A 72,089-nucleotide genomic window follows, 5' to 3' on the forward strand; every position below is an offset into this window, starting at 1 on the left:
ACTCTCTCAGTTCCCAAGCTTGAACCTTTTCCTGCCCTTTCTGAGCCTATTTCTCTATTTTCCCACCCCTCCTGTTTAGTTGATGGGAGTAGAACTTTCCACAGGAGAAGGTGGAAACCGCTGGTGATGGATTCCCTTCATTTTCCTTTCCCCAGTCTAAAAGCTGATCAGATTTTGTACTCACCTGAACATGTTTTTCCTTTTGTCTCAGAATATTTTTCAATGCGAATCCATCCACTGTCCTTTTGATTCCATTCTCTTAAAGATTTGCTTCTTCAATTATCCCCCTTTTTGTATTTTTAATGTCTCAGTCTCCTTTGCCCCTTCTCCTCAGCTTCTGTGACTTGACAATATGTATAAATACACCTCCTAGCACAGTGTCTGGAAATTAGCAGGTGGTCAATAAATATGACTCCTCTAATGCTTCAAGTTTCCCTTAACCTGAGAAAGGCTGACATCTTTTCTTGACACTGAACGTTCCCAAACTGCCACACTATTTTCTTTCCTTCTCAAGCTTCTTACAAAAACATCCTGTATTCCTAGTCTCTTCCTCCACTCCTTCTGCTCGTCCAATTTTCACCACATTTCATAATCAATCTAATTATGAAATCAAACGGGGACTTCCCCGGTGGTGCAGTGGTTGGGAGTTCGCCTGCCAGTGCAGGGGACACAGGCTCAATCCCTCATCGGGGAAGATCCCACATGCCGTGGAGCAACTAAGCCCGTGCGCCACAACTACTGAGCCCACGTGCCACAACTACTGAAGCCCGTGTGCCTAGAGCCCATGCTCTGCAACAAGAGAAGCCACCGCAATGAGAAGCCCGCGCACCACAACAAAGAGAGTAGCCCCTGCTCACCACAGCTAGAGAAAGCCCACGTGCAGCAATGAAGACCAAACACAGCCAAAAGTAATAAATAAATTAATTTAAAAAAAGAAATCAAACACTCTCTCTTAGTCTTCATCCAGCTTGACTCCTCTATGGCATTTGACAACACTGACCACTTTCTCCTTTTAAATTTTTCTTCTTCTTTTTTTTTTTTTTTCTCTTCTGAGTCTCCTCTTTAATTCTTCTTCCTCACTTTTTGTTGGTGGGTAATCTTCTGCCTCCACCAGTTCTTCCTTAAATGTTGAAAAAGCCCAGATTTCTGTCCTTAGCAAGTTTTTCTTTTTCTTTTATTATTATTATTATTTTGGCTGTGCCGCATGGCATGTGCGACCTTAGTTCCCCAACCAGGGATTGAACCCATGCCCCATGCAGTGGAAGCGTGGACTCCTAACCTCTGGACTGCCAGGGAATTCCCAAGTTTTTCTTTTTAATGTGCACACCTTCTTTCTCATCCACACCCATGCCCTGAACTTACACCTATTTGCAGATTACCCCCAAAGCCATATCTCCTTTCAGACCTTTTTATTCACAACAGATCCATTTCTACCTTCTGGATAAACTAGAACTGTCTCACACTCAATAAGACAAAACTGAGCACACCATCTTCCTCTCATGCTTTTTCTTTTTTTCTGCGTTACTAACTTGAGTACTGCCAACTCTCACCTAGATCCCCACAGCTGTCTGTGCATGTTGTGTCTTCTTCATCTTTGCATCCTCTGCTTCATCCCCCAACTCTTGGTACATTCAATTTTGTTGAATGAATTAGTGAATAGCGAACAGAGTCACCACCTTCAATCCTATTCATTTCCCTGAAGTTTGCTCTTCTCAGGCTCAGTTCTTCCCATGGTGTGTTCGCGCTGCCTCCAGCGCAGTGATATATATAGTCTGTCTCATTCCCTCCTTGGCTATATCTATTCTCTAGGGACGATTCATTTTAAAGAGTGCTTTATGCTTTATGTTCAGCCTTCCTGTGTTCTTTAAGGTATGTCTCGTGTGTGTGCACACCCATATACATATGTGTGTATTTCTCTATTAACTTGATCATTAATTGGTATATTTAATCCACTTACACTTATAATTATTTATATATTTGGGTTTTTAGCTACCATCTATTTGTTATGTACAGCCACCTATTTTATATTCCTGTTTCTCTTTTATTGCCTTCACTTGCATTATTTTTCACTACTTCATTATTTTCCCTCTATTAAGATGTCCGCTGTACATTCTTTTATTATTCTTTTAGCGGCTACCCCAGAGTTCAACATATATCCTTGATTATTACCATCTAAAAAACATAGTACTTCACCTTCCCAACAATGCTTGAACCTTGAAATATTTTACTTCCATCTACTCTCCCCATCTTACCTGCTATTATTGACATGTATTTTAATTTTTTTTCATTTTCTGCTTTATTCACTTGTATAACATTTGAATTATTTTATGAGCATGATTCTTTTCATAATAAAAAAATAAACATTCTAAAACCAACTCATCTACCAAGTTAACAACCCCTTTGCTTTCACTGGCTGTTTGCTTCTCTCTTCGGCTAAAGCAGTTTTGGAACAGAGAAGGGGAGTACTGGGGCGCCAGAGCAGGCCCAGCACAAGCTGCCTGGGCGTCCCTATTTACAGATGAAGAAATTGAGATCCAGAGAGGGTTGTAACACATGCCGAGGGGCCCTTCTCCTTGGGCAAGACTTCCTGGTCCTGAGTAGCTGCAGCTCGAGTCCTGACCTGGGGTTCGTGCTGATCTGCTGTGCAGCTCCCCTCTCTGGGCCTCAGATTCCCCCTGCACACTGGGAGGACCAGACTCAATAATGGACAGGCCCTACCACCTTGGACGTCTTGGATTCCAGGTTCCAAAGACCTGTTCCCTTCTCAGAGGAGAAGGGGCTGAGGTGCCGCCACCCCTCCCATGGCTGGCCTCTGGATACCGAGGGCACCCATCTAGGACAGCATTTCATTTAATCCTCTCAATAGCTCGGGGTGCAGCTGGTGCTATCCTCAGTTACAGAGGAGGACACTGAGACTCAGAGAGGTTAAGTTACTGGCACAGGGTCACACAGCTAGTGAGTGGGATAACTGGAATGCAGTCCTGGGGTGCAGCCAGGAGGTGGTGGCTGGGGAGGAAGGCTGAGAGCAGGTGCCACATCCCACACGTATGGTCTTGGGCAGGCCCACTCCCTCCACTCCTTCCAGAGGCAGCTCAGCCCATGGGTCCCTCTCCACAGGCCTGTTCTCGTCTTTCCTGGAATGAGCTCATGTCTGTTCTGATTCTGTTTTGGGGGGAGGAAGGGGAGAACAAATAAGGAATTTGCTTTGAATGCCTATTTTTTAAAATTTAATTTAATTAATTTATTTATTTATACAGCAGGTTCTTATTAGTTATCTATTTTATACATATTAGTGTATATATGGCAATCCCAATCTCCCAATTCATCCCACCACCACCACCCGCCGCTTTCCCCCCTTGGTGTCCATACATTTGTTCTCTACATCTGTGTCTCTATTTCTGCCCTGCAAACCAGTTCATCTGTACCGTTTTTCTAGGTTCCACATATACACGTTAATATACTATATTTGTTTTTCTCTTTTTGACTTACTTCACTCTGTATGACAGGCTCTAGATCCATCCACGTCTCTACAAACAACCCAATTTCATTCCTTTTTATGGCTGAGTAATATTCCATTGTATATATGTACCACATCTTCTTTATCCATTCGACTGTTGATGAGCATTTAGGTTGCTTCCATGACATGGCTATTGTAAATAGTGCTGCAGTGAACATTGGGGTGTGTGTGTTTTTTTGAATTATGGTTTTCTCTGGGTATATGCCCAGTAGTGAGTGGGATTGCTGGGTCATATGGTAATTCTATTTTTAGTTTTTTAAGGAACTTCCATACTGTTCTCCATAGTGGCTGTATCAATTTACATTCCCACCAACAGTGCAAGAGGGTTCCCTCTCCTCCACACCCTCTCCAGCATTTGTTGTTTGTAGATTTTCTGATGATGCCCATTCTAACTGGTGTGAGGTGATATCTCATTGTAGTTTTGATTTGCATTTCTCTAATGATTAGTGATATTGAGCAGCTTTTCATGTGCTTCTTGGCCATCTATATGTCCTCTTTGGAGAAATGTCTATTTAGGTCTTCTGCCCATTTTTGGATTGGGTTGTTTGTTTTTTTAATATTGAGCTGCATGAGCTGCTTGTATATTTTGGAGATTAATCCTTTGTCTGTTGATTCGTTTGCAAATATTTTCTCCCATTCTGAGGGTGGTCTTTTAGTTGTGTTTGTTGTTTCCTTTGCTTTGCAAAAGATTTTAAGTTTCATTAGGTGTCATTTGTTTATTTTTGTTTTTATTTCCATTACTCTAGGAGGTGGATCAAAAAAGATCTTCCTGTGATTTGTGTCAGAGAGTGTTCTTCCTATGTTTTCCTCTAAGAGTTTTATAGTGTCTGGTCTTACGTTTAGGTCTCTAATCCATTTTGAGTTTATTTTTGTGAATGGTGTTAGGGAGTGTTCTGATTTCATTATTTTACATGTAGCTGTCCAGTTTCCAAGCACCACTTATTGAAGAGACGGTCTTTTCTCCATTATATATCCTAGCCTCCTTTGTCATAGATTAGTTGACCATAGGTGCATGTGTTTATCTCTGGGATTTCTATCCTGTTCCATTGATCTATATTTCTGTTTTTGTGCCAGTACCATACTGTCTTGATTACTGTAGCTTTGTAGTATAGTATGAAGTCAGGGAGTCTGATTCCTCCAGCTCCGTTTCTTTCTCTCAAGACTGCTTTGGCTATTCAGGGTCTTTGTGTCTCCATACAAATTTTAAGATTTTTTTTTCTAGTTCTGTAAAAAATGCCACTGGTAATTTGATAGGGATTGCATTGAATCTGAAGATTGCTTTGGGTAGTATAATCATTTTCACAATATTGATTCTTCCAATGCAAGCACATGGTTTATCTCTCCATCTGTTTGTGTCATCTATGATTTCTTTCATCAGTGTCTTATAGTTTTCCGAGTACAGGTCTTTTACCTCCTTAGGTAGGTTTATTCCTAGGTATTTTATTCTTTCTGTTGCAATGGTGAATGGGATTGTTTCCATAATTTCTCCTTCTGATCTTTCATTGTTAGTGTATAGGAATGCAAGAGATTTCTGTGCATTAATTTTGTATCCTGCAACTTTACCAAATTCATTGATTAGCTCAAGTAGTTTTCTGGTGGCATCTTTAGGATTCTCTATGTATAGTATCATGTCATCTGCAAACAGTGACGGTTTCACTTCTTTTCCAATTTGTATTCCTTTTATTTCTTTTTCTTCTCTGATTGCTGTGGCTAGGACTTCCAAAACTATGTTGAATAATAGTGGTGAGAGTGGACCTCCTTGTCTTGTTCCTGATCTTAGAGGAAATACTTTCAGTTTTTCACCATTGAGAATGATGTTTGCTGTCAGTTTGTCATATATAGCCTTTATTATGTTGAGGTAGTTTCCCTCTATGCCCACTTTATGGAGAGTTTTTATCATAAATGGGTGTTGAATTTTGTCAAAAGCTTTTTCTGCATCTATTGAGATGATCATATGGTTTTTATTCTTCAATTTGTTAATATGGTGTATCACATTGATTGATTTGCATATATTGAAGAATCCTTGCATCCCTGGGATAAATCCCTTGATCATGGTATATGATCCTTTTAATGTGTTGTTGGATTCTGTTTGCTAGTATTTTGTTGAGGATTTTTGCATCTATATTGATCAGTGTTATTGTCTGTAATTTTCTTTTTTTGTATTATCTTTGTCTGGTTTTGGTATCAGTGTGATGGTGGCCTCAAAGAATGAGTTTGGGAGTCTTCCTTCCTCTGCAAATTTTTGGAAGAGTTTGAGAAGGATGACTGTTAGCTCTTCTCTAAATGTTTGATAGAATTCACCTGTGAAGCCATCTGGTCCTGGACTTTCGTTTGTTGGAAGATTTTAAATCACAGTTTCAATTTCATTACTTGTGATTGGTATGTTCATATTTTCTGTTTCTTCCTGGTTCAGTCTTGGAAGGTTATACCTTTCTAAGAATTTTTCCACTTCTTCCAGGTTGTCCATTTTATTGGCATAGAGTTGCTTGTGGTATTCTCTTATAATGCTTTGTATTTCTGTGGTGTGTGTTGTAACTTCTCCTTTTTCATTTCTAATTTTATTGATTTGAATCCTCTCCCTCATTTTCTTGATGAGTCTGGCTAAAGGTTTATCAATTTTGTTTATCTCCTCAGAGAACCATCTTTTAGTTTTATTGATCTTTGCTATTGTTTCCTTTGTTTCTATTTCATTAATTTCTGCTCTGATCTTGTTGATTTCTTTCCTTCTCTTTCTGTTTTGTTTGTTCTTCTTTCTCTAGTTCCTTTAGGTGTAAGGTTAGATTGTTTATTTGAGATTTTTCTTATTTCTTGAGGTAGTCTTGTATTGCTGTAAACTTCCCTCTTAGAACTGCTTTTGCTGCATCCATATGTTTTGGATTGTCATGTTTTCGTTGTAATTTGTCTCTAGGTATTTTTTGATTTCCTCTTTGATTTCCTCAGTGATCTCTTGGTTATTTAGTAACGTATTGTTTAGCCTCCATGTGTTTGTGTCTTCTACCTTTTCTTTCCCTGTAACTGATTTTTAATCTCATAGCGTCATGGTCGGAAAAGCTGCTTGGTATGATTTCAATTTTCTTAAATTTACTGAAGCTTGAATGTGACTCAAGATGTGATCTATCCTGGAGAATGTTCCATGTGCACTTGAGAAGAAAGTGTAATCTGCTGTTTTTGGATGGAATGTCCTATAAATATCAATTAAATCTATCTGGTTTACTGTGTCATTTAAAGCTTGTGTTTCCCTATTAATTTTCTGTCTGGATGATCTTTTCATTCGTGTAAGTGAGGTGTTAAAGTCCCCCATTATTATTGTGTACTGTCGATTTCCTCTTTTAGAGCTGTTAGCAGTTGCCTTATGTATTGAGGTGCTCCTATGTTGGGTGCATATATAATTGTTATATCTTCTTCTTGGATTGATCCCTTGATCATTATGTAGTGTCCTTCCTTGTCTCTCGTTAACATACTTTATTTTATTATTTTATTTTTTAAAATATTTATTTATTTATTTTTGGCTGCATTGGGTCTTCATTGCTGTGCATGGGCTTTCTCTAGTTGCAGTGAGTGGGGGCTACTTTTCGTTCTGGTGCACAGGCTTTTCACTGTGGTGGCTTCTCTTGTTGCAGAGCACGGGCTCTAGGTGCGCAGGCTTCAGTAGTTGTGGCTCACAGGATCTAGAGTGCAGGCTCAGTAGTTGTGGCACTCGGGCTTAGTTGCTTTGTGGCACGTGGGATCTTCCCGGACTAGGGCTCAAACCCATGTCCCCTGCACTGGCAGGTGGATTATTAACCACTGTGCCACCAGGGAAGCCTTATTCTTTATTTTAAAGTCTATTTTATCTGACATGAGTATTGCTACTCTAGCTTTCTTTTGATTTCCATTTGCATGGAATATCCTTTTCCGTCCCCTCACTTTCAGTCTGTATATGTCCCTAGGTCTGAAGTGGGTCTCTTGTAGACAGCATATATATGGGTCTTGTTTTTGTATCCATTCAGCAAGCCTCTGTCTTTTGGTTGGAGCGTTTAATCCATTCACGTTTAAGGTAATTATCGATATGTATGTTCCTATTACCATTTTCTTAATTGTTATGGGTTTGTTTTTGTAGGTCCTTTTCTTCTCTTGTGTTTCCCACTTAGAGATGTTCCTTTAGCATTTGTTGTAGAGCTGGTTTGGTGGTGCTGAATTCTTTTAGCTTTTGCTTGTCTGTAAAGCTTTTGATTTCTCCATCTAATCTGAATGAGATCCTTGCTGGGTAGAGCAATCTTGGTTGTAGGTTCTTCCCTTTCATCAAATATGTCATGCCACTGCCTTCTGGCTTGTAGAGTTTCGCTGAGAAATCAGCTGTTAACCTTATGGGAGTTCCCTTGTATGTTATTTGTTATTTGTCATTTTCCCCTTGTTGCTTTCATTAATTTTTCTGTCTTTAATTTTTGTCAGTTTGATTACTTTGTGGCTCAGCGTGTTTCTCCTTGTGTTTATCCTGCCTGGGCCTCTGCGCTTCCTGGACTTGGGTGGCTATTTACTTTCCTATGTTAGGGAAGTTTTCGACTATTATCTCTTCAAATATTTTCTCGGGTCCTTTCTCTCTCTCTTCTCCTTCTGGGACCCCTATAATGCGAATGTTGTTGCGTTTAATGTTGTCCCAGAGGTCTCTTAGGCTGTCTTCATTTCTTTTCATTCTTTTTTCTTTATTCTGTTCCACAGCAGTGAATTCCACCATTCTGTCTTCCAGGTCACTTATCCATTCTTCTGCCTCAGTTATTCTGCTATTGATTCCTTCTCGTGTATTTTTCGTTTCAGTTATTATATTGTTCACCTGTTTGTTCTTTAATTCTTCTAAGTGTTTGTTCTTTAATTCTTCTAGGTCTTTGTTAAACATTTCTTGCATCTTCTCAATCTTTACCTCCATTCTTTTTCCAAGGTCCTGGATCATCTTCACTATCATTATTCTGAATTCTTTTTCTGGAACGTTTCCTATCTCCACTTCATTTAGTTGTTTTTCTGAGGTTTTATCTTGTTCCTTCATCTGGTACAAAGTCCTCTGCCTTTTCATTTTGTCTTTCTGTGAATGTTGGTTTCCTTCCACAGGCTGCAGAATTGTAGTTCTTGCTTCTGCTGTCTGCCCTCTGGTGGATGAGGCCATCTCTGTATTTTAATTTTCAAAAGGCATTATCTTTGTTTTATACCACTACTACTGATTTATATTTATCTAGTTACCTTTCTGTAGCTTATTACTTACTGTATTTCTATATTTCTCGTAATCAATATTGCCAAAGCTTTTAGCAGTCTTTTCAAAAAACCAGGCTTTGTCCTTTGTTAATGTAATTTTTTGTCATTACTTTCTGCAGTAGCTCCTTTCTATATTTTGTTATTTAAAAAATTCCTAAGCTGATAATTTAGCTCATTTTTTTTAAGCTTCTCCTTTTTTGTTATCCGCTCAGTAACATTTTCAGTGCATCCTAAAAGCATCGATCTGCAGCATTTACATTTTGTTTTAGTTCTGAGCATTAGTAAATTTCCACGTGATCTCTCCTTTGATGCAAGAGTTCTTTACATTGGGCTTCCCTGGTGGTGCAGTGGTTAAGAATCTGCCCGCCAATGCAGGGGACATGGGTTCGAGCCCTGGTCCGGGAAGATCCCACATGCTGCAGAGCAACTAATCTTGTGTGCCACAACTACTGAGCCTGTGCTCTAGAGCCCGTGAGCCATAACTACTGAACCCCATGCACCTAGAACCTGTGCTCCACACAAGAGAAGCCACCACAATGAGAAGCCCGCATGCGGCAACGAAGACTCAATGTAGCCAAAAATAAGTTAATTAAAAAGTTATTTATATGGACATTTTAAAGTCTCCAAACTTATAACTTAAACTTTTTGTTGTGGATTTTCCAATAAAAAATATTGTGGTCAGAGAACTTAATCTTTATAATACTCACTTGGTATTTAAAACTTTATTACAGTATACACTAGCAATTATTGTTTTACATCCATTTCAGAATATGTATTCTATAACTGTGAAGCCTGAATCTTTACTGCTCACAAGTTATTAAATTATGTTGTGTACGTTTGTATCCTGAATTCACTAGATTCTGTTCTAGAGTTTGAGCCCTAAGTTCCAGGTAATAAAAATATATTTTGCCTTTATTTCCTTCCATTTACTTCTCTTAGGACTCTGCAGTGGAGAAGAGGCTGAATATTACTTGGTTATTTCTAAACTAGTGGCCAAATGGTCTTAATATTATCATTTTAATTTCTTAAGTTTGTTAGCAAATCACTTCATTTCCAACAATCCAGTAATTTTTTAAGTTGTCAATTAATTTAGACTACTTTATATCTTCCTCCAAATAATCTTTTAAAATCTCGCCTTTTTCTTCCTCTGAAACTTTTTTTTAGTAAGGTGTTAGGGAATGACAGGATTCATCTGTTCACAGAATTCTGAAGGACCCCTCAGGAATGGTAGGGCATCCAGGGCTCCAGCATCCTGTGTTCAGCTGTACTGCTTCTTGCTCGTGCCAGGCTCTCGTACTGGCCCTGCTACTACAAAACATGGTTCTGCTCGTGTTTACATTCAGGAGACAGCATATTCCTTCAGGAACCTCAGAAAATACGGTCATTTACAAGAGACCAGAGATTTAGTGTCAGCATATGAAACTTTGCAGGAGGATCAACAGTAAAAGAACTATTTGATTTTTCAACACACTGCACTGTCTCTCAAACTTTCCTTTATGTATAATTCTCGACAGATTTTCACCTATTGCAATAATGCAGACAAATCAGTGAATTAAAAGTAATTTGTTGGGCTTCCCTGGTGGCGCAATGGTTGAAAGTCCGCCTGCCGATGCAGGGGACACGGGTTCGTGCCCCGGTCCGGGAAGATCCTACATGCCACGGAGCGGCTAGGCCCGTGAGCCATGGCCGCTGAGCCTGCGCATCCGGATCCTGTGCTCCGCAGCAGGAGAGGCCACAACAGTGAGAGGCCCGCGTACCGCAAAAAGAAAAAAAAAAAGTAATTTGTTCTGTTACCTCCAGGATTTTTATCAACTTCCATAAATGTTATAACCTAGGGGAAATTATTTTTTTAAGCTGTGCCATTCCACCCAGGACAAACTGTGCTTAAACCTTAGATCAATGGCTCAGAAATGTCTGCATGTTAGGATAGTCTCTTCAGCAAACTCCAGACACAGCTCTTACCTCAATTCCACCTTTGGCTCTGCTAAGCATGCCAAGCCTTCTCTATCCTCATGGAAAACTACCATGTCCTCTCAGATTTTTGTGAGTATGGATGATCTTTAGAAGTCTCAGGAACCTGAGGCTCTGGAGAGTGAATGGGTGAAATGGAAAGCCCTAGAAACCAGGGAACTTGGCTGCCCGTGTTACTTTCTAAAATTTCATGTGTGCATACTTCCAGAAGGACAATGGATGACTGGAGTTAAAACCAAACCAGTCAACTGGAACATCATTACTGACCAGAATGAGAATCCCCTTGTTGAGCTGTTAAGCTTAGGCTTTGTCATCCCACCCACGTTCCTATGGTGAATGCTGGCATGCAATAGGTCGAGAAACAGAGCAGAAGAAACCAGCACAGAAGGCAGTCTCCCTTTTCATGCTTTAATCCCATACCCCGTGCTCCATTTTTGGAGGATGGTGTCCCTAGTCCTTAACGCTCCCACACAATCAGAGGCGGTGAGGTTCATAATTATTCAGCCTCACCTCCATGGAACCTTTACCAGGCAACAGAGATCCTTGGGCCATGAGATTCTACTCCTTAGTTCTTAATTACATGAAAATGAAATCACGTAAGAAAAAGCAAACAACGCAAATACATGAAAGCCTTTACTCCTGGTAAATTCTTCAGGGTCCCAGGTTTCCCTGACTTTAGAGAATGAGGCAGGGCAGATGGGGTGGGGTGTCAGGAGAACAGTCTGGATGGCCTTGGCCAGCAGCAACAGCTTTTGCTTAAAGTTTCCATAATTGGAGCTCAGATCTTCTCCAGCTTTCTTCATGTAAGTGAAGTGATCCCATCAATCAGGATTCTACAATCATGACAGTGCCTTTGTAAGCTGACACCACTTCCAAATCCCCTCACAAACTCATGTGAAGAGGGTTGGGTGGGTGGGCTTGTATATATGTGGAAATGTAAATGACTTCAACGTGGTTTTAATTAGGTGTTACTGAATCCCTCAGCACCCAAATGCTACATCTCACTTGTGGCGGAATAAGCACTAGGGACAAAACCAAGAGACTGGCAGAACAGCAGGAGGGCTAGGCAGGAGCATTCTAACAGGAAAAAAACCCCACAAGGAAAGAGGCTTCTGACTAGGCTCCCCTTTCAAGCTGTGTCTGGCACCTGGTGTCATTTCGACAATGGGGAAGGGAGCAGCCTGACAAGGTCCACATGAAGCCGCCTTGATGTTTTTGCCCATCAACCACTACTCGCATCTCTCCCGAGAATCAAAGGAAAGTGCATGGTGAAGAAGTGTATCAGTGAGAGAGTTGTACAGTTAACCTGTGAAAGTGTGGCAGAGCCGTCAGGATGCAGGTCTCCTGCCTTGAGTTCAGGGCTGTGTGCTTTAAGATTTGAGCCCAGGAAGGACAGAATCCTAAAGGCTGGTCCCTTACCAAACCTAAGGACTTGTCCTGGGCCACTTTAGACTTGAGGGTGTTAGGCGTCTTTAGGATAGTTAACAGCTTATTTGGGGGCAAATATAGTAAACACAACCTCTTAAGTCTTCTAATTCTCCTACTTCACACCTGTGAGGTCAAGGCAGGAGCACTCCAGTCATGGAGAGGCCTCAATTCAGGCGAACTTTGGGAAGAATATCTCCTCAAGGTGTAGAAGAAGGTTGAGAGGTTCTGCCCGGGGGGTTGGGGGGGTGGGGTGGGGTGATCTAGTTGTGGGAAGAGGTTACTAACGCACATCTGGGCAGGTGAGGGAGACTCCCTAGAAAAGGTCTTCCCAGGCCGACAAGATGGCTTCTCCCAGACCACCCCTGGGAAAGAGTCGAAGGCAGGTGTCCGCACGTGGGGACCGGGCTAGGAGGTCTTTCCTGAGTGGGTCCTCTGGTGCCTGATTAAGTGGTAGCCTCTGCTGAAGCTCTTCCCGCAGGTCGGGCATGTGAACGGCTTCTCACCAGTGTGTGTTCTCTGATGCCTCACGAGGTGGTCTCTCCGACCGAAGCTCTTCCCACACTCGGTGCAGCGGCAGGGCCTCACGGAGGCGTGTCCCCTCAGGTGCTTGGCAAAGGCGGCACTGTGGTTGAAGCAGCGCCCACACTCGCTGCACAGATAGAGCTCCTCGGCCGCGTGCGTCTTCCGGTGGGCCAGGTACCGCCTGTGGTCACCGAAGTCCTCTCCACACTCTCCGCACAAGTAGGGTTTGCCTCCAAGGTGGATTCTTTGGTGTGTTGTGAGCACGGATTTCTGGCTGAAGCTTTTGCCACAAATAGTACAGAAGAAGGGTTTCTCTCCCGTATGTGTCCTCTGGTGCCTGACAAGGTCTGAAGTCCAGCGGAAGTGTTTTCCACAATCGTCACACCTGTAGGGTTTCTCAACAGGTGGAGTTCTCTCAACCTGGACCAGAGGGGAGGTCTCATGCAGATTCTTCCGGTTTAGGGGATATTTATAAGGAGCACTCATTTTGTGGACCTTCTGATGCCTGGCGAGATGTGAGCTCCGTGTGTAACTTTTCCCACACTCCATACATTTATAGGGTTTCTCTCCTGTGTGAGTTCTCAGGTGTCTAACAAGGTGGGAGTTACAAGTGAAACTTTTACCACATACAGTACAGTCATGATGTCTCCCTAACAGGGGGTTGACAGGCATGGTTTCCTGAAGATTCGTTAAACTGTTAACTTGAGAAATATTTGTGCCAAATCCTCTTTCATTAAGTCTACCTGGATCACCCTCAAAGACTAGTTCCCAATCTGGAGTCTGGTGAATTTCTGCATCTCCCAAGATAGACCTGTGTAGATCCTCCAAACTCAGATCTTCTTGTTCAGGACACTCCTCCTCATCTTCACTCCTATCTCCTGTAGAAAGGGAGAGAGGAGAAAAGAGGAAATTATAGAGGTAATGATGCCTTGTGCACAATGGAGAGATTTTTAAACAGTTTTGGGAGGGCAAGACCATATAGAGAGAAACCCATGTTTCTTAAGTGTAGAGGCTGGGAAGAAGGAAATAACCAGTTAATTGAATGCCTGTCGTGTGCCAGGCACTTTCTTATTTGCTATCTCACACTGTCAACAGCCTTCGTGTAGACAAACATTATTATCCTCCTTTCACAAATACGGAGGTTGGGGATCAAGGGTTTACGTGAATGCTTAAACAATGGTATAGCTGCAATTCCAAAAGTTCCCCTTTTTTCTCTGTCACCATTTTGCATTACAGATCCCTCAAACCAATGATAGGCGTGAAGAGGGGAAAAGGATAGAAGAATTTGGCTTCAGAGGGAGACAGTGCTGTCGGCTGACATGTTAGAAGAACCAGTGAGAGGGGTTCCCCAGAGGGCGAGAGAAACACTGACCAGAGGAACTGCCAGCTCGGGGGACAGATTCCCTTTGTCACTCCTCACCTGTGTAGGTGAAACTCAGGATTTCTGGCTCTTGAGGCTCCTGCGCCTCTGGGATCTCTGGGATCAAAGGCTCTTCTTCTTCCATGTGGGAGATCTCGTCTAGTCTGGGGATTGGAAATGCTGCTCAAGAGAGGGAAAACAGGACATCACGATTGGTTCAACTGTTCCCCATGTCAAGAGCAGATCTTTTCTGTTTGGCAGATTGCAGAACAATCACATAGGCAGGTCAGCCCATCAAACCTTCAGTCTCTTTAGCTTGAGCACCTCTGATGAGTACTGCATATCGCTTGCCTTTCACCAGTAACTCAATAAGCACACAGCTGTCAATGTTACCCTCTTTTCCCATATTCAAGTAAGTAGATTGTCTCCAACTTTTATTGCTTGTTTCAAAACTGGTATGCTTACCTACTCACACTAAACTTAAACTCATACTAAAACTATAGTATTACAGCTGTTTTCTTGTTAGAGGTTTCCAACTACTTTCTAGGCATTTTCTCTTCCCTCTAACTTCGAGGGACACCATCTTCCTCGGCTGTCCTTCAGTGTCACTGGTGGGGTCGGCATAAGAGAAGTGTAGTACGTACAATCTAAGGTCTAAGACACCCTCAATTTCCAACAAGAAAAAGATCTCTGTGCTCAGGACACTCTAGAAACACTTGAAATTCCTTACACAAGGAGACCACAATTCCGCAGTCTTCTTCCAAGACATATTCCCCATAGAACTCTTTCTGTGTTGGATCCACATCACTCCACTGGTCCTGGGAGAAGCATACAGCCACATCCTTGAAAGTTACCAATCCCTGAAACAACACAAAGATTCTACTAAAATGTCATGCTTTATGGAGGCTCATATTTTGTTCCTGGAATAAAGGTCATTGGTACAGGCAGAATCCATCCAGGAGACAAAGAAACTCAAATGGGACACTTGGTTCCCTTTCAGGACATCTGAGTTTCATCCTGTCGCTGCTTCCCAAGTTTCCGCTTTTGCAACTGGCCCGCTTCCTGCTCCCTCCAATCCCACTACTTTCCCTCAGCACCAGCCTATGTTCTTCTTTCTGAGGATATTGTTTAAAATACAAGAAAGGTCTTAGAAGTCATCATTCAACTCCTTATTTTACACTTTAGTGCTACCTACATTTCTGCAAAAATTCATCTTTTCCAGGAAGTTTTCCCTAACTGACCTTACCTAATCACACATCACTTATATAGTTTATACAGCATAAATAGGACTTTCTTCTTCAGCTAGACTACAATCTAAAAATAAGGATGGGGGGCTTCCCTGGAGGCACGGTGGTTAAGAATCTGCCTGCCAATGCAGGGGACACGGGTTTGAGTCCTGGTCCAGGAAGATCCCACCTTCCACAGAGCAACTAAGCCCATGTGCCACAATTACTAAGCCTGCACTCTAGAGCCCGCGAGCCACAACTACTGAAGCCCGCACGCCTAGAGCCTGTGCTCCACAACAAGAGAAGCCACCGCAATGAGAAGCCCCCACACAGCAATGGAAGAGTAGTCCCCACTCGCCACAACTAGAGAAAGCCCACATGCAGCAACGAAGACCCAACGCAGCCAAAAAGAAATAAATAAATTTATTTAAAAAAATAAATAAATAAGGATGGGGACTTCCCTGGCGGTCCAGTGGTTAAGACTCCACACTCCCAATGTAGGGGGCACGGGTTCGATCCCTGGTCAGGGAACTAAGGTCCCGCATGCCACGCAGCGCGGCCAAAATAAAATAAAATAAAATAAAATAAAATAAATAAATAAATAAATAAATAAAATAAAATAAAAATAAGGATGAATTCTATTCCTTTTTTCTCCAGCCACATAGCTTAGTTGTGGGGCTCTTGACCATGGTGAAGTCTTCATGAATGCCATGGCCTGACTGAATGCAGTCCCTGGAAGAGGATAGCACCCAAAATCAGAAATCGTTTTTGCAGGACAGTCAGTTATCCTTACAAATGACCATCAAGTTTATTCCTTAAAACCAAAAACAAACCCTCACTTGACAACTTCAAAGTTGTACTGGGGTGTTACCAAATAATCCCACTTTGTTAGCCCCTCTGGTTGGTGGAAAATCAAAAGGCTCTGGAGCCTGCAGATCCGACTGAGATGTTATAACTGATCTCATTAGCTGCAGTTCCTCCCCTTCCAGACACATGCAGAACTGAGAACTTAAACTGGCAAAGGAGAGTGGAAACTTGTGTCCCGTCTGACCTGTTCAGTGTATATGCCCAACGGTTCCTCAAATTCTCCACGGTATAGACAGAAACTAGGGTGCACCTGTGATAGAGCGGTAAGAAGGGCAACCATCTCTGGGTTTCCAGGGTTCCTCTCTTCAGGAAGGGCTGGGTCCTGGGGCACTGGAGCCTCTAAGAAAAGAAGGCAGAGATCAGCAGTGTACAGGGCAGCCCTAAAACTGGCAAAGAGCTGAGCATCCCCCATGGTCTCTGGTGGGAAGGTGGGAGTCAAGACACAGGCCTAAGGGTGGCTTGAGTCATCCCAACGCCACCACCTGTGACACTATGGGAATGCCAGGAGGGTAACCAACAAAAGTGCTGTCCAAGGTAGCCCTGCTTACGGGTACTCTAGCTAGTACTGTCTCCTCTCAACACCCTGTGCTCTGTGGTTTCCTCCCCTTATGATCTAGCCAGCCTCCTTGGTATGGGAGCAATATCCCCCTCCCCTCACTCTGCCACGATCCCCCCTTCCTGCTGAGGCTCCCACCGCTCTCCTGCAGGGGCTGGAACTCCAACTCCTGGCACAGGCTCTGCTCTTCTGGTGCCCCCAGATCTGGGCTCTGTGTGGTCTCCTCATGGGACTCCTCGGGGGTCAAGTTCTGTGCAGGATCCTGAAGCTCACTAGGTGACTCGGGCTCTGCTCCTGGATGCACTGTCTCCTCGGACAGGACTTCCTGGCCGTGAACATGGACAGTCACCTGGGAATAATTCCAACTTCCAGTCACCATGGAGTCAGGAGGAAAGTCTTGGTTGTCATCAGGGCTTATGTTAGGAGAAGCTGCCAACAGGAAAACACCCAGAGGGACCCAGACGAGGAGGGGAAAGTCCAGTCCCTCTGGGGTGTGCGAGGAGGAGCTGAGGTTATACTCGCCAGGACAAGGGGGGACATTCAGATACTGCCCTGCTTTCTCGTTTCCCTCAACCCTGCCTGTCACCAGGGCTCTGAGGTCCCACCCTTCCCATCTTCGCCTACCCCACCTGCGGCTTGCCTTGCTGTGTGCTTCCCTGTCTGTTGTCCTGTTGTCTGTCACTGAGGGGCTGAGAACCTCTGAGGAAGTCACGGAATTCTCCTCCCCAGGAAATGGAGGTTCAACATCCAAAGGGAAAACCAAAGCCATATCACCTTTGCGTGCTGAGGCCCCAAAGATGGTCCCTAGGCAGGTGTTTCAAGAACCAGGAAGTCACACTCGTACACACACAAACACACACACACTCCTCTGTCCCATGGAGCTTATGGATCTAGGTACAACCCAAGGGCAGAGCCAATTCAATTTATGGGGTAATTTATGTGAGCCCTACCCCTAAAGCCATCCTTCCAGCAAATAGACCCCCTCCACATCACACAGATCAGGACTCCCCCTCCTCACCCACCGCCTTGGTCTCCTGGGTTGTTTCTGCAAACCCTCCACCAGCGTCACGGCCTCCTCGCCACTCTCTGGCCGCTGGCCCCGCACCCAGCTCTGCAGTTCTCCGGGCAGGACAGTAAGGAATTGTTCCAGCACAAGCAGCTCTAGGATCTGCTCCTTTGTCCTCCTCTCTGGCCTCAGCCACTGATGACACAGTTCTCGGAGTCGGATGAGAGCTTCCCGAGGGCTTGCTGCTTCCTGGTAGCGAAAGCGCCGGAAGTTCTGGTGCGACGTCTCAAGCACAGGGTCATCCCTCTGTAAGACAGACTCTGGCCTACAGGTGAAATCATCTTCCAATTTCACCATGAAAATCCCCTCTTCTTCCCAAAGATCCTGGTCCTCCGGTTCCAAGGCTGTAGCCATTGTCTGGCTCTGGGGTGGTCTCACACCATCGAGAAGTCACACTGTCGTTCCCCCCGTCTCAGCCTGGGCACCTCGAGGAGTTTCTCCCAAGGGACCTGGGTAGAGACGCAAAGACAGACAACACTATGAGCATGAACGTATACACAGGAATAACAGTTCTGAGCTCAATCATAATCCTGTACACATAACACTCCCAAACTTAAATCCCCTTTCCCCTAATCTCCATAACATATGTTGTAAATAGATCTAGTTGGAATAGGATAAGCTATGCCTGAAGGTATGTTCTCCCACTCCTTTTCCTAGGCAAGGTTCACACCCCATAGAAAAACAGGAAAACACTGCATTTCTACATCATGAAATATGGGAACCTAAAAGGAAAATGGCTAGGAGAAAGGACATTCATAACTGCCTGCTAAAAACGTGGTACTGACCACAATCTGTTTTACACACACACACTGACATACATATTAGGATATATATTCTGAGAAGAGACACATTGACAGGGCTGAATTAGAGAAGGCTCTGTGGAGGTTCACTGTGAACTGAATCACACTCCGTATTAATTTATTCTGTAAACTGGGGACTCTCAGAGATTTGAGAGGATTGTATGTGATAACAGTGAAGAAAGCCACTTACACACAGTGGCTGGCACATAAGCACCCCCAAAAGCGATCCTCCTCTTAAGACATCTTTAACTGGAAGACCTACAGACCCTCAAAGCTAAGTGCTCAAAACTAAATTCACGATTCCTACTCCCAAATCCACCCCTCTTCCTGTAATCCTCTTGGCTGAGATCATCACTTGTTAAGTAAACACTCAACTTTATCATCTTTGGATTCAACTTTGAATCTTACCCATTGATTACAGCTCATTAAACCAATTGTACCTCTTAAGCCTCTAAATCTGTCTCCTCCTGATTTAGTTTGGGCCCCCATCTCTTGCCTGGACTACTGCCCTAACTTCCTAACTGGGATCCCCACAGTACTCAGCTAGGAGCAAAACGCAACAGACTCAGCTGTGGAGCTTTTGCAAAACACAGTATCGCACATCATTCTTCTGGATATTCTTGAGTCAAGTCAGTCTAGGCAACTGTATCTTTAGAAATGCCACATGTGGTTCTGATGTGCATCCTAGCTGAGAAACACTTAGGGCATGTGAGGTTAAGAGAGAGTCCTGGAGTCAGACTGCCAGGGTTTGAATCCTGGCTCTATTGTTTACTAGATGTGGGGTCATGGTCAAGTTCTTACTCTCCTTATGCCTGTTTCCCCTTTACAGAATGGAGGTAAGGATGGAATCCATCTAATAGGGTTACTATGAGGAATATCTGTGAAGTGCCTAAAAGAGTGATGGTGTCCCAGTGTTAACCATTATCTTTCTGAGTAATAGTTCCAACTGCATCACTCAGCATTTAAAACTAGTAACTTCATACTGTTGGTAAGGTCAGTTCCAAAATCCTTGGCATGGTACATGAAGCCCTTCACAACCGGCCCCCAACGTATTGTTCAAGCCTAATATCCTCCCCTCTTCTCTGTATCACCCGCTATAATGAGTGTATTGCTGACCTCCCTACAATAGGGTGTCTCTCCAGGCCTCCAAGTCTGTCAAAGCCTGTTCCTTTTGTATGGAAAACTCCCGCCACCAATGCTTCACGTGTGTTCCTACTTCTTCTCAACAGGCCCCCTCTTCTTCATTCCCAGGATTTACAGTTTTGGTCTTAATCAGTTCTCCTCTGGATTACTGCAATTGCCTCTACATGTGAGCTATCTGTCTCCAAGTTTGCTACCTTTGTTACCATTCATCATATCACATGAGTGACTGCTCTTGGCAAATCTGGTCCTGTCCCTTCCTTACTTAAGATACTCAATCACTCCTGTCTTGGAATTCTAAGTATTATGTATTAGGTTGACCTTCATCTTGGGTTTCTTTTTTTTAAAGTATTTATTTATCTGGCTGCACCAGGTCTTAGTTGCAGCACACAGGATCTTTCAGTTGCAGCATGTGGGATCTAGTTCCCTGACCAGGGATCAAACCCGGGCCCCTGTGTTGGGAGCGTGGAGTCTTAACCACTGGACCGCCAGGGAAGTCCCTTCATCTTGTTATTCCTTTGCCTTCCTCTCCAATCCTTTCAAACACACACACACATGCACATTGTGCATGTAAAGCACACAAAAGGCCTATGCTCTTTGGCTTTTGAACATCTGTTCCTTTCAACTCTTTACCCTTCATTAGGTTAAACTTATTTATCTTTCAAGACATAGATAGGTAAGGCTTCATGTCTCTTGAGATGCTTTCTTTGATCCCATTCTCCCTGCCCTTAGACCTGGTTAGAAATCACTTTGCTTCCCTAGCTATCTGGACACATCTGTATCTCAAACTCTGCCGCATCACACAGCCATCGTTCATCTTTCCCCTGAAACCCCTTGAAGTAGGGGACTGTGCTTCAATCAATTTCCAATACCTATAACAAAGCACACAATAAATGCATCTAAATGAATAAGCCTCCACTTTGAAGTTTTCTTCCTACATTAACAGTAAGAATCAATCTTTTCTCCATAAGTTTCTACTCTTTTTTATTTACCAAATCTCGTTAATCCTACTTCTAAATCTTTCAAATTCATGCATCGCATCTCCACTGCCATTCCCCGAGTCAAGCTGTTACGACCCACTAAAAGGCACTGATAGGACCTCTTAAAAAAATGACGATATCCTCGGCCCCTACGACTGCACTGGCACTTACATGTGCAACGAACCACTTGGTTCAAATTTTACCAGTGGACTTCCAGGTGCCACCGCCTCCAGACCACTCTCCACATGCAACCTGAGGGTTCTTCATTTTCCAATCTTTTTATGCTTCACTACAACTGCCTCAGGTCCACCTTCAAGGTCAACGATCCACTCTTACAGCTGTAACATGCTGTCTAATGTGCTGTTGCCCATCAACCACCAAATTATTCATTATTTAAATCTGCATCTCAAATAACTTTTCGTTCAAGCTTATTTCATTTTTCCATTACCCGCAAACATTCACTACATAATCTCATGATCTATAGTTCCGTAATTTACAGATCTTCCTGTGCTTATTTACCTACTTATTACATCTGCTCTATCTCATGGTGGTTTGTTATTGCAGGTGGTTTGTAATTTTTTTTACGTTTTATGCCCGTTTTCTTTGGGAGAGCCCTAGGTTATAGAAGTGAGCCCTTTGAATGAAATTTCATTTGCTTCCATCCAAGTACTAGTGGTTTCAATATCTTAATTTCTCAGAGTCTTCCTGAATTATGCTGATAGTGTCTTATTTAGGCCTAAGCCTGTGAGTGATTTCTGTCCCACCCAAGGCTATGGAGGCCTACACTTCCTTGCCCTTGTGCTTGATCAGTAGACAGATTTTCATGGAAGGAGTAGCTCTTCAAAGCTCCAGGCTGGCAGATATTCAACCCTATATCCCTCCCCCATTCCCACCAGTGCCCCATTTTCATATCTCCTTGTTGGAGTATAGGTATTAGAACCCCAAACTCTAGAAGTCTTTATTTTGGTTTGAAATCTCCTCGGGCTGTGGTGGAGTTAGATTGTGCTCACTCCTCCAGCTTTTATTTCTGGAACCTAGACATTTACCTTTAGTTTGGGGGCAGGGAGGCAGGTGAGTGCAAGCATTTAAAAATGGGCAAGAGCCATATCCACATCAATACCACCTGCAGTGCTGAGGTAAGGTCTGAGTGGTGACCCTTCTAACATACAAAAGCGGCCAATGGCTTCACACTGTCCACAGGGTAAAATCTAAACCCCTTACAATTTGATTCCCAAGGCCCTGCAAGACCTGGCCCCTGCCCACCTCTCTTCTCCCACGACTGCTACTGCATTGAAAGTTGCTGCTCGAATACACTGCTGTATCTCTTTTCTGTGCCCTCACTAGGTGTTCCTGATGCTGTCCGCTCTGCCTGAAATACCCTTTCACTTGGTTAACTCTACTCATCCTTCAGATCTGCTTTCCCCAGATGCCTTCCCTGGTCCTCCCAGATTGTTCCCACAGGAACTTGGACCCTGTATCACAGCACACATTTATCTACTTTTTGTGTGGTAAGAATCGTTCATCCTCCTGTTTAATTCACCAGACCATAAAGCTCCGAGGGCAGGGCCACACAGCACCCAGCTCAAGGCCTGTCACACAACAGGTACTCAGGCAGAGACCACGGTTAAGTTTTTTTAAGTCTTTCTCTGGAAGGACAGATCCAATATCTTATTAATTCTTATTCACTCATTTGTCCAGCAAACTGTGTGCCAGACAAATGAATAAATAAGGGAAAAAACACTTATTATTTGGATTGTGAGTAAAACAGAATACTCTTAGTGGTTCTTGAAGTGAGGAAAACACAACTCATCACAAGGAATCTTCAGGCTGCCTTGGGAGAATCCACATACAAGTCACAAAGCTGTGCATTTGAAAAAAAATCATTTTCCTTTGAAGATTTGAATCAACCTTAATATGCAGAAAACCGGACATCAAGTAATTTAACACAACTACAACACTGATTATTTATCCAGACAATGCCCCCAACATCTGCAAGGCAGGAAAATAAGATGGAATTGATACTCAGGGTCTCTGGCTTAATGAAGGGATTTCTATTAACTTAAAAATCCGAGAACTTGCCCAGCAAAGCAGGCTAGGAACTCTCACTGTTTTCATGTAGCACAGTCCACGAGATGCCCTACTACAGATTCTATAAAGTGTGCGCTGACAGAGGGTTCCTGCTCTTACAGGGCTTTGCTCTCCAAAGAAAAAAGAATATAACAGCATTACATAAAACCTGCTGATTTAAAATGCTCTTCAGAAATCACGCATTGAGATTTCCTTTGCTTGTTTTGTATTTACTTTGGCAGCCTAGGAAGATGAGATGGCGACAAAGGATCAGCAACAGCGGAATGAGGGGAGGCAGAGTTGGGGCAATAGATGGGAAGGAAGAGAAGGCGGGCAGTGCTGTGAAAAGCGTACCGGATTAGGTATCCAAAGATGTACGTTCCAGCCCACATCCCCACAAACCTGGAACCGCTCTAAGGGTTTCCTGAGACGAGGTACACAAGAGCCCTTGTAAAGTGTGGAGCCCTCTTCAGACAACTCTCCTAACTCTCAGGATTAGCTGAGACCTATGAGAGCCTGTGAACTAGAGCGTGCTGTGCAAATGTCAGGTGTCAGTACCAGAGACAGAAAATGGGCTTTGCATTTTATTCCGCCATTTATGGGATAGGTTACCCTGCAAGTCTGCCTTGTAATTTGTTGCCTTCTAACGCCTTCCCTCAGTGTCTGTCCTTGGAAGGGTTCCACAGTGACAGATAAAAACCCAACAACAGGATACTATAGAGACCGTGAGGCCAGGCCAGGAAGAGTGAAAGACCTACTTCCAGAAGGCTCTAAAATAATGTCTGCAGAGACGCTTCACAAGCCTCGGCCTGGGCTGGCCCCACCACCTAGCCTCTTCAGTGTTTCTAGGACGTCTGGGGCAGGACTGCGGAGGAGATGTGGGAAAGGCAAGACCTTTCTCCAGTCTGTGGTCCAGCTGTCTCTGTCCATATCTGAGTGGGTCCCGTGCCAGTTAAGGCCCTAACTCAACCCTAAAGACCAGAAAACTGCAGGCAGTGAAAAGATACCTGGGTCTCTATCTTAAAATGTTATTCCTACTTGGAGTGATCTTTCTGGACCCTAAATGACAAGGTCTGTAGTCTTATAGCATCTTCCTAAAGGGGAAATGGGCTCTATTTACTGGCAAATAATTAATCTTCAGAAGAAAACAGTGATCAGAGAGGTTCGAATGATGATATTCAGCAGACATTTAAATTCTTTCCAGTCTCCCTTCTCCTCTTTGACTCTAACGCAGGCCCAGAGCCTGGAGATTTGAATCAATGATCGCTGGGACTAACCAGACGCTTGCAACTGCTCCTCTCATTGCTCTAGGGAAAAAAATCAGCTAATAAAAATTGTTAACTGCCCTTTTCTACTCCTGTAGTGTTCTTTAAAACTAAAGACTATCCACTATGATCCTCCTACTGGAAAGACTCTTTCATTTTACTGTTACTTATCCTTATACAAACGTTTACCCATACTTTCCACATAATGGTTAGGGGCTCTGGAGCCTTAGTCTGGATCCCTCTCCTCACCTATTAGCCAGGTGACACTCCCTAAGCCTCAGTCCAATCTTCAACATGTGGCATATACTTCCTACCTCATATGGTGGTCTTAAGGATCAATGAAGTGACGCACAGAATCGCTCAGCACAGAGTTTGGTATATGGCAGATGCTCTATATAATCTGTTCTTTCCTTCAAATTGCTTTAAATACTTTTGGGAAGAAGATTTACATGATAATCAAACAGTCCTTTATTTCATCATAATTCAAAAAAATTTTTTTTAATGCACAGGGAAAATCTTGGTCTGTTTACTGTTACATCAAAAGTAAAGTGTTAAGGGAGTTCCCTGGTGGTCCAGTGGTTAGGACTCGGCGCTTTCACTACTGTGGCCCGGGTTCAATTCCTGGTCGGGGAACTGGGATCCTGCAATCTGCGTGGTGCAGACCCCCTAAAAAAAGTAAAGTGTTAAACCAAGAGAGAATTCTTGCTTTGAAAGCACTTATAAGCTAAGATTAAACGAGATCCTTGGAACCAGATGGGATGAAAACTTAAAGACAGGTTTTCCTGCCTAAGACCAGAGTACGATACTTCTGTTTACCAGTATCACAGTCCTGTCCCCTTCCTCTAACTGGGAAGAGGCAACCTGAGGCAAACCCAGTTAGTACAGGCATACCCCATTTTACTGCAATTCACCTTTATCACGTTTCACAGATAATGTGTTTTCTGTTTTGTTTTCTTTTACAGCTTAAAGGTTTGTGGCAACCCTGCAACAAGCAAGTCTATCAGTACCATTTTTTCAACAGCATTTGCTCACTTGATGTAATCACATTTTGATAATTCTCACAATATTTCAAGCTTAATTATTACTATATTTGTTATGGTGATCTGTGATTAGTGATCTTTGATGTTACTGTTCTAATTGTTTTGGGGGTGCCACAAACTGTGCCCATATAAGATGGCAAACAATCAATAAATGTGTGCTGACTGCTCCACTGACCAGCTGTTCCTCCATCTCTCTGCCTCTTCTTGGGCCTCCCTATTCCCTGAGACATAACAATGTTGAAATTAAGCCAATTAAAAACTCTACAAAGGTCGTAAGTATTCAAGTGAAAGGAAGAATCGCATGTATCTTGCTGTAAATAAAAAACTAGAAGTGATTAAGCTTGGTGAGGAGTGCATGTTGAAAGATGAGACAGGCTGAAAGCTAGGCCTCTTGCCCCAGTTAGCCAAGTTGGAATGCAAAGGTAAGTTTCTTGAAGGAAATTGAAAGTGCTACTCCAGTGAATACACAAATGATAAGAAAGTGGAGAAAGTTTTAGTGGTTTAGATAGAAGCTCAAACCAGCCACAACAGTCCTTTGAGCCAAAGCCTAATCCACAGCAAGGCCCTAACTCTCTTTAATTCTATGAAGGCTAAGAGAGGTGAAGAAGCTGTAGAAGAAATGTTTGAAGCTAACAGAGTTTGGTTCATGAGGTTTAAAGAAAGATGCCATCTCTGTAACATAAAGTGCAAGATGAAGCAGCAAGTGCTGATGCAGAAGCTGCAGCAAGTTATCCAGATCTAGCTAATTAATGAAGGTGGCTAAAATAAAGAACAGATGTTCAATGCAGACAAAACAGTCTTCTACTAGAAGAAGATGCCATCTAGAACTTTCATAGCTAGAGAGAAGTCAATCATTGGCTTCAAAGCTTCAAAGGACAGGCTGATTCTCTTGTTAGAAGCTAATGCAGCTGGTGACGTTAAGTTGAAGCCAATGCTATTTACTATTCTGAAAATCCTAGGGCCCTTAAGAATTATGCTAAGTCTACTCTGCCTATGCTCTATAAATGGAACAAAACCTGGATGACAGCACATCTGTTACAACATGACTTGCTGAATACTTTAAGCCCACTGATGAGACCTACTGCTCAGAAAAAAAATTTCTTTCAAAATATTACTGCTCACTGACAATGCACCTTGTCACCCAAGAGCTTTGATGGAGATGGACAATGAGATTAATGTTTTCATGCCTGTTCACACAACAACCATTCTGTAGCCCATGGACCAAAGAGTAATTTCAACTTTCAAGTCTTATTATTTAAGAAATACATTTTGTAAGGCTATAGCTGCCATAGACAGTGATTCCTCTGATGGATCTGGGCAAGGTAAATTGAAAACCTTCTGGAAAGGATTCACCATTCTAGATGCCATGAAGAATATTAGTGATTCATGGGAATAAGTGAAAACATCAACATTAACAGGAGTATGGAAGAAGCTGATTCCAACCTTCATGGATGGCTTTGAGGGGTTCAAGACTTCAGTGAAGGAAGAAACTGCAGATGTGGTAGAAATAGCAAGAGAACTAGAATAAGAAGTAGAGCCTGAAGATGTGACTGAGTTGCTACAATCTCATGATAAAAACTTCATGGATAAGGAGCTGCTGCTTATGGATGAGCAAAGGAGGTGGTTTCTTGAGACGGAATCTACTGGTGAAGATGCTGTGAAGATTGTTGAAATGACAATTAAGGATTTAGAATATTACATAAACTTAGTTGAAAAATCAGCAGCAGGGTTGGACAGAACTGACTCAGTTTTGAAAGAAGTTCTACTGTGGGTAAAACGCTATTAAACAGCACTGCACGCCACAGAGAAACGCTTCATGAAAGGAAGAGTCAATTAATACCGCAAACTGCATTGTTGTCTTAAGAAATTTCCACAGTCACCCCAACCTTTAGCAACCACCACCCTTCAGTCAGTAGTCATCAACATCAAGGCTAGACCCTCCACCAGCTAAAAGATTATGATTCACTAAAGACTCAGATGAGGGTTAGCATTTTTTAGCAACAAGTATTTTTAAATTATATACATTTTTTGTTTAGACACAATGCTATTGCTTAATCAGTCGACTCCAGTACAGTGTAAAGAGAACTTTACAGTACACTGTAAACGGTTTTTTGGAAAACCAAAAAATTCCTGTTTTTATTGCAATATTCCCTTTATTGCAGCAGTCTGGAGCTGAACCCGCAATATCTCCGAGGTCTGCACGTATACCCAAGAGGCCCTCTGAAAACCTAACCCAAAAGGCAGAAGAAATGAAAGGGAATACCTTCACTGACTTTTTGCCTTCTAACACATCATGATCAGTGTGCTTCAAACCATGTTTAAAAACTATTTAAGATATTCTTGCCATTTAAATTTTTTCTTCCTTCGTTAGAGTCAACATAGACTTAGTTAAGATTCTATTCAGTGATTTTTCACTAGATTTGAGTAGCAACGGGAGAAGTAGCTCAAAGATTATAAGGTGTAAAAAAGAGGAAGACAGGAAGAAATAAAAAGAGAAGCCAAGTAAGTAGTGGGTGGTACAGGGAGTCAGAGGAGGCTAAGACATAAATATCTTCTGCCACTAAATTTTGTAGACTTTGCAGTTAGGATCAAGGTATAAAAATGTAATTGAGAGTAAATATAAACATGAAAAATTTAAATAAAGCTATAAAAATCATAACAATTCACTTTATTTTCAATTAAAAGACACTAAACAGTACATACCTACAGGTATGTACACAGGCCCAGGAGGCAGTGTTGGATCGCTGTTGATAGTTCTGCCTTCAGAGGTGGATGAGCTGTGTTCTACCTCCTAGAGATGTGTCATCTGGGACAAGTCACATCAAATCATCTTGAAAATGGGGATGATTTTCTACCTAAAGGCAGAGAGCTGGATCATTTTTTGAGAAACTATCCAGCTTTTTGATGGTAACAGAGGGGCTTTGAGGGGTACAAGGATATGTGGCCTCTTTGAGTACCTGGGCCATAATGTATTAGCCTGAAGATGGTGAGAGGAATTTACTCAAGAGTTGAGAAGGGCCAGAGGCCAAACACAGGTTCTGAGACCAGAATTACATACCCTGCCACCATGATCATACTGGTTAACCTCCAACATGGAACTAGGCTTTTTAAACTTACGGGTTTTTACCCAGGGGTGGTTAATGGCCTGAATAAAGCAGGCCAATCTACATGCCTCAGTTTAAAACAGAATGTCACAAACTAATCTGAAGTAGGAAAAGGGTGATCACCAAACCTGACACCCACCCTAATGAGGGCAGCAGCTTTTATCTGGAAGCCAGAGTTAAACTAGCCAAATACACTTAATTCACTACAATGAACACAGTCAATGCCAGTCACACAGAGGAAACATTATTTAATGAAAGGGAAAAAAAGGATATTTTATAAATATAGCTTGACCTGAGGTATAAATATGGATAATTCAGAAGTTACTTCAAAAGTCATTCACTATGTTTTTAGTTTTTAATTAATATTCTCTGTCAAGATACTCCCTGCTCTGTATCGAGATGACTTCCTCTGGCTTTGCCCAAGGCTCCCTTGCGTATGATGAGATGAAGGATGGGATCCATGCCTGCTGGACCACAGGAATCTGAGGGGTATCAGGTTTCCACTGCAGACTAAATCATGGTCCAAAGTAGATGCCATTCTTGCTCTGGGCCACTGTTTAGTGTCTTTTGTCTCCCACGGTGAGCCCTGTCCCTGAAAGCAAGGACCTCCTTATATATTTTTATATTCCCTGTTCCTAACACTTCGTCAAACACCTGGTTAAAAAGATGCTCAATAAATGTGTGTTGCATTTAATTAAGCTGTTGATTTCTCTTCCCCCAACTTGAATATAGACACTGAAATTCAGAATCAGTGGGTGCCAGGGCTTCTGGGGACAGTTACAGGAATTTGGTATTAGCATTTATTCCAATCCCCTGAGGGAATCAGGTGGCACAGCCATATACCACTTTACTATGTTACACAGGATTAGTGGAGAAAAACTTCTCCAAGAGGAGAAGAAGGCAGGGGATGGAGTTCATTCATCCCAGAAGTATCTACTGAGTATCAATTGTGTGTCCCACACAAGTCAAGGTGCTGGGCAAAGAAGATGAAAAAAGCACAGGCCCTGACCTTAAAGAATTTAACATGTAGTTAAAAAATAGCAGGGACTTTGGCATACTAGGAACTCACAGCAAAAACCCAGAATATGGGTATAAGCTATATGATAAAAATAGAAGCTCCTATCAAGAGAATTAAGAAAATCAAGGGAAAAAACTCACCAGTATTTCAGCTTTAATTCAGCTTAAGATAATGTAGTACTTGGAGTTTTTTTGAAGTACACTTTCTTAATTTTACAAATCGAAGAACTCAGACCTAAGTGGTTAAGTTACCATACAAGATCATCATACTAGTTTCAAGCACAGAAGTACTCACACACAGGTCTTTTGATGTCCAAACCACTGCAATGTTTGTGTGAAGAAGTGTGGCCAAAGGCAGTGGTTCTCAACGTGGGAATCCCAGCCCAGCAGCACCAGCACCAGAGAACGTGTTAGAAATGCAAATGATCAAGCCCCAGCCCTAACCTATAATCAGGAACTCTGGGGGTGGCCCCAGCAATCTGTATTTAACAAGCCCTTCAGGGGTTTAAGATGCTTGGTAAGTCTGAGGACCAGTACCTAAGGCAGAGGAGATAAATCTGAGGTTCGAGCAGAAGGGATCCAACTTCTCCAGTGCTGGCCAAATTTAAAGGAGGAAAGGAGTCTAGGACTGCTGTATGTGTGTTTTACGTCTGTGCCAAATTAGCTGGAAAAAAAAAATGTTGTAAACCTGTAACTTACCTCATCTGCATAGTTTATAATGCCCAAGAGTCCCTCACTTCGTAGTAAACCTTGCTGTGCCCTTGAAATGACTGTCTACTGCAATATGGTATACAGAAAGAGTGCAAAACGGGTACAGCTGGAGGAAAAAGGGGACAAGATTATGAATCCCAGGTGCTTAGTCCTAGGAGAAAAAAATTTCCTTCCTCCCTCCAAGCCTGCCCACCCTCTTAGGCGAGATAGTAATAGCAGAAAGCTACCCAAGACAAATGGCTACAAACCCTAACTGTTCCGCTGTCATACATTTCCCAGCAACAAGCCTCCCATGGCTGTCCCACAACCTTTCTGAAGTGGCTTTCTGGATCAAGGGCCATGGGGCAGCTTGGAAGAGAAGTTGGAGGGATGAGGGACTCCACTAGCTTTCCTTGTGGCTTCTGAGTGAGGCTGCCCTGGGTGTCACCTGCAGAATGCGGACAGAGAGAAAAAGCAACAGTTCTAAGCCTAGCGTCTAAGTAGAGCCTGGATGTGGCCCTGCTCCCCACGACCAAGGCAGACAAGGGTTATCAAGGCGCCTAGAAGACAAGAACATCAAGGCCCAGAAAAATAAAAATCGGGCTGGCACCTTTCTGAAAAAAGGTAGCAAATCCCTGGCATACAAACTAACAAACTTTTCGCGAAACCAGATGAGAAGCAGGCCCCATATACTCCCGCTGAGGGTAGCGGTGGTGTCGAGAAAAGTGCCCAAACTGGCTGTTAGGGGGTGGGGGAGGAAAGTTGCAGGTGGAGACTGTAGTCATTGGCTTGAGAGGAAGCTCGGGTCCGTCACGGTGCAGCTTAAAAGCCACAGGCCAGGTGGTCTCCAAGGCCTAGCACGATCATGGGCGATAAAATCACGCGTGGTAAAATCACGCGTGGTAAAATCACGGCTGAGGGTATCTGCGTGTGTTGCGGCGTAGTTAGTGGTGGCAAGTGATGGGGCTCGCCTGGGCAGGGAGCCTTCGGGGGGAATCTCGAGCCAGCTGAGAGGTGGGGTAAAAAACTGCGAGAAATGAAGGGGCCTCGACCACTCCTCCCACGGTGCCGGGGCGGGGGGGGGCAGTTGGCGCGGAAGCAATGGGAAGGAGGTACGAACTAACTGCGTTTCTGCAGGCCTCAAGAGGGGGCGGAGGGCGGTGGCTGCAAAGAAAGAAGCGTGGAGCGCGTTCCACGTACCCGAAGGTTCTAGCTTCGGCCGCCAGGAAACACGGGGACCACTACGCCTCAGCCCCCTCGACATACTGCCGCCAACCCCTTCCACAGGACAGTACGATTTCCCCAGGCTCTAGGGGGGCGGGGTCTCCGACCCCTCCCCCTCCTCCCCGCTCAGCCCCGCTCAGCCCGCTCCGGCCCGGCCCGGCCCAGCCCCCAGCACTCACGGCTCCGACAGCTCCGGCGGCTCCTCCCCTGCCCCGGCTTCTCCCCAACCCACTCCCGGCCCTAGCAGCGCCGCCAGATCCGAGCCGCGCGGGGCCTGGCGGGTCGGAACACGTGGGGCCTTTGCGCCCGGAACCGGAAGCTGCCCTTCGCCCCGCCTTTTCGCCGCGCTGGGGCCTTTCTAGGCTTTTAGGAGGTTTACTTGTCTCTCTGTGCCCCTAGCTCGTGGAGTCGTCGTATTCCCAGGGGAAGCGGGTCGGGGTGCCTCAGACAGCTTCCGCCCGCTCGCCCGCCCCTCTCTGCATGGTTGGGGGGGGCCCTCGATTAACACACGTACCTTCTGCAAGGGGAACTCCTTTCTGTTTTGGGTCTTTGTTTTAATTTTGATGCCTAATATCTTGACTTGTTTTTCTTGATTTTTTTCTCCTTTGCATTGTCGGCGAAGCATGGTAGAAAAGAGCAGTTGTGGGTTTGAATACCGGCTCTTGTAGTCGCCGTCAGTTGTAGGGGTTCCGACAAATTCACACCTGAACCTCAGTGTCCATCTTCTGAAATGGGCGTAGTAATACCGTTACTGTGCAGGCTAAATGGTACATTGCATGTGAACTGATTGGAGCTTAGTGGAAGCTTAGTAAGAGAATAGTTATGGCATCACGGTTCTCCTGTATTTTCCTTGGGCATTTCTTTGTGTTTCTTTACTTTGAGACTATCTTCCCTGATCTCATTTGTTCATTTTTGTGTGGGCAGTGACGTTTCTGCCTGTACCTGTACCAATTTTCCTTCTGTTCCACTCCCTAAGTCACCACTCTCCACGTGCCATGTCAGGGCCTTCTCTTCCTGGACTATGCCTTACACATTTTATTTTCATGGGACACATTGGTGGGATCTGGTTATTGTGTGTGAACCCAAGGTATTAATCACTTTTGGTGGAGAGAGACGAATTTACAGTTCATGAGAGCCTGCTGTGTGCTAGATGTTTTCTCTTTGTATCTCATTTAATATTTTTAAGTATTAAGTTCATAAGTAATACATAAATTTGTTCTTCTAAACGTTTAAAACATTACAGGTAAAGCTAATGACTTTTTACTAATCCTGGCTTCCTCATCTCTCTCACCAAAAGTTTCTTCTTACAAACCTGTATTTATCTTCGACATTTTTCTGTACTTTTACATACAATACATATATGTATTAATAGAAAATATATAGTATTTTGTGTGTGCATATGTGTATGTATGTGTTCCTGTTGGAGTCCTCAATTTGCTGTTTTCTCCTAGCAAAGGGCCTTGGAGATCTGTCCACAGTATGTACAGTTCTCCCTTATTCCTTCTACTTTTCTGCATAACATTCCACACTCTGAATAGCCATTCGCTTAGTGATAATATATGTTGTTTACAATTGTTGTTATTATGGACAATGCTATAATAAACATACTCTGCATGCATACATGCAAATATCACTAGGAGACAAATGCTGAGAAATGTATACACATAATAGCTGTGTATGAGACTATTTCCCCCCATATCTGTGCCATTATTTCATGTTGCCAAATTTGTATATCTTGGTCAATCTGTTGGGTAAAAGTGATGTCTTATTGTTTTACTTTACTTTTCCATAATTAATATTGTTAAAAAGAAATAAGCCCAATGTAGAGTCATTTGCTTCCAGTACAGCAAACTAAGACTTAACTGAAGTTTCAACTCTTCCCAGAAATGTGATCTTTAAAATAATCAATCTGAAATTACTTCATCAACACTAGTGAGGTGATCTGTATGATAAAGACCCCTGCAGTTCCCTTACCCCCAAAGAAGATAGCTTGGCCCAAAAGAACCCTTTTTTTTTTTCTTTTGCTAATACAGCTGTCCATGTATCTGGGGAGGGGATTGGTTCCAGGACCTCAGTAAATACCAAAATCCATGGAAGCTCAATTCCCTTATATAAAATGGTGTAGTATTTACATAAAATCTATGCATATCTTCCTGTATACTTCAAATCATCTCTAGATTTATAACATATAATAGAATGTAAATGCTATGTAAATAGTTCTAAATACAATGTAAATGCTATGTAAATAGATGCTAGGGCACAGCAAATTCACGTTTTGCTTTTTGGAACTTTATGGAATTTTTTTTCTGAATATTTTCGATCTGCGTTGGTTGAATCCATGGATACCAAAACCACAGATATGGAGGGCCAACTGCACCCTCCTTCTGCCTATAAAAACCTTCCGTTTTGGGCTTCCCTGGTTGCACAGTGGTTAAGAATCTTCCTGGCAATGCAGGGGACACGGGTTCGATCCCAGGTCTGGGAAGATCCCACATGCCGTGGAGCAACTAAGCCCATGTGCAACAACTACTGAGCCTGTGTGCCACAACGACTGAAGCCCGCGTGCCTAGAGCCCGTGCTCTGCAACAAGAGAAGCCACCGCAATGAGAAGCCTGCACACTGCAACGAGGAGTGGCCCCACTCTCCGCAACCAGAGAAAAGCCAGCGTGCAACAATGAAGACGCAATGCAGCCAAAAATAAAATAAATAAATTTATTAAAAACAAACAAACAAAAAAAACCTTCCGTTTTGTACAACCCCTCGGACTGCCCTTCTGTTTACTGGATGAGATGCTGCCTGATTCATGAATCATTGAATAAAGCCAATTAGATCTTCAAAATTTACTTGGTTGAATTTTGTTTTTTAACAGTAGTGACACTGAACATCCTTTGTATGTTTATTGGTAACTTGTAGTTTTCCTATGAGTTTGCCCATTTTTCTATTGGGTTTTTTGCTCTTTTTCTTTTTTAAAAAAATTATTCATTTTTGGCTGCATTGAGTCTTTGCTGCTGTGCGTGGGCTTTCTCTAGTTGTAGCGAGTGGGGCTACTCTTTGTTGCGGTGCACGGGCTTCTCATTGCGGTGGCTTCTCCTGTTGTGGAGCACGGGCTCTAGGCACCCGGACTTCAGTAGTTGTGGCTCGCGGGCTCAGTAGTTATGGCTTGCGGGCTCTAGAGTGCGGGCTCAGTAGTTGTGGCGCACGGGCTTAGTTGCTCTACAGCATGTGGGATCCTCCCAGACCAGGGCTCGAACCTGTGTCCCCTGCCTTGGCAGGCGGATTCTTAACTACTGTGCCACCAGGGAAGTCCTGCTCTTTTTCTTATTGTTAGATGTTCTTTATGTATTCTAGATACTAATCATTTGGTATATATGTTGAAAATATTTTCTACAACTCTATAGCTTATTTTCTATCTTTGTTTATAGTATTAAATTTTTTTTTTTTTTTGGCAGCGCCAGGTGGCTTACAGGATCCTAATTCCCCAACCACAGACCGAACCCCAGGCCGTCAGCAGTGAAAGCATGGAATCCCAACTGTTAGGGGAAACACTGACCAAAACTGCCTGACCTGGCCAGGCAAGACAGTAGCCACTTGCATGAGTTATCTTACCACAGGAGGCCCTGGTAACAAACAGAACTGACAAGCTACCACCAACTGGAAGAATTTGGGAAAGGTTAAAAGGAGAGAGGAGATGCCAGTCCATATGTCCTACCAACCTCCCAGAATTCTTCTCACTGGAATCCATCTTGGCTGAGCAATGTGCTCACCACCAAGAAGGACCCTGAGTCTGAATAATTGGCCAGAGACAACCTGGAAAGTAGCCCATTCCCATAAAACCTGAGACTGTGAGCCACATGGCAGAGCAGTTCTCCTGGGTTCCCTTACCCTGCTGCTCTCCACCCAGGCGCCCCTTCCCCATAAAGTCTCTTGCTTTGTCAGCACTTGTGTCTCCTCGGACAGTTCATTTCCGAGTATTGGACAAGAGCCCACTCTTGGGCCCTGGCAGGGGTCTGCCTTCCTGCAACACAACCACTGGACTGTCAGGGAATTCCCAGTATTAAAATTTTAAATGTGATACTGTCGACCAAAAAAAATATTCACAACCTAAAAGTTGAAAGTTACGTTTTATTTGGCAGAAATATTTAGGACTTCAGGCCCAGGAGGCAGCATCTCAAGAAACCCTGAGAAAACTGCTCCAAGGAGGCGAGGTGGGGAGCCAGGGTATATAGGAATTTTGCAGCAAAGGGCAGGTAGTCTGAACTTCAAAAGATTATTGTTAATTAAAGAAAACCACATAGCTCAAGTTAAGGAATTTAGCGCTTTTCTCTGTATGGGAAGAGGCAAGAGTCTGGGCTCACTGGAATCATTCCTTTGATAGGTACCTCAGCTATCTGGGGCCAGTATCCCGTGTTTTCACATCCTGAGTTTCCTCAGGGCTCACTGCAGGGAGTGGCTGCAGTCTGACAGCCGCTGGATGGCAGGTATTCATTGTTTCTTTCCTGAGTTTCCTCAGGGCTCACCAGCTCACCGCAGGTGGTGGCTGCAATCGCTCACGACTGTGACATCCTTTGTTTACTGATATGGCAGGAAATATTCCATTTCTCAATACACACCTTCTCTTAGTGGCTTTGAATTTTGTGTCTTATTGAAGAACATCTTTTCTATATGAAAGTCATCAGGGCTTCCTCCTATTTTTTTTCTATTTTTTTTTTGTTCTTTGTACAGTATTTTTACGGATGGTATAAATTGGGGATTCTAATCTAATATTATCTATGGTAATTAAATTCCTCTTTCAAGACGTGGAGTATGGGATATTTACAGAATAGAACTACAGAGGCTATTATCCATGCATGATGTAATGTGTTCTGTCAGTCCAGTTATCTGGTCCCTCATATTGTAACGGCGCAGGACCTTATGGAGCCTTGGCCGGGACAGAACCCTTCCCCCAGGTCCTCTGCTTTAGCTCCACTCTGAAGTACCTACATAACAATATCTGATGCATTGATACTGTTACATTTACTGAGTTGTTTTACAGATGCTAAAACCCCCATTAAATGGAAGAAGTTAGCTACTTGGTGACCAAGAGCACATAGCCCCCAGACCTACTGGAATAAGACGATTAATAATGCTAACCCCTGTTAACTAACTTTCCCCTGGAGCTAACTTTCATTGTGGTGTGTGTATATGATATGAAGGAGTTTGGAAGGAAAGAAATAGAATTTTAAATAATTTACATTATAAATCATGATTTAGTTTCTACAAAGGAGAAGTACAGTGTGCAATGAGAGCTTATAACTAAAGGTCCTGTAAAGCAGATAGGGTAGGGGGTCCCTGTAGGAAGAGAACCAGACATAACATAAGAGAAGTCATTTTATCTTATTATTATTATTTTGGCTGCTCTGCACATCTTGCCAGATCTTAGTTCCCTGACCAGGGACTGAACTTGGGCCCTCCACAGTGAGAGTGGAATCCTAACCACTGGACTGCCAGGAAATTCCCGAAAAGTCATTTTAGGCCTAAGCCACTTTGTGATCTAAGCCTGACCACAATGCCTGCCCTTCCAAAAGAATTGATCACAGTAATAATGATTCTAAGGGAACAAAAGAAGGTAAAAACAAACAGCTATTACCAGGCCAGGGAGATAACAGTAAGCATATCAGAGACAACGTATCAGTTGTAAAGACTCCCAGTTCTGTTTCAAAGGTAAAGATTAGCCCGAAGCACATTCTTGAGCTGTTTTGCAGAATTCAAACCCCCTGGAGCACTCAACCACCAGATTAACTGGAACCTAAGGAATGGCGCTTTGCTGACGTTTTCTGACTTCCGATCACCTAGAGCTTGAACTCTGTCAACCTTTGCCCCAATTCTATGCTGAATTCTCCTCTGCTCAAGCCCCTTCATGAATATGCAGACACCATCCAAGCCCCTTCATAAATATGCATTCGTCTTCCAAGCCTCTTCATGAATATGCATGAACCCTTAGCTTAAACCTCCCCCAGTTTTGCTGTTCAGGGAGATACTGCTTTGGGAAAGATCCCCAGTGTTCTCCTTGTTTGCTGCGAGTAATCAATCCTTCCTGCTTCTAACCTTTGGTTTCGTTCTGTCTTTTGACGCGACACCCACCAAGAGGCAAACCCAGTCCTGGTGGTAGTGCTGGTAGAGAGGGGAAGCTTCCTTGAGTAGTGAGTGACCTTTGAGCAGAGCTCTGAAGAATGACCAGGCAGGCTGAGATTGGGGGTGGGGTGGGAGGTAGGGTGAGTAAGAGAGAATACTTGAAGTGATGGGGAATAGTGTGTGTGCAAGGGCCCTGAGGCAGAAGGAAGGAGTTTGGGGTATTGGAGAAACTGAAAGAAGAATAGTGTGTCTGGGGCCAAACAGTAATAGAGAAATGTGTGAGGTGGGCCTCGTATTGTGGACAGGGGTCAGATCTGATAGACCAATGGTCTTACAGACCAAAATTAACTGCTAAAGGTGATGGGCAGTCATAGAAGGGTTATAATTAATTAATTGACATATTTTCATAAGATTCTTCTGGCCACTGAGGAGAATGAAGGGGTCCAAGAGCGGATGTGGAGAGGTAATTTAGGAAGCTGTATTATTGTAGGTTGTATTGAGGAGCAAAATTTGCCACCCCCAAAACGTGACTTTCTGGCATGAGGAGTACTTCAGGCTGATGATTTTTAAGAAACAGAACTCAAGAAGTCTTTCTCTTTATCTCCCCCTTAGCTGCCTAAAGAATTTAGATAAAGGGCCTGTGGGGTTCCCAGGCACAGAGGGCTTTTTTTGTCCCCTGTTTCTTGTAGGCCAGACTCCAGCCTCCATGACCTTCCCTGAGTTCCAAGATTAAAGGGACCAGAGAAACATCAAGATTAGGTCACCACCTGAGATGAGATTAAGGGAGGGCAGGCCCTGTGCACACCTGATCTTATCAGCAACCCTACCCTTGAACTGTTGTTATAAAACCCTCATCAGATCCTCCTGGGTTGGGACACATAGTTTTTCAGGGCAGGAGCCCGCTGTGGCCCCCTTTGCCTGGCAAAGCAATAAAGCTATCCTTTTCTACTTCACCCAAAACTCTGTCTCCGAGATTCAATCCAGCACCAGGGCAGAGAAGCCAACCTTTTGGCATCATTTCCAGAATAGAGCTATCACCAGAAATGTCTGCAAAGATTATGGGCTAGGTATGGTGGGGAAAGCTGGCAGGGCCTAGAGATCGGAGCCCACTCTGGGTTCCATTGTCTCTGCTTGGCCCACAAACATCTGTTTACTAAACATTTGCTTTTCCATCTCCTTGTGAATTGCCTTCTTCCCCTTTGAAGTCCCAAACCACTACCCCCAACCTCTTTTGTCTTTAGCTGAAGATGATTTTTAAGGTAAGGGCTTTGGCCTTTTTGGCAAGTTACTTGGTTTTCCTGGGTCTCTCCCATGTGTACATGTTATTAAACTTTTGTTTGATTTTCTCCTTTTAATCTGTCTCATGTCAATTTGTTTCTTAGACCAGCCAGAAGGACCTAGAAGGGCAGAAGAAATCCTCCCCAGCAAGGTCAAGTGCTTGGACTAAAGCCTCAATGTGGAGACGAGGAGGTTATTTCTTTAACAATATTTGATGGAGAGCAAAAAACTAATTTTTAGGAAAACAGCTGCTTCTGCACTTAGGATAGAGAGAGATTATTTTCCAAAAAATCAAAGAATGAGTTCAGCTGTCCTCCTCTTGGAGTTCTACTTACTAGTTGTTCGGTCCAAGACTAGCTGAACACCAAGTACACAAGTGGATGGCTCTGAAAGAGCTATGTATATAATTGGAGTCATTTAAACTTGCAAGGAGAAATTTTAATTCACAGCATGGTGAACCAATTTTTCAGGAACTAGATACTTTGGTAAATATATAATTATCTCCAAATTTTTCTGTAGTGTACTTCAGATTTTCTTGTCTTAGATTTTTAAAATTTTATTTCTAAGTTAGTTGGGTATTGTGAATACCTGATAAAAACAGATCAATTTAGAGATACACCTTAAGGAAGAGAGCAAGGAATCTTTAGTCTAAGACACATTGAGAAAAGTGGTCTGTGGCCAGATAAGCTTGGGAAAGGCATATACTCTGTCCTCCTCTTGGGGTTTTGTAGTGCATATGAGGATCATTAGAACTAAAAAAGTCAAGTTGAATTTATTACTTGACAAGTAAGGGAGAGCTGTATCACTCAAATGTGACTTCTGTCTTTCTGAGTGTATGGTCAGGCCACTCAAGATGGCTGTTCTCTTGCTCTCTGTGCACTCCCTGCCCGACCAGTGCCTGCTTCATCTATATCTTATGCACAAGACTGACCTTCCCACATACTTGCCCCAGGCCCCTGCTAGTGCTTGTTCTTATCAAAGTGGCGGTGAGGGGCGTGCCCCTCTGCTGGTTTCCCTGGTAACTAATGAGTCCACCTGACATCACTTTGTAACTGGTAATTTCCCTTTCTCCTCCGGGAATGAAGACTGCCACCATGTCCTGCCCGCCTCTCTGCACACTGTGGGGTGTCCCTCTAGGACCTTGCTTCAGATGTGTAAGATTCCCCCATCCATTAAACCATTGATGTCTCTCTTGCTGACTCTGGGCTCTTTGGTTCTTAAAGCTAGGCAAGTGCAGGCCTTGTAGGCCTGCGGGGTGCAACCCAACAGAGTTAAAAAGGGACAGGCTAGATCTAGGATAAGGAGAAGAAGTTTTGCACAAATAATGCATGGTAATGAAGCCATCATTTAATTGGTTAAGAAGAGGATTGCAAAGTCTCCTTTGGGAATGTTGGTAGCTCTGATTTACATCAGTAATTATGGATACAGTTCCTTTTTTTTTTTTAATTTAGTGAGAAGACTGGCATTTCTCTCCATATGTTACAATTCTCTTTACTTTTTAAATTTATTTTATTTTTATCTATTTTTTTGTCTGCGTTGGGTCTTTGTTGCTGCGCACCGGCTTTCTCTAGTTATCATGAGCTGGGGCTACTCTTCGTTGTGGTGCGTGGGCCTCTCATTGCAGTAGCTTCTCTTGTTGTGGCACACGGGCTTCAGTAGTTGTGGCTCATGGGCTCAGTAGTTGTGGCTCGTGGGCTGTAAAACGCAGGCTCAGTAGTTGTGGCGCACGGGCCTAGTTGCTCCGCGGCATGTGGGATCTTCCTGGACCAGGGCTCGAACCTGTGTCCCCTGCTTTGGCAGGCAGATTCTTAACCACTGCACCACCTGGGAAGCCCTGGATACAGTTCTTAATAAAGCCAAGATGATATAGCAGGCCCTTTCATATGCATAAGTCTGGGAGTTAGAAAAGATGTTTTTCAACATAGTATTGATAATTAAAGATTCTGAGATTTTCGAGTAGTGAAGGACCCTGCTTAACCTCTAACTCTGCATCTCCCCCAATTTGAATACTGAGCCCTGTGTTGGATAATTAATATATTGTGGAACGCATCATGGAAACACTTGTTCATATTTAAGTGTACATTTTCAGGAACAAATCAACTCAAAAACCCATTGACAAGGATTTGGCTCAGATAGCTCCACGAGCTGAACCTCATCATTAGAGTTACAGACAGAAAAATAATTAATATCCAGGGATCTGAGTAGGAGGTTGTTTATGATATTGCTTGGATGTGTCCTTAAGTAATTTCTTATTCTCTTGGAGAAAGCTGGGGTATATACATTTGGGGATGACATTTAGGCTCTGGAGCCCTAAGAAACAGTAGGGTGAAATGTGAAGTCTCAAGCTCTGGCGTGTTTGTCTCTGTGGCCAGGGCTCCTTTTCCTCAAGACAGTGCTCCAGCTCCTGCAGGCACTGGAGGTAGACACACTCTCCTTGGTGGCTTTGGGGGCTCCCATGTTGGTAAAGGAAACTCAGGTCTAAGGCAGGGCAACCTAATAGTCTTCTTGTAACCCATTTCATTCTTGATGTTCAGCTGTTGAAGCTTCACCATTGGATAGGCTTTTCCAACTGGTATTTCCAGCTCCTAGAACTGATACTCTGGCAGACTACAAAAAAAAAGGTTTTTTTCAGCAGAAACAGTACCAGCACATTGTTTGGTACATGATAACAATCCATCAATAAAACATGAAAAATGCATGAGTCACACTGGTGTCTATTCTGATTTTCATGAATTGAAGCCTGGTGGTACTCTCACACTTGTTTTTCTCTCCTTTATAGAACCTGTCAGGGTGTTTTCTGTTACCTTACCCTCTGTCTGCCATCAAATAGGTAACTCTTCAGGTAATAGGCTAGACCCAGGAAAACTAATATGAAACTTGAAGGCAGATCTTAAAATAGTTTTAAATACTAGTACAACTCAGGTGTCTCAGCTCCTCTAGATCCAGTTTACCTGGAGACACACCCAAGCTGATGAAAGTCTGAAGTTATTCCTAAAATTTCTGCATAGTCTGTGACCACTGCTGTGAGATTTGCTATGAACTGTCTCTAATTCCAACCACATTGTTCTAGACAGGAAACTCGACTCTTCCTTGATTTACACATCCAGCACACACATATGAATGTGTATAATACACTCATCCCGTTCATATGTGCACTTGGTAATATGGGAGACTTTACTGAAGGTGTGAGAAGACAGATGAACATTGTGGAAATGTGGCCTTAAGTTGAGTATTAGACATCTCCATTCTTAAAATGCACTGTAGGCGTGCCAACTTAGGAGAATTTTCACTGATTTCTTTCCACACCCTTTTTTGCTGCATTCCATCTTTCTGGTTCTTTTCCCCTCTCTCTTCTTTGTCTGCCATTTTCCTCTCTGAGAAGCACTAGATATTATGCTGATTTTCTCTTCCAGGGCAATTTAAACCATTTGATTGATGATAGGGGCTCTTGATAATATTCATGTCCTTTGGGTTTCTCCGTTTGCCTTTAAATGACTGATTTCCCCTACCCAGCCCCAAGATAGCTCCTCTCTAAGAAAATCAGGTAATAACATTTCTACCTCATTACACTTTGTTTTGCAGTTGCAATGTTCAATTCAATACTAAAAGAAGTTCACAATAATCCTTTTCAAAAAATCATAGTTTTAATGGGCTGTAAATGATAGTCTTCTCTTGCTGTTGCAAGACAGACGTACATAATACCCAGTATTACATTCTGTGACTCACCTGTATCATCATGCTCTAGAAAACTTTTTCTGCCAGATGTCTTCCCCCAGAACAACGTTAAATCAATATGTTTGTCACCTGCCTTAAGGAACCTTACATGCTAACTCTACATGCAAGCCTTGAACTTAATGTTACCTGGGGGCTGAGTTTTCCACCAAGAAAGCCTTCACAGTTATATTGGCTCTGAGACTTCTGTTGGTTTCCTAAACACATGGCTTACCTGGATTGAAGCATAATCCAACTGGAAATTTTCACCCGATGTCCTCAAGTTTTGGTATTATCTGGGGATAAACAGCTTTAGATTATCTAAAAATTTGTAGATATCAAATTTTTGTAGATATCAAAATTTGTAGATATCAAAATTTCTATATCAAGATAGAAGTTCCCTTATTGAGACATTACCTGGTTCATTTCAAACATTTTGGAAAGACCATTAGAATTGATTCGGAGACTTCGGGGGGCTTCTACTATGAAGAAAATAAGTACTGAGAAAATGAGGTGAGGGTACTTTATGCCTTTGACAAGATGAGGCAAAGGGGTTATTAAAGGCAAAGAGGGAGACAGGATTCCTTACATTTTCTTAAAAAATTTACTGACAGTTGTCTCTGACTTTAGTGGTTTCTACTTTCAGCTTTTTTTTTTTTTTTTTTGGCCCTGCCGCGTGGCATGCAGGACCTTAGTTCCCCTGACCAGGGCTTGAACCTGTGCCCCCTGCTGTGGAAGTGCAGAGTCTTAACCACTGGACCACCAGGGAAGTCCTCTACTTTCAGCTTATAGTTGAGAAAGTCCTGAGTTCTTCCTCATGCATCTGTAGGTATTGTGGGATTTCCTAGTTGGCGAATGAAGTCACTTCTCTACTTCAAGGGGGACTCCTGGTCCATTTATATGTAACAAATTCTTATGGGGGAACCTAACCATCATAGTTTGCTTTCACCTCTTTATCTTCTTCACAATCCTCTTACATTTAGTTTTTGTATCTGAACTTAATGTTCATTTCCATGTGTTGCATGTTTTACTCTGGACGATGAGTCTTTGGACAAGCCACTGCCTTCCTTAGCACTCATTTTACCTCCTTGTTTCTAATTGTATAAATAAACGGATTCAGAAGGGGTGTGGGGATAGTATTCAGCACTGACACCGCCTTATTCGTCTTAAAGGAGGAGTGTGCTGTGGGTCTCAGATTCATGAACAAAACAGCTCCGTAGAGCAGAGAGACAACTGTCAGGTGAGAAGCACAGGTAGAGAAAGCCTTCTGGCAGCCAGTGGCTGAAGGAATCTGTAGGATGGTGGACAGGATATAGATGTAAGAAACCATAGTGAAGACGAGTGACCCTGGGATCACCAGGATGGTTGCCAAGAGACCCAGGAGCTCCAAAATGTTTGTGTCTGCATAGGTTGCTCTCAGGATGGGAGCAGCATCACAGTAGAAGTGATTGATGACATTGTTGCCACAGAATGGCAACTGGATGAGCAGCACCATGTGACAAAAGACAAGGGTGAAGCCCGCCACCCAGGAGCTGAGGGCCAGTTGCAGGCAGAGTTTGCTGGTCATGATGGTGGGGTAGCAAAGGGGCTTGCAGATGGCCAGGTAATGGTCAAAAGACATGACGGTGAGGATGAAGAACTCAGTGGTGCTGAGGAAGAAGTGGAAGAAGGCCTGCAACAGGCAGCAGGGGGTGCAGATAGCTGTTCTTGCCACCACAAAGGTTTCTAGCAGTTTGGGGCTGACCGTGGTGGTGTACCAGATCTCCAGGAAGGACAGGTTGCAAAGGAAGAAGTACACTGGAATTTGTAGCCTGGGCTCAGCCCAGACAATGGCGATAATGAGCCCATTGCCTGCAAGGGTTAACATGTAGATGAAAAATATCACTATAAAGAAAGGGATTTGTAGTCCTCGGATACCAGGAAAGCCTAGGAGGATGAACTCTGTGATTGCAGTGCCATTTCTCATGTCCCCAGATACTCTAGAAAGACAGGCAGGAAAGTAGCTCCTTAGAATCTTACATTCAAATACAGTTCAGACCAAAAAAAGGAGGATTCTGATTCTATTTAAGGTCCTTCATGACACCGCCCCCATGCACATACACACTAAGCTCTCCTTCCTTACTTGCCAGCTAAACCAGCTTTTAATGGACTTTGAAAAGTACACTCAATGAGTGGAAAAGTACGTTTTCACCCTTATACAGCTATGAGAATAATCATTGTAATGTGATGACTTATCTGTCTGTAATCTACACGATTATTTTAAATGAGCAGTGTATATAATGGTATGTCTATATATATACACCAGCCATAAAAGAGAATGGAAAAAAAAAAGAGAGAATGAAATAATGCCATTTGCAGCAACATGGATGGGCCTAGAGATTATCTATTAAATGAAATAAGTCAGACAGAGAAAGGCAAATATCATATGATGTCACGTATGTGGAATCTAAAAAAATGGTACAGATGAACTTATTTACAAAACAGAAATAGACTCATAGACATAGAAAACAAACTTATGGTTACCAAGGGAAAAGTAGTGGGTGGAGGGATAAATTAGGAGTTTGGGATTAACAGACACACACTATTGTATATAAAATAAACAAACAACAAGGATAGGAAACTATATTCAATATCTTGTAATAACCTATAATGGAAAAGAATCTGAAAAATATACATATATATGTATAACTGAATCACTTTGCTGTATACCTGAAACTAACATAACTTTGTAAATCAACTGTACTTCAATTTTTAAAAAAAGATGAAAAGAACAGAAAGAATAATAAAAGAAAAAAAAGATTTGCATTTTTCAAAGGGGCAGCGAAAGAAAGTACAGTTACAAGTTTTCTTAAATAAATGCTCTAAGAAAAGTCAGGGGTCAAGAGTTAGGAAAACGCCCCAACCCCCAGTGTAAAGTTTGGTCAAGCTGAGAACATTAAGGCCATCTTGGTCAACACCAAACAGCAATACACGTTATACAAAAACTTACACAAATAATTGTTGTTTGTGGGGAGAGGCAAGAAATGGTGGTAGGGAATAGGAATCAAAGGGAGTAAGAGAGATGAGGGCCTTGCCTAGATGAATCCCGATAGTGTGTCATGGCCTGAGGTGTATAGTTCATTAATTCTCTCCATCTGAGAGCCAGAAAAAGAAAAGGAAGGAAAGGAAGGAAGAAAGGGGAAAAATGAAAAAGAAAAAAGGAACAGAGCTTCCTGATCAACCTGGATGTTTTCAACGATACCGTTAATCAGATTATCTGTTATGCTCAGGGCTATCATGATAAACTGGTTTTCTAATTTCTTTTTTTTTCCCTTCTAGTTTTTTTTTTTTTTTTTTTTTTTTTTTAATGCAGTACACGGGCCTCTCACTGTTGTGGCCTCTCCCGTTGAGGAGCACAGGCTCCAGACGTGCAGGCTCAGTGGCCATGGCTCACGGGCCCAGCTGCTCCGCGGCATGTGGGATCTTCCCAGACCAGGGCACGAACCCATGTCCCCTGCATCAGCAGGCGGACTCTCAACCACTGAGCCACCAGGGAAGCCCCCACTTCTAGTTTTAATGAGATATAATTAACATACAGCGCTGTATGAGTTCAAGGTGCACAGTATAATGATTTGACTTACATACATCATGAAATGATTACCACTAAGTAGGGACTTCCCTGGCCGGCCAGTGCTTAAGACTCTGCACTTCCACTGCAGGGGGTGTGGGTTTGATCCCTGGTCAGGGAACTAAGATCCTGCATGCTGCACAGTGTGGCAAAAAATAAAGATTTATTTTTCCTTGTGATGAGAACTCTTAGGATTTACTCTATTAACAGCTTTCATATATACCATATAGCAGTGTTAATTATATCAGTCATGTTGTACATTGTATCCCTAATGCTTATTTATCTTATGACTGGAAGTTTGTACCTTTTGACAATCTTCACCCAGTTCCCCTGTCCCCCCAGCCACTAATCTGATCTCTTCTTCTATGAATTTGTTTGTTTCTTTGTTTTTTGAAGTAGAATTTTATTTTCTTGTTTGATTGTTGTGGCTAAGACCTCCAATACTAAGTTGAATAAAAGGAGTGAGAGTGGGCATCCTTGTCTTGTCTTTGATCTTAGAGGAAATGCCTTCAGCTTTCCCTGTTTAGCATGATGTTGTCTATAGGTTTGCTAATTTCTTTATCATTAGCAGTATAATTCACTTTACAAATGAATTTTCCCTAGGGCTGTTGTTCTTTTCTGACTCAAAACTTTTTAGCAATCCTCATATCTTTAGATATTTGACACAATTTGCATGGTAAACCCTGATTTCAGTTGTTTATAATTTTCAGTAGTACTTGGGTCCTTTTCACATTTCCTGGCCCAATCTCTGTTCTACTCACTTGACTCTTTATAGTTTAAAAGGGCCATCCTATAGTTTAAAAGGGCCAATCAGACAACTCTATGTTTCCTTTTTGGTTGATCTGCCAGGAAAACCGAACCAACAAATTCAAGAGCCTTACTATACAAAGTGTGATATGCAAATAAATAACATCCAATCTGATGGGAGCTGATTGGAAATACAAAACATTGGGTCCCACTCAAAACCAGTGAATTAGAACCTGCATTTTTAACAAGTTCTTTAGACAATTTGTATGCATATTTTAGTTTGACACTGGGGCCTAGGGCATGCCATTCCAAAATATGACTCAATGGCATATTTATTATTTTGAAATTAAGTTACTTGAGAAATGGCCAATACAAGAGGAACAATTTGGCTTTCTGTATCTCTGAAATCAGGAAATAAATGTCCCATAGAAAGGTGCCCTCCCTGTACTGGGCAGTAGAAAGACATTCTTATCACCAGAGATAGATAATTTCAGGCCAAGAAGCCTGTATAAGCAAATCTGGTTACTTTTTTGCTAATTTATTACCCAAGCCCAAATTTTGCTGAAATTTCTTACTAATTAAGCACTGAAACCTAAGCTTCTTTGTCCTGGCAATTTTTTTCAAATTTATTTTCTTTGTCTAAAAAAGTATAAAATTGCCTCCTTTGGCCATTTCTTAGGTCCTATATTTAAAAGACCTCTGTGTACATGGATTAAACTTGTTTCTTTTTCTCCTGTTACTCTGTCTTGTGCCAATTTTATTATTAGTGCAGCCATAAGAACTCGACAGGGGTGGAGGGGGAAATTTTCCCCTCCCTGACATTGAGAAGCACCATTGTACATTTGGACAAAGACTGATAGCATAGAAAACACAACCAACTTATTTTATAATTGAGGCAACTGAGAAAAATAGAAATTTAGTGACGTGCATGAAGCTACTGATCTACTTTGTGGCTGAACCATGGTTGGAACCCAGGATAACTGACTTTTATTCAAGGATTATTTCTAAACCACAATGTAGTTTGTCATTATCAGGTTTCCCAGAGTTAATCTCTGGTCAGGTTTTTACTTCTTTAATCTGCATCAGTTTGTCACCAGCCTCAGCTGTTCCTGTCAGCTGCTCTTATTTCTGTCAATCCCAGTTTTGGTTCATATGTAGGAGACAGCGGTGTGTTTCCCCTGCCAGCACCTTTCTTGGCATTGTTTAGTTGCAGTATGTTCTCATGCATGAAGAACAGAGAGCACAGTTAGACTTTCTATCAACATGCCTTATGACCCAGGACCAAATTACAAGTTTATATAACCTACACCTTAATGATATTCATGGAAATGAGAATACTTCTAGGAGATTATAGGATTGGCTCATGCATGACCTTCTTGTCACATCTGATATAGAAGACTTATTCATTTTTTAAAAAAATATTTATTTATTTGGCTGCACCAGGTCTTAGTTGCGGCACGCGGGATCCTCATTGCCGTGTGTGAGATCTTTGTTGCAGCATGCAGGGTCTTTTAGTTGCGGCATGTGGGCTCTTTTTTTTTTTCTTCTCCTTCTTTTTTTAGTTGCAGCATGCAGGATCTAGTACCCTGACTAGGGATTGAACCCGGGTCCCGGCACTGGGAGCTTGGAGTCGTAACCTCCAGTCTTCCCGGACCACCAGGGAAGTCCCAAAACATCTGTTTTTCAATTTCTTAAAAATCATGCTTTGTTAAATGAAATTTCAGTCTTCCATTCTGTTCCAAAACCAGGACACTTCTAGATTGGAAGTTGGGAATAAATTGCTATGTGAGTTATTAAATTTTTCAAATGCCACCTATTTTAAACTAAAGTCTAAAGTCTTCCTCACTAAATTCTTTTTGTTCAGGACACAATCTGTAAACAATAAAAACATTAATTACTCATGTTTGCTCAATACACTTCTGTCAGAATTTTAATATTTGTGTCTAAGTTGGAAATCAATAGAAAGAGAGATGGCTGGGACCCATGATTCCCAATTCTCAATTATGTGACCAGCTGTCTTCAGCAGCTGCAGCCTCTCCCAGAAGTCTCTAGAGGATATGGGCAAGAAAAGGAAAGCTCTTTGTTACTGGCTCTGGAGGCCAATCTCATTGTATTTCTATGATGGGCTGAGTGGGATGATGTGAGGCATGCCAAGGCTCCTCTTGCCTGTTAGAGGAGGAAGATTCCTGACTAAAAGTAGCTTCAGGGCTTCCCTGGTGGCGCAGTGGTTGAGAGTCTGCCTGCCAATGCAGGGGACATGGGTTCGTACCCTGGTCCAGGAGGATCCCCCATGCCGCGGAGTGGCCGGGCCCGTGAACCATGGCCACTGAGCCTGCATGTCTGCAGCCTGTGCTCCACAACGGGAGAGGCCACAACAGTGAGAGGTGCATGTACCGCAAAAAAAAAAAAAAAAGTAGCTTCAGTTCACACCTTAAGTTCACACTCTAATAGTGATCCTTAATATCTTACCACTCTGATGGCATAAAGAAGCATAGAAGGGAACCAACAAACAAAAATCTGATGCATTTCTATTCATTAACAATGAACTATCCCAAAAGAAATTAAGTAAAAAATCCCATTTACAATAGCATGAAAAAGAATAAAATACTTAGAAATCAACTTAACCAAGGTGGTGAAAGACTTGTATACTGAAAACTATAAATCACTCATGAAAGAAATTAAAGAAAACACAAATAAATGGAAAGGCATCCATGTGCATGGACTAGAAGACTTAATATTGTTAAAATGTCCATTCTACTCAAACTGTTCTACAGATTATTTACAATCCCTATTAAATCCTAATGGCATTTTTACAGAAACAGAAAAAAAATCCAAAAATTTATATGAAACCACAAAAGACCCCAAATAGCCAAAGCAATCTTTAGAAAGAAGAACAAAGCTGAAGGTATCACATTTCCTCATTTTGAAATATATTACAAAGCCACAGTAATCAAAACAGTATGGTACTGTCATAAAGACAGACATATAGACCAACAGAACAAAATAGAAAGTCCAGAAATAGGCTCACACATACACACTCAACTGATATTTGACAAAGGAACCAAGAATACACAATGGGGAAAGGGCAGTCTTTTCAGCAAATGGTGTTGGGAAAACTGGATATCCACATGCAAAAGAATGAAATTAAACTCTTATACCATACATAAAAATCAACTCAAAATGAATTAAAGATTTAAACATAAGACTGAAACTGTAAAACTCCTAGAAGAAAGCATAGGAGAAAATATTTATGACATGGGTTTGGCAATGATTTCTTGAATATGACACCAAAAGCATAGGCAACAAAAATCAAAAAAGATCAAGTGGAACTACATCAAACTAAAAAAGCTTCCACACAGCAAAATAAATAATCAATGGAGTGAAAAGACAATGAACAGAATGGGAGAAAAATTTGCAAATCATATATTTGGTAAGACACTGTATCCAAAGCATAAGGAACTCCTGCAACTCAATAGCAAATCCCCCCAAATAACCAACTAAAAAATGGGCAGAGGGGCTTCCCTGGTGGTGCAGTGGTTGAGAGTCCGCCTGCCGATGCAGGGGACACGGGTTTGTGCCCCGGTCCGGGAAGATCCCACATGCCGCAGAGCGGCTGGGCCTGTGAGCCATGGCCACTGAGCCTGCGTGTCTGGAGCCTGTGCTCCGCAACGGGAGAGGCCACAACAGTGAGAGGCCCACGTACCGTAAAAAAAAAAAAAAAAAAGGGCAGAGGAAATAGATATTTCTCCAAAGAAGAAATAAAAATGGCCAAAGGCATATAAAAAGATACTCAAAATTACTATTATCAGGGAAATGCAAATCAGAACCTTAATGAGATATGACTTCACACCTGTTAGAATGACTGTTATCAAAAAACCAAAAGACAACAAGTGTTGACAAGAATGTGGAGAAACTGGGACTCTTATGCACTATTGGTGGGAATGAAAAATAGTGTAACCACTATGAAAAATGTATGGAAGTCCCTCAAAAAACTAAAAATAGACCTACAATATGATACAATAATTCCACTTCTGGGTATATATCCAAAATAATTAAAATCAGGATCTTGAAGAGATTGCTGTTCTCTCATGTTCATTGTGGCACTATTCACAATAGCCAAGATATGGAAACAACATAAATGTTCACTGACAGGTGAAAGGATAAAGAATATTATGCTGTAGACATACAATGGAATATTATGTAGTCTTAAAAAGAAGAAAATTTTGCCATATGTGACAACATGGATGGACTTGGAGGACATTATGCTAAGTGAAATAAGTCAGTTACAGAAGGACAAATACTGATTGATTCCACTTACATGAAGTATTTAAACTAGTCAAACATAGAAACAGAGAGTAGAATGGTGATTGCTAGGGCCCCAGGGGTGGGCAGGGGGAGAGAAGAATGGGGGGCTGCTGTACCACAGGTCTAAAGTTTCAGTTATGTGAGATGAATATTTCTGGAGATCTTCTGTACATCATTGGGCCTATACTTAACAACATTGTATGGTACACTTAAAACTTTGTTAGAGGGTAGATCTCATGTTAAGTGTTCTTGCCACACATAGACACAAAATTACTCAAAAAAAATTAATGCAGTCTGTCACAATTCCACTTGCATGATTAGTATTAATTAATCACTAATTAATTAGTATTAATATCTATTGGAAAACTTTGTTTTCTGAGATTATATCTCGATAGGACTAATATATTCTTTCAGGAGTATTTTTAACTCAGAGACAGTTTCTGTAAACACTATTTGCTAGTAAAAATTAACATAAACTTTCAGCAGGGCAATTTAAATGTAAAAAAGTCCATATTTTACAAGGCTAAAAAGTTTTAATTCTAGAAATCTGTTCCCTAAAAATCAAATTAATATATGCACAAAATTACCCTAAGTTTAAAGAATTAAAAATTAAGCCTTGTACATCATTGGAGTCCTCATTTTATAGTTTTCTCAATTCCTCCCTTGCTTTAGTATGTATGAATTTCAACATCTTAATGTTTGCAAGCTCTGTTTTCAATAATTGCCATCTACTAATACCTTAAAACATGAACGTACTTGGCACTCCACATTTCTTACTAGTTTGGTGGAATTGTGCTAGTTCATTCTGAGCAAAATGAAACCAAAATTTAAAGGTTTCAAATAGTGTAAAATCAAATTGATAGTAGGAACAAGGATAGTAATTCCACTTAATTATTTTTAATGTATATTCACTATTAGCTATGAAAAAAACTGTATTTCAGTCACTCTCGCTGTGTACATGTCAATGTTTTAAAATTAAGAAAAATGCAGCCTTGAAAAAATACTATAGATTTTTTTGTTGTTAAATGTCTAAAAAGTAACACTGAACTGGAAAAAACAGAATTCCTTGGCAAAACTGATTAAAGTACATGCACATATATGAAAATATTCATTCTATTTACATTAATTTTCAATTTTTAGATATTAGTTTATTTTAATGGACATGGGCATAAATGATTTTACATTTTTATAAAATTACTTTTTGAAAGTGAGTTTTCAAATAGAAACATTTTGTGTCTAAAGTTTTTTAATCAAAAATAAATATACTGGGCTTCCATGGTGGTGCAGTGGTTAGGAATCTGCCTGCCAATGCAGGAGACACAGGTTTGAGCCCGGTCCAGGAAGATCTCACATGCCGCGGAGCACCTAAGCCTGTATGCCACAACTACTGAGCCTGCACTCTAGAGCCTGCGAGCCACAGCTACTGAGCCCATGGGCCACAACTACTGAGCCCACATGCCACAACTACTGAAGCCTGTGTGCCTAGAGCCCATGCTCCACAACAAGAGAAGCCACCACAATAAGAAGCCTGCGCACCATGATGAAGAGCAGCCCCCACTTGCCCCAACTAGAGAAAGCCCGCATGCAGCAACGAAGACCCAATGCAGCCAAAACATAAAATAAAAAAATTTAAAAATAAAAAAAATTAATTAAAGCATTTAGACCAGAGGGCAGACAACAGAAGCAAGAAGAACTACAATCCTGCAGCCTGTGGAACGGAAACCACATTCACAGAAAGATAGACAAGATGAAAAGGCAGAGGGCTATGCACCAGATGAAGGAACAAGATAAAACCCCAGAAAAACAACTAAATGAAACAGAGATAGGCAATCTTCCAGAAAGAGAATTCAGAATAATGATAGTGAAGATGATCCAGGACCTTGGAAAAAGAATGGAGGCAAAGACTGAGAAGATGCAAGAAATGTTTAACAAATATCTAGAAGAAGTAAAGAACAAACAAATAGAGATGAACAATACAGTAACTGAAATGAAAAATACACTAGAAGGAATCAATAACAGAATAACTGAGGCAGAAGAACGGATAAGTGACCTGGAAGACAGAATTGTGGAATTCACTGTTGTGGAACAGAATAAAGAAAAAAGAATGAAAAGAAATGAAGACAGCCTAAGAGACCTCTGGGACAACATTAAACGCAACAACATTCACATTGTAGCGGTCCCAGAAGAAGAAGAAGAGAGAGAAAGAACCCGAGAAAATATTAGAAGAGATTATAGTCGAAAAATTCCCTAACGTGGGAAAGGAAATAGCCACCCAAGTCCAAGAAGCGCAGAGAGTCCCATGCAAGATTAACCCAAGGAGAAACAAGCTGAGACTCAGTAATCAAATTGGCAAAAATTAAAGACAAAGAATAATTATTGAAAGCAGCAAGGGAAAAATGACAAGTAACATACAAGGGAACCCCCCTAAGGTTAACAGCTGATTTCTCAGCAGAAACTCTACAAGCCAGATGGGAGTGGCATCATATACTTAAAGTGATGAAAGGGAAGAACCTACAACCAAGATTACTCTACCCAACAAGGATCTCATTCAGATTAGAGGGAGAAATCAAAAACTTTACAGACAAGGAAAAGCTAAGAGAATTCAGCACCACCAAATGAGCTCTACAACAAATGGTAAAGGAACTTCTCTAAGTGGGAAGCAAAGGGAAGAAAAGGACCTACAAAAACAAACCCAAAACAATTAAGAAAATGGTAACAGGAACATACATATTGATAATTACCTTAAACGTGAATGGATTAAATGCTCCAATCAAAAAACACAGGCTTGGGCCTCCCTGGTGGCGCAGTGGTTGAGAGTCCGCCTGCCGATGCAGGGGATACGGGTTCGTGCCCCGGTCTGGGAGGATCCCATATGCCGCGGAGCGGCTGGGCCCGTGAGCCATGGCCGCTGGGCCTGCGCATCCGGAGCCTGTGCTCCGCAACGGGAGAGGCCACAACAGTGAGAGGCCCGCATACCGCAAAAAGAAAAAAAAAAAAAAAACACAGGCTTGCTGAATGGATACAAAAACAAGACCCATATATATGCTGTCTACAAGAGACCCACTTCAGACCTAGGGACACATACAGACTGAAAGTGAGAGGCTGGAAAAAGATATTCCATGCAAATGGAAATCAAAAGAAAGTTGGAGTAACAATATTCATATCAGATAAAATAGGCTTTAACATAAAGACTGTTACAATAGACAAGGAAGGACAGTACATAATGATCAAGGGATCAATCCAAGAAGATATAACAATTATAAATATATATGCACCCAACATAGGAGCATCTCAATACATAAGGCAACTGCTAACAGCTATAAAAGAGGAAATCAACAGTAACACAATAATAGTGGGGGATTTTAACACCTCACTTACACCAGTGCACAGATCATCCAAAATGAAAATTAATAAAGAAACACAGCTTTAAATGACACAAAAGACCAGATAGATTTAATTGATATTTATAGGACATTCCATCCAAAAACAGCAGATTACACTTTCTTCTCAAGTGCACATGAAACATTCTCCAGGATAGATCATATCTTGGGTCACAGATCAAGCATCAGTAAATTTAAGAAAATTGAAATCATATCAAGCATCTTTTCTGACCACAATGCTATGAGATCAGAAATCAATTACAGGGAAAAAAACGTAAAAAACACAAACACATGGAGGCTAAACAATACGTTACTAAATAACCAAGAGATCACTGAAGAAATCAAAGAGGAAATCAAAAAATACCTAGAAACAAATGACAATGAAAACACAACAATCCAAAACCTATGAGATGCAGCAAAAGCAGTTCTAAGAGGGAAATTTATAGCTATACAAGCCTACCTCAAGAAACAAGAAAAATCTCAAATAAACAATTTAACGTTACACCTAAGGAACTAGAGAAAGAAGAACAAACAAAACCCAATGTTAGTGGAAAGAAAGAAATCATAAAGATCAGAACAGAAATAAATGAAATAGAAACAAAGAAAACAATAGCAAAGATCAATAAAACTAAAAGCTGGTTCTCTGAGAAGATAAACAAAATTGATAAACCATCAGCCAGACTGATCAAGAAAAAGAGGGAGAGGACTAAAATCAATAAAATTATAAATAAAAAGGAGAAGTTACAACAGACATAGCAGAAATACAAAGCATCCTAAGAGACTACTACAAGCAACTCTATGCCAAAAAAATGGACAACCTGGAAGACGCAGACAAATTCTTCGAAAGGTATAACCATCCAAGACTGAACCAGGAAGAAATAGAAAATATGAACAGACCAATCACAAGTAATGAAATTGAAACTGTGATTTAAAATCTTCCAAGAAGCAAAAGTCAAGGACCAGATGGCTTCACAGGTGAATTCTATCAGACATTTAGAGAAGAGCTAACACCCACCCTTTCAAACCCTTCCAAAAAACTGCAGAAGAAGGAAAACTCCCAAACTCATTCTATGAGGCCACCATCACCCTGATACCAAAACCAGACAAAGATTCTACAAAAAAAGAAAATTACAAACTAATATCACTGATGAATATAGATGCAAAATCCTCAACAAACTACTAGCAAACAGAATCCAACAACACATTAAAAGGATCATACACCATGAGCAAGTGGGATTTTATCCCAGGGGTGCAAGGATTCTTCAATACATGTAAATCAATCAGTGTGATACATCATATTAACAAATTGAAGAGGAAAAACCATATGATCATCTCAATAGATGCAGAAAAAGCTTTTGACAAAATTCAACACCCATTTATGATAAAAACTCTCCATAAAGTGGGCATAGAGGGAACCTACGTCAGCATAATAAAGGCCATATATGACAAACCCATAGCAAACATCATTCTCAATGGTGAAAAACTGATAGCATTTCCTCTAAGATCAGGAACAAGACAAGGATGTCCACTCTCACCATTATTATTCAAAATACTTTTGGAAGTCCTAGCCATGGCAATCAGAGAAGAAAAAGAAATAAAAGGAATACAAATTGGAAAAGAAGAAGTAAAGCTGTCACTGTTTGCAGATGACATGATACTATACATAGAGAATGCTAAAGATGCCATCAGAAAACTACTAGAGCTAATCAATGAATTTGGTAAAGCAGCAGGACACAAAATTAATGCACAGAAATCTCTTGCATTCCTATACACTAATGATGCAAAATCTGAAAGAGAAATTAAGGAAACACTGCCATTTACCATTGCAACAAAAAGAATAAAACACCTAGGAATAAACCCACCAAAAGACCTGTATGCAGAAAACTATAAGACACTGATGACAGAAATTAAAGATGATACCAACAGATGGAGAGATATACCATGTTCTTGGATTGGAAGAATCAATATTGTGAAAATGACTATACTACCCAAAGCAATCTACAGATTCAATGCAATCCCCTTCAAATTACCAATTGCATTTTTTACAGAACTAGAACAGAAATCTTAAAATTTGTATGGAGACAGAAAAGACCCCAAACAGCCAAAGCAGTCTTGAGGGAAAAAAAAATGGAGCTGGAGGAATCAGGCTCCCTGACTTCAGACTATACTACAAAGCTACAGTAATCAAGACAATATGGTACTGGCAGAAAAACAGAAATATAGATCAATGGAACAGGATAGAAAGCCCAGAGGTAAACCCACGCATCTATGGTCAACTAATCTATGACAAAGGAGGCAAGGATATACAATGGAGAAAAGACAGTCTCTTCAATAAGTGGTGCGGGGAAAATTGGACAGCTACATGTAAAAGAATGAAATTAGAACACTCCCTAACACCATACACAAAAATAAACTCATAATGGATTAGAGACCTAAATGTAAATCCAGGCACTATAAAACTCTTAGAGGAAAACATAGGAAGAACACTCTATGACATAAATCACAGCAAGATATTTGTTGACCCATCTTCTAGAGTAATGGAAATAAAAACAAAAATAAACAAATGGGACCTAATGAAACTTAAAAGCTTTTGCACAGCAAAGGAAACCATAAACAAGATGAAAAGACAACTCTGAGAATGGGAGAAAATGTTTGCAAATGAATCAACAAAGAATTAATCTCTAAAATATATAAACAGCTCATGAAGCTCAATATTAAAAAAACAAACAACCCAATCCAAAAATGGGCAGAAGACCCTAATAGACATTTCTCCATAGAAGACATACAGATGGCCAAGAGGCACACGAAAAGCTGCTCAACATCATTAACTGTTGGAAAAATGCAAAGCAAAACTACAATGAGCTATCACCTCACACCAGGTAGAATGGGCATCATCAGAAAATCTACAAGCAACAAATGCTGGAGAGGGTGTGGAGAAAAGGGAATCCCCTTGCACTGTTGGTGGGAATGTAAATTGATACAGCCACTATGGAGAACAGTATGGAGGTTCCTTAAAAAACTAAAAATAAAATTACCATATGACCCAGCAATCCCACTACTGGGCGTATACCCTGAGAAAACCAGAATTCAAAAAGCCACAGTGCACCCCAATGTTCACTGCAGCACTGTTAACAATAGCCAGGTCATGGAAGCAACCTAAATGCCCACTGACAGACGAATGGATAAAGACGATGTGGTACATATATACAATGGAATATTACTCAGCCATAAAAAGGAACGAAATTGGGTCATTTGTAGAGACGTGGATGGATCTAGAGACTGTCATACAGAGTGAAGTAAGTCAGAAAGAGAAGAACAAATATCGTATATTAACGCATATATGTGGAACTAGAAAATGGTACAGATGAACCAGTTTGCAGGGCAGAAATAGAGACACAGATGTAGAGAACAAATGTATGGACACCAAGGGGGGAAAGTGGCAGGGGTGGTGGTGGTGGGATGAATTGGGAGATTGGAACTGACGTGTATACACTGATGTGTATAAAATGGATGACTAATAAGAACCTGCTGTATAAAAAAATAAATAAAATAAAAATTTTAAAAAAGCATTTAAAGATTAAGAAAAGAAGAAACGTGGAAAAAAATCCAAGGGAAACTCCCCAGGGAAAGAAAGATCATTTATGCCTAAAACCTAGAGCCCCAGGCCGGCAATAAGAACTTCATGCCCCTTTTCCTTATACCAGTAATGTCCTAATGTGGGAATTATAGTTGGTGAAGGGCACTGTCTTCAGGGGTAGGCGACCACAGGCTTCTCTTAACTGCACCAGCCATATATATACGAAGACAGGAATCCTAGGATTCTTAAACTCAAAAATTTTAACTCGTTCACTTATCAAATCCAAAGCACCAAAACACCTAGGCCCTGATAGGTCTTGAATTTGAAATATGATAGACTACAATGTGAGCAGTGACCCCTATATTGTGCAATACAGTGAACTTGTTAATTACTCCTCCTGTGACTGGAGGGGAAGGTAAAAGTGAAAGGGAGGGTGGCATGTGTGTGTCTTGCACTCCCCCTTGTGGTTGGAGTGTGTTACTAACAAAACTTAACTTTCAAATTTAACCCAAGAGGATCAAGGACTTCCTTACAGTATTTAACTATGAAAACAAGCAAGAAAACAAACAAAAAAAGTGATTAGGTATTTAAAAGGCAGAGCATAAAATTTCTAGCAGTAAGGCTAAGCCCGGTAAATTACTAGATTAAGAGAATGGATTTTCAGTTTGCCACTATTTATAATTTATAATCAAATCTATTTTCCTCTATTTAATTATGTAGGGGAGCAAAATTTGCCACCCCAAAATGTGTCTCTTTGGCATGAGGATTATTTTAGACTGATGATGTTTAAGAACTAGAAGATTTAAGAAGTCTTTCTTTTTACCTCCCCCTTAGCTGCCTAAAGAATTTAGACAAAGGGCCTGTTCCCAGAATAGAGCTACCACCAGAGATATCTGCAAACAATATAGGCTAGGTGTGATGGGAAACTTGGCAGGGATCAGAGTCCACTCTGGGTCCCATTATCTCTGCAAGGCTCAGCAAACATCTGTTTTCCCACATCTATATGAATTACTTTCTTCTCCTTTGAAGTCCCAAACCACTACCCTCAACATCCTCTTTTGTCTTTAGCTGAAGATGGTTTTTAAGGTGAGGGCTTTGGCCTTTTGGCAAGTTACTCAGTTTTCCTGGGTGTCTCCCATGTATATATGTTATTAAACTTTTGTTTGATTTTCTCCTATTAATCTGTCTCATGTCAATTTGTTTCTTAGACCAGCCAGAAGAACCTAGAAGGGCACAGAAAAATCTCTTCCTCCCTGACAACTGATTATATTAAAACATTAGGGTTACATTATAAATATGACAGTATCCAGAAAATATTTCTAATACATGGTAACAACTTTCAAGCTTTGAAGGCATTCTTGAACATGCCATTTCCAAAAATTGTAATATTTCTTACTTCTCTTTGTCTCATGCTTTGTGTGGACAAGCATGTACACACTGCCCTGGATATTTCCTTTCATGAATTCCCCCCTGGTTATGTATAACAATATCCTGCTTCTTTGTATGCCTTGAAAATTTTGTTTGGATGCTGGATGTTGTGTATTTTACAGTGTCATGGATTTGGTTGTATTCTTTTAGGGTGTGACAGACTTTGTTCTCCGAGGCACTTAAGTTACTTGCAGACCAGGTTGATCCTTTCAAGTATTATTTTAAAATGGTTTTTAAGAAAAAGCTAGCTTGCTTTTGCAATAAGCATAATTTATCCCCCTTACTCTTACATTACTCTTAATAATGCCACATTTATTAAAAGGTCTTTCCAGTCTGGCTGGTGGGAACAAAAACTGTTTCCATCCCTATGAGATCACTGAGAATTATTTGGCTTTCTGATTTCTTGTGGATTTATTCACACCTTCAGGTAAAAAATTTTTTCAGTGTGCTTAGATCTATATTCAGACAAAATCTTAAGGGGACCCCTTTGCATATCTCTATGCAACTCTCCCATCTCTGGTCCTCTTCCCTGGAAATGCAAGTCACCTGGCCTCCCTGAACTCTGATCTCTGCTCAATTCAGAGACACTGCCAGCCTTTGTTTGAATGCTCCCTCCCTGTGCTGCAGCCTAGAAACAGCATTCAGCCTGCAAGTTCAGGCAATTGTAAAGCTCACTTTGTCTCCCTTCTCTCAATGATTACAATTCTGCACTGCTTGTTGTCCAGTGTCTGAAAACTGTTACTTTATGTACTTTTGTCATTTTCTAGTAGCTTAAGTCAAAAGGTTAAATAAAATCTCTGCTACCCCATCATGGTCAAAATCAAAAGTATTAATTCCTTTAGTTTTAGAATGTATCATTCACAGTATTTTCTTATATATCATTTAAAAAATCAAATTAAAATATGAATTACTTAGGGGTAGAGTTCATGTCCTGTTTATCTTTGTATATTTAGAACCTCATAGAATTTTACACAGGGTCCTAAAAAGGACAGCTAATACTTATTTAGTGATGCACTGATATAGTGCTTTTAAGTTTATCATACAATAACCCTAAAGTTTAGAAATTACTATGAGAATTCATTTTATAGATAAGGCAACTGAGGTACGGAGAGATTAAGTACCTTTCCCACCATCATACTGGCAGTAAACGTCAGAATGAAGATATAAATTCAGAGCCTGTGCCATACTGATTCAATAAGTGTACTCAACACATTTTTTATGAATAAATACCTTACCGAATAATGAGTTAGGAGGAAAAATGATCTTCATGTACACAATGGTAATTAAACCATATAAACTAAAGCTTTTTATTTTCAAGAACCGGAAAAAGCCAGAGATCACAAACAATAAGTACCTATGATAAGAATAGGTTCATTTTCATAATGATGATCATATTAATAATACTGTGTGTTATATGATTTAAAAAATCAGAAAGTACAATGTAAGGCAAGTTTCCTGGCGATACTTAATCAAGGCTTTTTGTGAGCAATAGAAATGATACATGTGTCTCAATAACTGATTACCTGCCTGGCTCTCCATAAGCCCATGGTTCTCTAGTGTTTGCTTGCTTTTATATAGCATCTGGAAACCTTGATAGAACACAGATTGGTGGGCTTCACCTCTGGTGTTTCAGATACAGCAGGCCTGGGGTGTGCCCAGGAATTTTATTTATGGCATGTTCGCAGGTAATGCTGATACTGCTGGTTTGGGAGCCAGATTATGAGAATCAGTGTACTAAGCAACTGAATTATTTGGTTTGTCCCTACTTCAGATGTTTCTTTTCAAAAATATATATAAATTAGTTTTTTAAAAAACTTTTATTGGAGTAGAGTTGATTTACAATGTTGTGTTAGTTTCTGCTGTACAGCAAAGTGAATCAGTTATACATATACATATATCCACTCTCTTTTTAGATTCTTTTCCCATATAGGCCGTTACAGAGCATTGAGTAGAATTCCCTGTGCTATACAGTAGGTTCTTATTAGTTATCTATTTCATATATAGTAATGTGTATATGTCAGTCCCAATCTCCCGATTTATCCCTCCCCACCCCTTATCCCCTGGTAACCATAAGTTTGTTTTCTACATCTGTGACTCTACTTCTGTTTTGTAAATTAGTTCATTTGTACCCCGTTTTTGTAGATTCCACATATAAGTGATATCATATGATATCTGTCTTTCTGTGTGTGACTTACTTCACTCAGGATGACAATCTCTAGGTCCATCCATGTTGCTGCAAATGGCATTGTTATTTTTTTATGCCTAAGTAATATTCCATTGTATATATGTACCACCTCTTCTTTATACAAAAAATACGTAAATAAGGTTCCACCATTTGTCACTTAAAAATATATAACTGGAAATCTACATCCAGAGTTTAAATACTTTCTTTGAGAAAATTGTATCCTTCTCATCTGTTGCTTATCTTTAAAGTTGTGTTCTAAATATATTCCTAAATTAAGCTATTTGTAGTGAGGTGAATGGACCTAGAGTCTGTCATACAGAGTGAAGTAAGTCAGAAAGAGAAAACAAATACTGTATGCTAACACATATATGTGGAATCTAAAGAAAGAGTATGCTAACACATATATGTGGAATCTAAAGAAAGAAAACGGTTCTGAAGAATCTAGGGGCAGGACAGGAATAAAGATGCAGACTTAGAGAATGGACTTGAGGACACAGGGAGGGGGAACGGTAAGCTGGGAGGAAGTGAGAGAGTGGCATTTACATATATACACTATAGCTAGTGGGAAGCAGCCGCATAGCACAGGGAGATCAGCTGGGTGCTTTGTGACCACCTAGAGGTGTGGGATAGGGAGGGTAGGAGGGAGATCAAAAGGGAGGGATATGGGGATATATGTATACGTATAGCTGATTTACTTTGTTATACAGCAGCAATAACACAACAATGTAAAGCAATTATACTCCAATAAAGATGTTAAAAAAACAAAAAACCCCAAAAAACAAATAAACAAAAAATATATTCCTAATATTAGGCTATACAAACGGTATCACTCTGGATACATGACAACACTGAATGGCTAGGTTTACTTATGTATAAAGAGTATGACAGGCCAGCTCAGGGACAGGTCTTACAAATACATAGGCTGCTGAACCTCAGAGATAAGGAACCCTTGGGAACTACTGGTCTCAAGTTTACATTTCCACATATAGAAAACCTGAACTGAGAATATAAATCCCAGATTCATTTAAACCTGTTTCTTGTTAGCTGTAGTTGTTTAGACACTTATGGATGAAAAATACAATTAACCCATCTTTACTCCTAACAAGACGAGAATAGAAGAAGAGACACTCAGCTAGAGTTTCCGAGGAGGAAGGTGAGTTACACAGTAATGATGCTCATATTGCATAGGTATTAAAACAGGCATGTCGTAAAGTCAACTCCTGATTGTCCCTCAAGCTAGAGGTTCTGATGTGTGCAGGCCTCTGAGCCACAGGAGTGGAGGGAAGAGGCCATGGGCATCTGTATTAGATTCAGATGTGCACTGTCCACTCACATTTTTTAAGAACCCTAGTGTCTGATCTGTGCAGTAATCTGTGAGATCAGCCTCTAAAATAGGAATTATAATACTAGAAACATTTATACAGGCCTTAAAATACACAAAATGTGGTCACACTTAGTATCACTTAATTTGCATGACAATCCTTTGAAGTACTTACTATTTTTTACAGAATAAAACATGAAGCCCAGAGAGACTCTGATGAGTCAGATGTTACACTAAGTCTTAGGGCTGGTATTGAAACTAAATATTTTGACTCGTGATTCAGTGCTTTTTCTTCCACTTCTGTGTTAATGGTTTCCTTCTTTAAAACGGGGCAACTAGATTGGACACATAATTCATAGTCAAGGGGGTTTCCCTGGTGGTGCAGTGGTTGAGAGTCTGCCTGCCAATGCGGGGGACACGGGTTCGAGCCCTGATCTGGGAGGATCCCACATGCCACGGAGCAACTGGGTCCGTGAGCCACAACTACTGAGCCTGCGCGTCTGGAGCCTGTGCTCCGCAACAAGAGAGGCCACGACAGTGAGAGGCCCGCGCACAGTGATGAAGAGTGGCCCCCACTCGCTGCAACTAGAGAAAGCCCTTGCACAGAAACGAAGACCCAACACAGCAAAAGTAAATAAAGAAATAAATAAATTTATATTTAAAAAAATTCATAGTTATAAAAAATTATATTCTGGACCTGCGCTGGCCGATATTGTAGCCACAAGCCACGTGTGGCCACTGAGCATTTGAAATGTGGCTAGTTTGTTTTGAGATGTGCTGTAAGTATAAAATGCATTATAAAGTTTAAAGATTTGTACCAAAAAAAAAGAAAGTAAATTACCTTAATGGAGTTTTTATGTTATTACATGTTTAAAAGATAATAGTTTTGGATATAGTGCTACTAACCTTCCGGAGTCTGTCCCCAAGAAGTGTCCGCCTGCCTGGTGTCACTCACGCCAGTAGAATAAGACCGAGTTCAGTTCAGAAGCAAAGGATGGTTTTACCCTTTGATCAGAGAATGGAGAGGTGCGTACTCCCACTCTGGAGCACGGGCTTCCGGGACAGGCGGACGGCGAGGGCGGGGCTGCTTGATAGCGTGTGGACAGCGACGGGCGCACGGAGTTCTCGCGCGGCTGGCGCAGCTCTGCGGCTCACGCTCCAGATCACAGTGCCGGGCGCAGCGTCTCTGCACACGGCCCGCCGCCGCCATCTTGAATTGGGTGTCGCGGGCAGCCCTCCGGCGCACAGCCCGTCGAGCTGAGGTGTCGGCGTCGGCATTTCCCTCGAGAAAGTCTGGTCTGAAGTGCAGGGGACGAGGCCTCCGAACGCGGCCCCCTATGAGCAAGTGGAACTAGACGGAGCACAGAGGAAAAGAAAAAAAGGTGAGACCTAATTTTATTACCCAGATTCTGTTTTTATTTCCTGGGAATTGTTAACGGGCTTTGTTGGTGACCAGCCCGTCCTCTGCCTTTTGTCCCGCTCCTCGTTCTTGAGGGGGGCTGAGGGTGGAGGTCCGTCTCCTGTGACTGCCTCCTGCTGCTGTGGGTGTCGTCATCACCCTGGGAGAGAAGCCGAGCTGCTCCCCAGCTGCTGCCTTTAGACGCGTGTGATGGTCACCAGGCCGCGGCCCTGACTGTTCGTCTCCCTCAGTGGCCACCACTTGTTTATCCTTTTGGAGACAAAGGACCCCAGACAATTTAGGATGCATGGCCCAAATATTAGCAAGACAATAATGGTCTTATATCAAATTTTTCCTAAAAATGAGGGTATCTTGGTCTTTGGCCTGTAGGTAAGAATGGTCCCTGATGGTGAGGCTCACTGCCTTGGCCTGAATATCCCTGGTCACACATTGCTGTTTTTCGGAAGAGAAGCTTCAGGTCAGAGAGAGGGTCACACAAGTCGTCAAGGGTGGCTGTTGCCCCAGACTGTCTCTCTGGAGGTTGGGGCTTGGGGGCCTCTTCCGTAGAGTTGATGTACGCATGGAGTGACCCCTGCAGCTTCAGGCCAGAATGGGTGGTTAGGATCACTGAGTGGGGTCCGTCCCACTTAGGAGCGAGCTGGTCTTGCAGGCTTCTGTTCTCCAGGTTGTTAGGTGCACCCAGTCTCCTGGCAGGAAGGGGTGCAGAGTCAGGTCAGGTAGGGGCAGCACCTGGTGGCCATATTCTGCAGGAGCTTTCCTGGTTTCTCCTACCTGGAGGCACACTTGAGTTGCTCCATTTCAAGGGACTTTAAGGTGTCCTTTCTCTGGGACTTGCGGAATGGGTCTATCAGGCGTGAGTTTGAACACACTTAACCCCAGGCAAAGCAGGACCATTGAAAGCAAGTTAATACAAGATTTTTGAGTTTCCTGACATAGCTTTGCTAAGGCCCATTTCAAGACCTGATTGGTTTCAAGGCCTGATTGGATCTCTCTACTTTTCCTGATGATTGGGGTCTCCCCGTTAAGTGCAAGGTCCATTTTATGCCCAGGGAACTCGTTATCCCATTTGTTACTTGAGACACAAATGCTGGACCATTACTGCTTTGTAGGGATCCTGGGAGCTCAAACCTGGGGATTATTTCCTTTAGTAATGCCTTAGCCACTTCAGCTGCCATGTCAGATCTAGCAGGGAATACTTCTCTCTACCCAGAAAATGTGTCCACCAACACCAAGAGATACCTGAAATTGCCCAGTATTCTCGGCATGACAGTAAAATCAATCTGCCAGTCTTCTCCAGGGTATGTTCCTCTGGTCTGAATGGACCTTATCTGGGGGCCTGGGGGTTCTGGTGCTGGGGCTGTTCACTGTGCAGATGGGGCAGGTCTCGACTGTCCGACTGATTATACTTTTCATGCCAGGAGTTGCCAAGACCTCAACTCAACTAACCAATTATATAGGGCTTCCCTCCCATATTGAGGCCCTTTATGAGCCTCCTTGATGGCTTGACAAGCTGCAGTTTGGGGAAAGAGGTATTGCCCATGTTTATTAACTAGCCACCCACGGCTCCTAGATCTTTACTGAAGTTCCATTTTCGGGCTTTGTCTAATAATTCTTTTGTGTAGATTGGGGAATAATTGGATGGATCTGGCTTCGAGGTATGATGGGTGGCTGCCAAGTTACTGGTCTGGGGCTGCCCTTTTGGCGGTTGCATCCACCTTGTTGTTTCCCTTTATTACCTCTGCATCATCCTTTTGGTGACCCCTACAGTAAATTACTGCTGTCTTTTTTGGAGGCTGTACTGCTTCTAAGAGCTTCAGTATGTTTAAGCCATGTTTCACTTGTTTATTCTCTGTAGTAATAGCCCCGTGTGTGTGTGTGTGTAGGATGGCATACAAATACCGGAAATCTGTGTAAACATCTTAAGAGCTTCCCTGTCCCAAGCTCTAAGGCTTCCCTCTCCTAAGAGCTATCAGCTCCACCTTTTAGGCAGAAGTCCTGGAGCTAGGCTTCTTGCTTCTATGACTTGGGGCTCAGAGGTCACTACGTATCCCACCAGCCTTTTTCCTTCTCTCATAAAACTGCTCTGTCTGTGAACCATTCCTCTTTGGTGTTTGGGAGAGGCTCACTTCCTAGGTTGGGACAACTGGAATAGATTATGTATGGTTTCTATACAATCATGCTCCAGGGGCCCGGGTTCTGTGGGTAGCAGGGTGGCAAGATTTAGTGTGTGACAGGTTTTTATAGGAGCCACTGGGTTGTCTTAAAGCACAGCTTGACTTTGAATTGACCTTTGGGGGATAGCCATTCTGTTCCCTTAGAACTTACTAAAACCTGAACCTTGTGTGGAGTCCATATAGTGATTAGCTGAACAAATGTTAACTTTTTAGCGTCCCTTAGCAGGGGCAAGAAGGCCATCCCTTAGTGGTTTGATCTAGTTGTTTAGAGAAATAAGCAACCGCCTAAGTAAGGGGTCCCAGTTTTTGAGCTAATGCCCCAAGGGCAATTCCCCTTCTCTCATGAAAGTAAAGATCAAAGGGTTTAGCTAAATCTGGGAGGGCCAGGGCAGGGTAGTTGCTTTTTCAGTTCTTAAAACGCCGCTTCCCACTCTGATTTCCATTCAAAAGGATCATCATCCTTTCCTTTCAACTATTCATACAGAGGCCTAGCTATTAGGCCAGAGGTAGGGATTCAGATGGGGTAAAACCCAGCCATCCTCAGGAAACCTCTAAGCTGTCTTCTAGTTTTGGGCGGGATCAGGCTGAAAAGTGGCTTTTTTTCTTTCCTGGGGTTGGCTTCGCTGACCTTCTGTGAGAATGAAGCCGAGGTAGGTCACCCTAGTTTGTGATATTTGAGCCTTTTTCTTGGGAGATTCTATTTTTACTTCCTGGGAATTATTAATGGGCCATGCTGGTGACAAAACCAAGTTAAACAAACTGTAGTATTAAAATTTACTTCATCTTTCTGTTTTGCTTTTTTAAAAATGGGTTTCTACACACTTTACCCATGTGACTGCATCATTTTTCTATTGAGAAATGCTGATCTACACTTCACCCTTGTAAAGTACTTTCAATTGTCATAGTTTTAATACTGTTGTGTGATGTGTTGAAATATTTAAAAACAACTTTTAAATTGCTCTTGAATCTACAAACAATAAATGCAAGAGAGGATGTGGAGAAAAGGGAACCCTCTTGCACTGTTGGTGGGAATGTAAATTGGTACAGCCACTATGGAGAATGGCATGGAGGTTCCTTAAAAAACTGAGACTAGAATTACCATACGACCCAGCAGTCCCACTACAGGGCCTATACCCTGAGAAATCCATAATTCAAAAAGACTCATGTACCACAATGTTCATTGCAGCTCTATTTACAATAGCCAGGACATGGAAGCAACCTAAGTGTCCATCGACAGATGAATGGATAAAGAAGATGTGGCACATATATACAATGGAATATTACTCAGCCATAAAAAGAAATGAAATTGAGTTTTTGTAGTGAGGTGGATGGACCTAGAGTCTGTCATACAGAGTGAAGTAAGTCAGAAAGAGATAAACAAATACCGTATGCTAACACATGTATGGAATCTAAAAAAAAAAAATGTTCTGAAGACAGGAATAAAGACACAGAAGTAGAGAATGGACTTGAGGACATGGGGAGGTGGACGGGTAAGCTGGGATGAAGTGAGAGAGTGGCATGGACATATATACAATACCAAATGTAAAATAGATAGCTAGTGGGAAGCAGCTGCATAGCACAGGGAGATCAGCTGGGTGCTTTGTGACCACCTAGAGGGGTGGGGTAGGGAGGGTGGGAGGGAGTCGCAAGAGGGATGGGATATGGGGATATATGTATATATATAGCTCATTCACTTTGTTATACAGCAGAAACTAACAACATTGTAAAGCCATTATACTCCAATAAAGATGTTAAAAAAATAAAAAGACCAAAAAAAATTAATAATTGCTTTTGAATTCCAAACATTAAATGACCCGAATTAGGTGGGTCACTGTCGTAGATTATTTTTGAAGGTGGTCAGATATACAACATAAAAAATTTTAACCCTGGCTTAGTGGAATTTACTGTTTAGTAGATGGTTAAATAAAGTAGCATTGTTCATTTTTTTGTGGGTTAAGAAGTAATTTCTATAAAAATTCTTCTCACAAACAAAACATATTAATGCAATGTGTTGTAATGAGCTATTAGAATGCACATTACACTGCCATGGTATCTCTGAGTCTACATATAGGTGAAAAAATACTGAAATGTAAAATCATGCAAGTTCTGTCCTTCATCTAGGGAGGTTCTTCTTGAGGAGATGTTTTCAAGGATGGGCTTTTAAAAAATTTTTTAGAACTATCTCCTCAAAGTATTTATTCTAAATTATGTGAAATTTTATGAGGAATTTTTAATGGACAACATGCCTAATCCTTTTTTAAAAAAATTTATTTATGTATTTATTTAATTTTGGCTGCGTTGGTTCTTCATTGCTGTGCGTGGGCTTTCTCCAGTTGTGGCCGGCAGGGGCTACTCTTCATTGTGGTGCACGGGCTTCTCATTGCGGTGGCTTCTCTTTTTGCGGAGCACGGGCTCTATTTGTGCAGGCTTCAGTAGTTGTGGCACACGGGCTTAGTAGCTGTGGCTCTCAGGCTGCAGACTGCAGGCTCGGTAGTTGTGGCACACAGGCTTAGTTGCTCTGTGGTATATGGGATCTTCCTGGACCCGGGATCGACCCCATGTCAGATTCCTAACCACTGCACCACAAGGGAAGTCCCAAGGATGTGCTTTAAATGATCATGTAATGCTTTCTGCCACAGAGAAGTTGAGAGAGGTTCAGAGGGGAAAACAAGAACAAAGAAAGATGGTTTCAGCTCTAGGAGAGAATAACGTAAAGTAGAGCCTCTCAGACTTTAGTGTTCACATCACATGGGGAATCTTGCTAAAATGCAGATCCTGACTCAGTTGGTGATGTTAGTGAAGCTGCATGTTGAGTAGCAAAGACCCTGAGCAGAGAAATGTTTGGGAGGGAGGAAAGACAGGACAGAGAAACTGAGGGAAGACAGGTACAGGGCACTGGAACAGAATAAGGAGCATGGGCAGGAAAAGACATTTTACTGTGATGAAGAGCCCAGTAGGAATCAGGGGAAATGTGGGAGAATTAGGCACATGAGGAGAATGGTTAGTGAGTTTGTTTGTGTCACTCTGGGCATTCTGAAGGCATGCATTAAAAGACATTAAAGACCAAAAGCTGAGTATCGGGTCTTCTTGAACATTCCTTTTATATTTCTCTCTGTGTCGTCTCTGTGACTAGACCATACCTGTACATGTTAATTGGAAAGAGATGAAGGGAAGGGAGGACTCACGGGTGTTTTAGCAACAGGCTAAGGTCAGCTGGACAATCTCTCTTTTGCACATGGTTCCCCTATCTCCATCCCTCAGGATGGGAGAAGAGCAGATGCAAAGGTCATGTGTTCTGTAGAATCTGGACACATGCTCAGAGAACAGATACTCAGTGTTAGGAAGCTTCTTTGTTTTAAACTGATTTGGGAATACATATGGCCGAAGGAAGTGTGCCCTGTTCTAATATGGCAGTAATGAATTGGAAGTAAGAAGACACAAAGAGCTTTTTGAAGGGCCAGGGAGAAACGTAGATCCTGGGCTGGAAGGTTGAGAATATACTAAATCAGATGTCTGAGCAGTGCCTTGTGTCATCTCTGGGTGGATATGAGACTATAAGACCACAAGAAAAGCAGTCTGATGTTTCAGAGGTACGGCCTTGGTTGACCCCAGGACAGGCGACTCCAAGTTGTGCGCCCTCTTTGTCCCCTCCTGGGGGATGTGTGTATGTAAGACAGGAAGCACTACTTGAAAGCCTCCAGTGAAAAGACGAATATCCTAGTTGTTCACACGTCCCCAAGTGGCAGCACCAGCAGCGGTGCATTAAGTCTTGCTCAGTAGCCTTGGTGACACAGGCAGGCTTAGCTCAGAGCACTGACAGAGATTCAAAAGGCGGAAACGTTCGTGGGAATGATGCCATCTGCCATCATCCAGCTTTACTGAAGGGTTGGAATAAGCTTCCCGCCTGGGAACCAGCTTCTGATTAGATTACAAAAGAAAAAAGAAATGAAAATACAGTTTCCTGACACATGTTCTGAGCCACACTAGAGCGACGATATTTTTTTTAAACTGGGAGAGGGAGCCCCTCATAAAATACATTTTAAAAGTATTGTGTATGTGTAGCTGTCCAGGAGCTTCTGAAATAGGCTTCAGTTAAGAAACCTGTTTAATTTTATGTAACTCTGCATGTCTGAAATCATGTGATCCTGGGCTATTTATTTCATGTATACCTATTAACAACTCCCTGGAATTACTGTTCTGATGAACACCTGGAAACAAGACAAGAATGCCCACTCTTGCCCCTTCCACTCAACATAGTAGTGGAAGTCCTAGCCACAGTAACCAGACAAGAAAAAGAAATAAAAGAAATACAAATTGGAAAGGAAGAAGTAACACTGTCACTGTTTGTGGATGACATGATACGATACATAGACAATTCTAAAGATGCCACCAGAAAACTATGAGCGCTCATCAATGAATTTGGTGAAGTTGCAGAATAGAAAATTAATATACAGAAATCTGTTGCATTTCTATATACTAACAACGAAATATCAGAAAGAGAAATTAAGAAAATCCAATCTACCACTGCATCAGAAAGAATAAAATACCTAGGAATAAACCTACCTAAGGAGGCAAAAGACCTGTAGTTGGAAAACTATAAGAAACTGATTAAGGAATTTGAAGAGGATAGAAACAGATGGCAAGATATACGGTGTTCTTGGATTGAAAGAATTAATATTGTTAAAATGACCATGCTGCCCAAGGCAATCTGCAGATTCAATGCAATCCCTGTCAGAATACCAATGGCATGTTTTACAAAAGTAGAAGAAATAATTTAAAATTTGTATGGAAACACAGAAGTCCCCAAATAGCCAACATAATCTTGAGAAGGAAAACCAGAGCTGGAGGAATCATGCACCCTACCTTTAGACTATACTACAAAGCCACAGTAATCAAAACAGTATAGTGCTGGCACAAAAACGGACACATAGATCAATGGAACAGAATAGATAGCCCAGAAATAAACTCACACCCTATGGCCAATTCATTTACAACAAAGGAGACAAGAATATACAGTGGAGAAAAGACAGTCTCTTCCATAAATGATGCTGGGAAAACTCGACAGCTACATGTGAAAGAACGAAGTTAGAACATTCTCTAATACCATATACAAAAAGAAAATCAAAATGGATTAAAGACTTAAATGTAAGATCAAAAACCATGAAACTCCTAGAGGAAAACATAAGCAGAACAGTCTTTGACATAAGTCATAGCAACATTTTTTATTGACGTGTCTCCTAAAGCAACAGAAATAAAATAAAAAATAAAAAAATGGGACCTAATGAAACTTAAAAGCTTTTGCACAGCAAAGGAAACCATTGACAGAATGAAAAAACAACCTACTGAATGGGAGAAAACGTATGTGTGTATGTTTGTGTTTATGTCCTGAGTCTCTATTTTATTTTATTTATTTATTTATTTTAAAATAAATTTATTTATTTATTTATTTATTTTTGGCTGTGTTGCGTCTTCGTTTCTGTGCGAGGGCTTCCTCCAGTTGTGGCGAGCAGGGGGCCGCTCTTCCTCGCGGTGTGCGGGCCTCTCACTGTCGTGGCCTCTCTCGTTGCGGAGCACAGGCTCCAGACGCGCAGGCTCAGTAGTTGTGGCTCACGGGCCTAGTTGCTCCGCGGCATGTGGGATCTTCCCAGACCAGGGCTCGAACCCGTGTTCCCTGCATTGGCAGGCAGATTCTCAACCACCGCGCCACCAGGGAAGCCCTGTCCTGAGTCTTTAAAAACAATTTGAAGTGAAGTAAAGTTATATATATGTATAATTCTGAATA

At 41.8% G+C, this 72,089-nt stretch overlaps 2 protein-coding genes across 12 annotated transcripts; both read right to left on the reverse strand.

Moving 5' to 3' along the window:
• Positions 1 to 11,617: 11,617 nt before the first annotated feature.
• Positions 11,618 to 31,349, reverse strand: ZNF202 (zinc finger protein 202). 11 transcript variants are annotated; one of them, XM_082626388.1, is made up of 11 exons: positions 31,243 to 31,349; positions 30,109 to 30,287; positions 29,849 to 29,966; positions 28,597 to 28,724; positions 27,732 to 27,883; positions 17,689 to 18,185; positions 16,809 to 17,019; positions 16,299 to 16,453; positions 14,752 to 14,881; positions 14,082 to 14,201; positions 11,618 to 13,539 (listed from the first exon to the last, which is right to left on the reverse strand). In XM_082626388.1, exons 6-11 carry the CDS (start codon positions 18,088 to 18,090, stop codon positions 12,545 to 12,547), a joined length of 2,013 nt encoding a protein of 670 aa, XP_082482514.1. In that variant the 5' UTR covers positions 18,091 to 18,185; positions 27,732 to 27,883; positions 28,597 to 28,724; positions 29,849 to 29,966; positions 30,109 to 30,287; positions 31,243 to 31,349; the 3' UTR covers positions 11,618 to 12,544. The 11 variants fall into 11 exon arrangements, with proteins under 11 accessions (XP_082482514.1, XP_082482518.1, XP_082482517.1 ...); XM_082626392.1 differs by having other exon boundaries at positions 28,597 to 29,966; positions 30,169 to 30,287; XM_082626391.1 differs by lacking the exon at positions 28,597 to 28,724.
• Positions 31,350 to 43,238: 11,889 nt separating this feature from the next.
• OR6X1 (olfactory receptor family 6 subfamily X member 1) lies at positions 43,239 to 44,129 on the reverse strand (the record flags this gene model as incomplete). Its single annotated transcript, XM_082627166.1, has 1 exon — positions 43,239 to 44,129. One exon carries the CDS (start codon positions 44,127 to 44,129, stop codon positions 43,239 to 43,241), a length of 891 nt encoding a protein of 296 aa, XP_082483292.1.
• Between the last annotated feature and the right edge of the window lie 27,960 nt (positions 44,130 to 72,089).

The sequence above is a fragment of the Mesoplodon mirus genome, assembly GCF_964341445.2.
Source record: "Mesoplodon mirus genome assembly, chromosome: 7".
NCBI classification, from domain to species: domain Eukaryota; kingdom Metazoa; phylum Chordata; class Mammalia; order Artiodactyla; family Ziphiidae; genus Mesoplodon; species Mesoplodon mirus.

Coding starts and splice junctions, on each gene's coding strand:
- ZNF202 (XM_082626389.1), bottom strand. CDS start 18,090: ATGGCTACAGCCTTGGAACCGGAGGACCAGGATCTTTGGGAAGAAGAG. Junction 16,454..16,808: donor CCAGCCCCTGCAGGAGAGCG/GTGGGAGCCTCA, acceptor TTCTTTTCTTAG/AGGCTCCAGTGCCCCAGGAC. Junction 13,540..14,081: donor CCTGAGTTTCACCTACACAG/GTGAGGAGTGAC, acceptor CCCTTTCTACAG/GAGATAGGAGTGAAGATGAG.